Below are 60,948 nucleotides of genomic sequence, written 5' to 3'. Positions count from 1 at the left end.
ATTTTTTAAATTTCCTTTTCAGACTGTTCACTGTTAGTTTTGATTTACAGACAAGTGTTAAAGATGGTACAAAGAGCTCCCACATACCCCTGCTGCGGCTGGAATGTTTATACCCTCCTCAAATGTATATGTTGATATCCTAATGCTCAACGTTGATCGTGTGCAGAGGTGGGGCCTTTGGGAGGTGATTAGTGATGAGGATGGAGCGGTCATGAATGGGATTAGTGCTCTTACAAAAGAGACCCCACAGAACTCCCTAGCCCCTTCCACTATGTGAGAACACAGAGAAGAGGCACCATCTATGAACCCGGGAAGCTTTGTCTATTTGTAAACTCCATGAAGTCAAGGGCCACAACTACCTTAGATGTTCCCATAGCCCCAGAATTTAGAGATGGTGATGTCCTAGGCCAGGGGCCAGCAAACTACACACTACTATAAGAAATAGTAGGGTGCCTGGGTGGCTCAGTCGGTTAAACATCTGCCTTCAGCTCAGATCATGATCCCGGGGTCCTGGGATGGAGCCCCATATGGGGGGGGGGTGCCCGCTCAGTGGGGAACCTGCTTCTCCCTGTCCCTCTGCTGCTCCTCTTGCTTGTTCTTTCTCTTTCTCTGTCAAATAAATAAATAAAATCATTAAAAAATTAGTAAGTATTTTAGGCTGCAGGTGGAGAAGAAAATCAAAGACATGTTGTAGCTGCTTCCATGGTAAAGGAGAAAACTATTCCCACACATTTTTTTTTTAAGATTTTATTTATTTATTTGACAGAGAGAGATGACAAGCAGGCAGAGAGGCAGGCAGAGAGAGAGGAGGAAGCAGGCTCCCTGCTGAGCAGAGAGCCCGACCTGGGGCTCGATCCCAGGACCCTGGGATCATGACCTGAGCGGAAGACAGCGGCTTAACCCACTGAGCCACCCAGGCGTCCCATTCCCACACATTTGATTAACAAAATTAAAAATATTATATCAAGTTGAATTTTTCTGTCATACAAGTCTATTAATGAGAGGGATGGAATTCTTTGAAGGGGAGACAACACTTGGTTTTACTGAGGTTCAGAGTTAGTATTCTCTACTGTCAAAATCTGTTGCAAATATTTTATTATTATTTTTTAAAGTAGAATCTATACTCACTGGCTATTGAGGCAGCAGGTCAGATGGGGCTCACAGATGGTGGTCGTTTGCTGCCTCCTGTGCTAAGCCAACCATGCACTTTTGAAGGGGAAAATAGAAATCTGAAAGGGAGAAGAAAGGAAATGCCCCCGGTCTGGGTATCGTCTGTCGTGGGGACACCAGGTGCCTCAAGTGTTGCTGTGTCAGCAGTTTATAGCCAAGAGGCAGGGATATTGCCTCTGTGGCTTGGAAATACGAGACCGTGAAGCTCTGGAAGAGAAAAAATGCACCACACAGCCTTGTTTAGGAAGACTGGAGATGGTCCAGCTTTGGAACAGGGATCACTCTGTTACCCACCCCCGTGGCTGAGGGAGCCCCGAATGACAGCCTCAAACACAGGCCCTTGTTCCTGGCAGAAGCTCTGCTTCTTCCACATGGGGGCCTGGTGGAGTTCACTACTTCTCCTCTGGGAGCAGGTTCCTGGGTCTGGGGTTGGGGCTGCTCAGAGAGGTTTAGAAATGGTAAAGCCAACAGGTGGATGTCTGCCTGCTTGGCAGACAGGCCTATTCCCCCCACTTCTTTCCTTGGGTGAGAGGTTGTGGCTCCCAGGACAGAAATGCAGGTCGTGGAATGACATCCGTGGGGAGCCAAACTGCCCTTGAGCTTGTGCGTGCTCTCACGTGGCCTGCTTCCTGCTTCCTGCAGGGCCGCCTTCCACTCAGGTCTTCCTGCGGATCCCAGAGACGACGAATGCCCCCAAAGTTGAGTACTGAACTGCAGTTACCTTTGAACAAATAAGATTGGGCGGGGGTAGGGGAGGCACCTGGGTGGCTCAGGTGTCCATCTATCTGGCTGTTGATTTTGGCTGGGGTCATAAGATCAAGTTCGTCAGGCTCTCTGCTCAGCAGGGAGTCTGCCTAAGATTCTCTCTCCTTTTCCCCTCTGCCACTTCTCCCCTCTAAAATAAATAAATACATCTTTTTTTGTTTGTTTTAAGATTTTCTTTATTTACTTGAGAGAAAGAGTAAGAGAGAGCATGAGAGGGGAGAAGGTCAGAGGGAGAAGCAGACTCCCCATGGAGCTGGGAGCATGACGTGGGACCCAATCCCGGGGACTCTGGGACCATGACCTGAGCCAAAGGCAGTTGTTTAACCAACTGAGCCAGCCAGTCACCCTAAACAGATAAATCTACAAAAAAACACCAGATTGGTTTCTCTATGGCTCCAAGCCTTTTTCCTCGCTGCTCTCGGTCTCCTAAGACGAGGGAGGAAGACACCTGTCCTACTAGATGGGGTGAGGGGAAGCATCCCTAGTTCAGGAACGCCCCAGTTCCAATGCTCAGCTTTGAGGGATGAGCAGTTCTGAGCCCAACATGTTCCACTGTGCACAGTCCTCTGGGTCATGCCTCAAGTGCTCCCAAAGGACGCATCAGCTGCTCCCTCCAGGAAGTTCCTCAAAATGCAGTCAATTCCAGGAGCCGAGGCTGTGGCAGGCACGGAGGCGCTAACAGGGCGTTGCGCCACAGGCACAGAGTTGGAGTCTGCCCTGCACGAAGGGTGCAGAGCATCTCAGGTGCCCCTGCCCAGAGAGGCACCCCCATGGAGACAGAGTTCAGGTACAGAGCGCAAAGCTGGGGAGCCAGCAGCTGGGGGACATGGCCAGCCATGTGACTGTGCCCCAACCCCACCGAACTGTCCAGGGGCACCTGGCCTGGGCTCTGGGTTAGACACCTGGGCTCTGCCACTTGCTCCAAGTCCCAACTTTTAGTCCCTACCCTGAGATCACCAAGATCTGCGGAGAAGCCGTCTTTCTGGCCCGTGACCCCACCGGCGGGGAGCGTGCGGCACCCTCATTATCGCCGCCGTGGAGGAAGTCCGACAGAGCGCACATTTTAGTACAAGTGGTTTATTTCTCCCCAGGCGAGGGCACACATGTATCAAGCGGAGGCAAGCCCACCTGGTCCTTCAGGAACCACCCGAAGGAGTCTAGTTTAGTTTACATGCATTAAAAACAACTCTACGGTCGCCAGCAACAAAATGTTAAGAAGCAACGTCATGGCGTTGCGGGCTTCCTATCTGCATGCGATGGGGTCATACACAGACACATTTATGGTACATGGTACTTCTAAGTTAGTGCGGGTGAGGTAAGAGTCCGGGCGGTCCTGGGCCCTGTTGGGTCACAGAGGCTTGGCTGGGCGCTGAGAGCCACTGCTGTCAGCATTCTGATGGGAAAGGAGGTCTTCAAAAACGGAAGTAGAACCCTGGTCCCCAGCAGGGTCACCCCATGTCCCTGGCTCTGGGTGTGCAAGACCGTGGGGGCATCAGTGTTGTGCACTCTGAGTTGACAGGAGATGAGAAGCACCAGAGACCCTAACCCTGGACCCTCAGCAGGTAGGAGGGCGGGTCATTATTTCCTCCTGGCCAACAGACGCCTTCTCACGGAGCAGGTACAGCTTATGGGGGCCCGGGACAAAGGGCTGGCTACAGGGCTGGGGGAGGGGAAGAGGCCTGCCTCAGGTCAAGACACGATCATCCCACCTTGCTAAAACTTTTAAGACAGAACTGCTTGAAGACCAAAGGGAGGGGCAGTTCACCTGGGCAGTCCCCAGAACGGGGTGGGGGGGGGTGTGGGGGGGTCCCTCTTAGCTTCTTTTGTGTCTTAAAGGGCCTCCCTCCTTAAATGGGATGAACCCACCTCCCCATCAAGCAGCAGCTTGGGACAGCAGGTCTCCGGGATCAGTACTTGAACAATCCTCCCTTCCTCCAGACCCTCAAAGAACTGAGGCCAGCAGCACCTGCCAAAGAATGGTATTCAATCCAGGGGGAAGGAACGCGCCCCAGACCTCTTGTAAAAACTGGATGTGCTAGGAGTTTCAATTCTTTGGATAATCACAATATTTAAAACACTTGGGGTGGGGGGAAGAGTTAGTGTCGCTTTCAAAGTGTCTATTAATGCCTGAGACTGTCCCTATCCGTAGTGAACCAACTCACAGCATCTGGAATTCCATTCTGGAATGGAGGAGAGGCCGTGGAGGGTGGCAGAAGAGAGGGTGGGTGGGTTGTGGCAACTGTCACTCACCTTCCCAAGGGGTCTCCCTGCGGAAAGCCTGCCGGGGATGCGGCTGTGGCCACCCCCCAGCCCTGGGGCCACCCCCTGCATGGCTCTCCAATACCCTCGGCACAGCCGAGCACCCCGGGGGGCATTGCCTGCGTGGACAGGAGGGCAGAAGAGGAAGAGGCCGGCCCCGGGGTCACGGGTCTTCTGTCTGCCAGGGCTTTGGGTCAGGCATCTCAGCCGAGCTCGGGCGGATTCTCCCTGAATCGCTGACGCGCCGAGGCAGCCTGCCCATCCCGTGGTCCTGCCCCCGGCCTCCAGATGCCTTTGGTTTCTATTAAAGAAACGCAGCTTGTGCCAGGATTTGTTAAAAACCAAAACGGATCAAGGAGGCAGGAACCTCTGCAGAAAAGTGCGTTAGGCTGGAAAGTCATTGCCGTAGTGTCTCAGGTGCTCATCTGCCACGGACAGGTAGGTGGCCCTCATGCTGGGAGAATACTGTGGGAGAGAGGGGGAGGGGCACGGTCAGAACAGGGTCGCATTCGGTACAGTCAGAGCAGACACTGTGCTCGCAAAGGTGCGGGCACTTCTTGGGGAGCAGAAGAGGGAGCCAGTCTTTGTCATAGGCATTTTGGGGGGACACTAGAGTGGCTTGGGCAGGCTTCATTGTTGGTGATGCCTCCAGTCCTGGGATCACCAAGGACATGGGGCTCCCAGCCTTAAATGCAAGGCGCACACACAGGTCAGCCACCCTCCCCCTGCTGGGACAGCCACATCCACTTCAGGGCATGGGACAGTGTGAGGGTGCACCAGTGCACTGGGGAGCCCGCCTAGTGAACAGGCTGACGGGCACAGGTTCCTAGAATCAGAGACCCACGTTCAAATCTCAGTTATGCGGCTTATCCATCCTATGACCTTGGCTAAGGCTCTCCGACTGCTGTGAGCCTCAGTTTCCCCAGCCGGCAGAGGAACCAGAAAGCCCTCAGCAGTTCCCGTGGGAGGATGGATACCATCAGACCGGCGAGACCCCTCGCACGGCGGTGCCAGGGCCATACCCACCAGTAATTTTTTTTTTATTGATGTAAAACCCACATCACATAAAACTCAGCATTTCAAAGTGCCACCAGCACTTTTTTTTTTTTTTAAGCTCTCCCAAATGCAGCCAAGTTGGAGAATCAGTGACCTAATGGAAAGTTCTCAACAGATGTTAGCTAGCTGCTGCTCTGAAGCAGGGAGATAGGGCTCCCCACATTACCTCATCTCACATCCTAGACCCTGCTTCTGCATTTCTTTCTTTTTTTAAAGATTGTATTTATTTGATGGAGAGCGCAAGCAGGGGGAAACAGGCTCCCTGGAGCCTGGTGCGGGGCTCGATCCCGGCACCCTGGGATCATGACCTGAGCTGAAGGCAGACGCTTAACCCACTGAGCCACCCAGGCGTCCCTGCTTCTGCATTTCGAACGGGCTCCAGATGCTTTGGGTCTGCTGACTCGGAGTAGCAGGGTTAGTCCAGCAGGAAGGGCCCTGAGTATCTCCTGGCCCAGGGAAGTTTTGGGGGTTCAGGTCCAGACTGTTCATAGCAGAGAAGGGAGCACATGCTCCCAGCTGGCAGAAGTCCTTTAACCCAGCGGTTGGTAAGCAGGGGTGACATTTGGCAATGTCTGAAGGCATTTTTGTCTATTCCAACTGGGGAATAGGGAGACTTAACTGGTATCAAGAAGGTAGAGGCCAGGGATGCAGGTAAACATCCCACAGTGCCCAGGACAGTCCAGAAGGACCAAGCCCATCAATAGTGTGGAGGGAGAGGAAGCCTATGCCAGACCCAGACCCAGACCCGAGGTTCTCCACGGAGCTTCCCAGACCTGCAGCCTCAGCTTGACGGGGCCCCAGCCCATATTTCCCGAGTCAGAAGTGGGGGGCGTGTAGCAGGAGCCTGGGTTGCAACAAGGCCTCCGGGTGATTCTGGTGCACACCCAAGGGTGAGCATCTCCTTGAAGCACTATTGCCCAAACCTCCTTGAGGCTCCACTGGCTGCTTGATAACACTCAGAACTTTCCAGGCACCTTCCCGGGATTGTCTGCCCTAGTGAGCCTGGAGTGAAGTCCTAGCATTGGTATTTTAAACAGTTGCCTGGCTCATTCGTGTCCGTCAAGTCTAGGACACGGTGCCTGAGAGGACACGAGGCGTTCCTCAAAGGGAGAGCTGAGGGAAGGCATGTTTCCAGCCAGCGGAACGGGCCGTCCATTCTGACTGCCTGGCTTGCCACCATCCTCCAGAGCGAAAGCCCCATTGGTCCCCGAGATGGAGCTGGAAGAGGAAGGGACCCAACCAGACGTCACACTTGCCCAGTACAGAGCAGGTGCAGGGGGAGGGCAGGGGGCGGACGGCCATGCTGTCCACTGGGGTGGATGCCCACATTCTCATGCTGGGGGTTCCTTGGTCAGCAGCATCTGCTGATGCCTCTTCGAGCCCCTCGCATGGCAGGAGGTGGGGGAGGGGTCCGCCCTGGGGCCAGTAGGGCCGCCAATTCCCCGAAAGCAGTGAGAGTCCGCGGGCAGGTGACTCTAGGGAGAAAAGTGACCTCTGTCCTCCAGCCTCGAAAATAAGGCCAGTTCTTGTTGATCTCTAGGAACGGCAGGGAGAGTGGCCTGGATCTTTCAAAACAGAAGGTAATCCAAAAATCGTTTTTATTTGGCATCGCGGTGCACAGAGTCATTCATTACTCACAGCAGATCTCCCCCAGTGATGTTTTGCTCGGATGATTATTACAATCACTGTGCATTAATGGGTCTACAGCAGCTGTGGGGAGGAAAAGGAACCCAGGAGGCTTCCGGGTGGAGAAAGCCAGGCTGGGATTTAAGAGGTGCCTACTCGGAGCTGTGGGCTCCGACCGGCCCCCTCATCCCTTCCTGAGAACCTCAGCAAGCGAGGGCTATGCCTGGGTCTAGGGCTGTGCATAGAAAGACAGCATGTGGGGTGCCCTGGGCACAAAGAGCAAGATGGGGTCATGGTGGAAAAGATGGGGGACCGTCAGAGCAGGGTCTCTCAACCACGGTGCCGGGGACATTTGGGGCTGAGTCATTCTTTGTGCTATGGCTGTCCTGTGTGCCCTACGATGCTGAGCGGCGCCCCGGCCCTGGCCCACTACACGCCCGTACCACCTGCCCCTGGACTGTGACGACCAAAAATGCCCACAGACAGGCCAAGTGTCACCTGGGGGCAAAAGTGCCTTTGTGTGAGAATCCTCCTCAAAGGTGTGGCCGAAATGCTACCTGCAGCACAGGACCTCCTGCGACTGCACAGTGCAGCAGGGACACCTCCTCCCAAAAGCCCTGATTGCAGGAGCCGCTTTCCTGGGCCTCCCCCTCCCCCAGCGACAGGTTGCACACTTGCCACAGACGCTAGATGTCCTCCTCTTTCCCGCGAGCGCCGTGTTTGGGGCTGCTTCACCGCATGTGCCTGCCTGGTTCTCGGGATCCAGGCACGTGTCGGCAGCCCCGTGTCCCAGAGTCCAGTGCTTCTAGTTCGGCAGCAGGACGGCCCCTCCCAGACCCCCTGAATTCAAATGCCTTGTCCTTCCCTGATAGACACCTGGTTCCAGGACTCTGTTGCAGACTTCGACCTTGTTTTCCACTCCCGCTAACGCCCATTTCTTATAAATCCCACAGCTTGTGGGGAAGGTGGTGAAAGATACAGTAAGGAGCTCCTCTTGGAGCACCTGCGGGCCCTCCTCCCCCATTTATAGTGACCGGGATTCCAACGCTCACCATCACCCTGAGGTGTGCCCCGTTCCATCCCCACTCCACAGGCGGGAAAACTGAGGCACACAGAGAAGAAGTGCTTGTCCAAGGTCACAGAGGTCTTAAACCAAGATCTGGGTGTGAACCCAGGCATTTGGCACGGGAGTCTGAACCCCAAAGTCTACTGTCTCTACTGGTAGTCATGTCCTTTGGGAGAGGACAGAGCCTTTTCTCTTTAACGTGACCCCCTCACGTCACCGCACCGGCTCCTGCCCCAAGCAGGGACTCGGTTCCTTGGCTGGAGATGGGTGTGGGCATGGGTGTAGGGACGTCCCTACCAACAGCAGAGCTGAGGGGCTGGAGGAAGGCTGGTGTCCCAGCCACCATGCGGGCTCTGGCCGCAGCCCGGGGCAAAGACCCAACAATGTCCCCGGAGCAAAAAGGGGATGCTCTCTCTTCTTAGATTAGTTCTATCTCTTCTAGATTATTTTGTTTAGCAAACTTATCACTGTAAATGACTTCTTGGTTCCTCTGAGATGTATATAAACCTTTTCAAAGGCTAAATCTGGCTCTTGCCAGCTTTACAATCCAGGAATGTTTCCTTAGGGTCTGGGAGGCATCTCACTGGAAGGTAAGCATGGAGGAGGACCGTCCATCACTGTGGCAATTAGGGACACTGACGGCCACCCTAGTTAGCATGTACTTAGGATGGCCTGGTGGACAAAGGTGCTGTGGAGTCTTGCTTGGGGACAAGCGTGCCCTGGGGTGAGGCCATCTGGCCACATGGTGGGGAGCTTTCTCTCTCTGCAATGTCTTTAGTGGCCTGTCTGTGACCTGCGTGGCCATCTGGTCCAGGAACTAAATTCTTCCGTTTTTCCCCACCTCTGTGGGGGGGATTCCCTGGACTGGCAGAAGTCTAATCTTTACTCATTTCTCCTCAAGGGCCACAGCTGTGATTTTGCCCGGAGAGCCCAGGTTACCGTGGGAGGAGGGGAGCCTCTTCCGATGAGGGGCACGTTCTCGTAGCGTGGGTTCCCGCCGAAGAGCATGGCCTGGTTCCTGCAGGAGTGGAGGGGAGCGCTCAGCAGGGGAGGGCATGGGGATGGGGGCGGGGTGCTCACGTTTAGACAGGAAGGACCCGTGGGTGCGCACGTGCGAGGAGGGGGATGCCAACGGACCACGGAGGGTGCGTGGGCAGGAGAGCTCGGGGAGGCCCAGGGGAGAAGCAGCGGCCGGGGTGCCAGGGGCCAGCAGCAGCACGGCCTGGAGAGATGCAGCTCCTGGGCCCTGTGATCCGCCCTGAGGGTCTGCGGGGAAAGGCCTGGTATCTACTGAGGGCTATTCCTCAGGCAGAAGTGCTGGGGTGGGCCCTGGGGCAGCAGTGGGGGGCCGCTGCTGGCCTCTGATGCCTTCCTCCCCATATGGCTCTCTGAAACCCCACGTGCGGTCCTCGGATCTAACTCCCTGAGGGCGGGGCCCCAGCCGCGATGTGCGGGGGCAGGAAGGGGGTCCCGGGGAGCCCGTGACGTACATGTACTCTGAGACCGGGGCGTTGGAGATGGTCTGAGCCGGGGGCTGCAGGCTGGTCTGGCTGCCCAGGCCGCTGCTGTAGCTGCAAAAGCTGCGGAGCTGCCCCCGGGGCGGGTTGTGAGCTGCCATGCGTCGGGCCTGGGGGTTGAACGGGTCGTCACTGTCGATATCATCATAGTCTCTGTCCCTAGAACAACACACAGGACACAGCCGGCTGTGAGGGCGGAGGCTCAGAGGCAGTGGGATCCTGGCCGGCTTCCCAATCTCTGCTGCCAGAACTCTGTGGCTACATGTGTTTGCATCAGTTTCCTGTACAGAGATCACCAGTTCCCAGCTTCATGCCCACCTCCTCCAGGTAGCCCCCCGTGTTGACCCCGTCACACGACCTTCCCTTCTCTGCTTCCTTTTGTCCGATCTATCCACATGCACTGAAATACCATCTCATCTCTACCTCCTCAATGCGAACGAAGGTGCCCTGCTCACAGGGTTACAATCTATCCCTCTTGGTATTCTGGGGGCACCCAGAGCCCTCATCATCTCATACCACAATGTCCTGCAGAGGAAGACAGGACAAGCAAAGGATGCCAGGCTGTGGTATGACACTGTCACCATCCTCTGTCAGCGTCGCTCCTGCCCTGGCCCCTTGGAGCCTCCTTCTGGGAGTCTATCTGGACTCTCAGGGAAGCTTCTGCAGTGATCCAGCCAGCCTGCTGGGGCTGAATGCTAGGCCCCCTCCTGCCATCGTCCCAGATTCCCAGCTCCGGGCTCGGTCTCAGAGCAGATCTTCCTGCCTGTTCCCCCAGGAAGCCCCGGGCAGCCCACCTGGTGGTGAAGTGTTTCCAGGCCCTCGGTCCCGCACAGATCATGGTGGAGAAGGCCAGGGCAGCCAGGAGGGAGAACAGGGCCAGGTATAGCAAGCCTTCGATGCCATCGTAGCAGATGCCATTAAGGGCGTCCAGGTAGTCCTATAGGAGGAGGGAGAGGGACAGGTAGCCAGAAAGCAGGTCAGGCCACAGCCTGGGGTCTGAGCGGGTCTCTGAGAGCCCGTCTCCCCAAGCCTGTGCTTCAATTGTCTATCTTTCCCCCTCCTGAGCACTCTGTACAGCCCACGCAGGGCCCACATTCTGGGGCCCAAAGAAGGGACTTCTTGGGTTCACTCCATAAGCAGATGCTAACCATCTACTGTGTGCCAAGCATGCTAGAGTCAGCTCTGAGTGAGACAGACACAGCTGCGGGGCTGGGGAGCCAGGAGCCAGGGGACACTTAATCTCAGACCAGCATGGTGAGAAGGAAGGGCTTGTGCCTTAAGCACAAGAGGGGACAAGAGGGGCACATTCAGGAGAGAAGAAAGGCCAGCGGGAGACAGGGCAGAATGGGACCGGGTCACGCTAAGCCTTGCAGGCACGTGAGGACTTCGCATTTGATCAGAAGGTGATGGGGTGTGATGGAAGGGAGGTGACCCAACCGGCTTTTACAAACACCGCTGTGGTTGCTGTGAATGAAAGGTCATGGGAGGTTCAGGGGGCAAGAGAAGGGGGGGCAGCCAGGAGGCCACGGCTGTCACCCGGGGAAGCGGGGGTGGTCCTTGGATCATGGCGGAAGTGGGTTAGGGAGAGCAGGGTCAGATTCAGGATACGTCTGAGAGTCTGGATGCTACAACTTGCTAAGGGATCCGATGTGGGTGTCTGGGAGGGAGAGAGGGTACATGTTCTCGGCTCTAGTCAGGGTGCCAGGGTCCAACCCCAAGCCCTTGACTTGAGGGCTCTGGAACCTTCCCTGAGCTACTTTATAGATCTATGGATATCTACCTATCGATCCATGCATCCATCCATCCACCCCCACACAGTTTCCTGACCTATAAAACTGTCCATGAAATAACACGTGTTTTAGGACATTATCTGGGACAACTAATGATACGGTGGATACAACCGGCACAGAACAAGGGTGAGCACTTGTCCTCACACGGCAGCCAGGAGCATCCTATGAGCCTTCATGCTAAATCCATACGGGATGGGAGAAGTGTCCACACGCACTGGCTTACTGCCGAAGGGAGGAGGGGGACGCACATACGCCCAGAGCGTTCCTTGCATTCGAGGCTGTCTGGCATTCCAAGTTCTTGGAGAGGTGACCCCGGCAAGGAGAGGGCGGGGAGGGGATGTCCACTCTCAGCCAGGGAGATGGACGGGTTGACCAGGTGGCTGGGAGTCTGGAGCCTGGAGAAGGGCCTCCCTTATGTAGGTCAGGATCCCCCAACGTTCTAGAGTTAACCTGATCCAACCCTCCTAACCCATCCCTTGGTACCTTTCAAGGACTCTCCCTGTCTTGGCTACTTGGGAGAATCAAGAAGCCAGTCACCCCTCCTGCCTTCCTATTGTTCGGCTTCTGTGCCATGCAGGGGCCTGCGGGGAGCCCCGACAATCACTCCCCCGGCCCCTACTGGCTGGTCTCTGGGAACAGAACATGTGGCCTGCCGGGGTACCCTGTCCCACCTGCCACCCGGGTCCGCCCCCGCACCTTGTGCAGCCCTCGGCAGTCCAGCATGGCTGTCAGCTGGTGGAGGCCGGACTCGGAGGAGTTCAGCAGGAGCTGGATTCCCAGCAGGTCCTTCTGAAGCAGACAGACATGCAGAGAGGCAGACAATGAGCAGCAGGGGCGGGCTTGTGGCGAAAACCGCGGGCAGCCGGGTGGGCAAAGGGGCCAGGGAGGGGCCTCCTCAGCCCGGCTCCTGAGGACGGGGAGGTGCAGGCAGCGGGAGGGTTGTCGAGGTCCAGCGGGGGTGTCCCTGCTCCCAGCACAGACGCCGCGGGTGGCAGCCGCCTTACCTCGGCCGTGGGGAAGACAGGCACGGCGAACTGCAGCAGGCCGGCCACCTGGCTCTGCATGGTGGTGAGCGAGCGCTGGAAGACGGTCAGCGCCTGGCCAGGAGAGACCGAGAGATAGCAGCCCTGCCCTGAGGCTCCGCTTCCCTCCCGGGCAGCCCTGCTCCCGCTGCCTGCCCCATCCTGCACCCCTCGGGCTTCCTGCCACTCCCAGTGTGGTCCCTGGACCAGCAGCCCTGGCCTCACAAGGAAGGGAAAAGCCCCCAGCCATCTACAGGTGCTGGGCTTCGGGTCCAGAGGGGGCGGTGGGCAGAGTGGGATACCTGCTGGAAGGGGCTGCTTCCGCTCTGACTGCAGTAGAGGTAGTAACGGGTCACCTCTGCAAGGCGAAGACGGGGGATCAGGCGGGAGCTCACGAGGGACCAGGCCCTCACTCCCCTCAGTGGCCCAGCCAGGCCCCGAACGCCCCAAGGAGGGCCTTTCTAACAATCGCCCCAGAGGTCCAGCTGGAGCAAAAGTGTCGGGGGGCTGGGGGTGGGGAGGGGTTCGGGGACGACAGGGTGGAGAGGTCCGGCCGGCCGGGGGCCTGGTCTGAGTTTTCAGACCGGCTCAGATAGCAGAGGCCCCGAGGTTCGTTACCTGTGCGGACCTGGCCCTCCGTGATGTTCAGGAGGAAGGTGTCGGGATCAGAGCAGAAGTCACCGGTGCCCTGAGCCGGGGGAGACGGGGAAGGATGGAAGAAGGTTCTGACACCAGAGCCCTGCTGGAGCCGGTGCCCTCAGGCCCAGCTGCTCAGACCCCTCTGCTCCATCCTCCCTGGGCTCGAGTCCTGGTCCCTTCCTAGCTCTGTCAGTTTGGGAAAGTCACTTACTCTTCCTGGGTCCCAGCTGCCTGAACTCGGACAGAAAACACTACCCACCCCATAAATTCACTGATGTAAAAAACACGGAGGCCAGGTTCCCGGAAGCATTAGCTCGTACTCTATCTCTGAATGCTGCTTCTGGGACAGACCCCAGGGCCCTTGCACCTCCTCCAGGCGTGCGGGGGTGTGACTGCACCGTGGCCTTCGTTCATTTTGGTTTTATTTTTGGCTTTGCTGTTATCAAGCCTCACATGCTTTGGGGTGCCGATCTATGAAGCATCCCCGGGACTCTCTTCCTAAAGAATTATGTCAGGGATGCCTGGGTGGCTCCGTGGGTTAATAAGCATCTGCCTCTGGCTCAGATCATGATCTCAGGGTCCTGGGATCGAGCCCCGCATCGGGCTCTCTGCTCAGTGGGGAGCCTGCTTCTCCCTGTGCCTGCTGTTCCTCCTGCTGTGTTCTCTCTCCCTCTGTCTGACAAATAAATAAATAAAATCTTAAAAAAAAAAAAAAAACTCAACACCGAAAAACCAATAACAACAACATTGAAAGAATTACGTTGGCCCTGAATCCATCTCTGAGCTGTGGGTACGGGTCCTGCTCAGGATAAGATGGAGGACTGGGAGGAGTGGGGGGCTGGGAGTTAGGGGACACAGACTCCAGGCTCTCCCACCGGTGAGCTGGAAGGCTTAGACCCCATAGTGTGGCCTGGAGAAGTGACCGTTAAGGGGCTATGGGCTGTGTGGGAGCAGGAACCCTCCCCCCGGGATTGGTGGGAGCAAGGACCCATCCCCTGAGCCAGGCCCCTCTCAGGTCCAGCCTGGGGGTACAGTGGGGCCCCCGGGGAAAGGAGGGCTTCCATCTTTCCGAACAGCCAGGAGAAGCTCTGGCGCTCCAACCCGTTTCTAGGGGTTCCCTGAGTCGGGGACCCCTCCCCAGGGCCCTGCACTGCTGGAGCTCTGTCCTCCTTTGGGAGCAGTGACATCAGGCTCCACGCTGGAGCGTCACGCATTCATTCTGAGTCGGTCGGCATTTATTTAGCACCTACTGGATACCATGTGCCTTTCCAGGGATGAGATCCAGGGGCGAGCTGTATCGTGGTACTTATTATGGTCTAGAACATGTGTATGGGGGGCTGGAAATAAGATCCCCCTCCAGACTGAGAGCTCCCCAGAGTCACTTCTGTATACGCATGCACACACACACACACACACACACACACACGCACACACACGACCACATGCTCGGGACCCTGGGAGAATTGCTCTATATGCAAATCACGACCATACATCCATCAGACTGATTCATTACCATAAATCAGAGCCACAGGACCCGCAGGCCTACTCCTGTCACTGGAGGGGCGAAGAGGGAGGAGCCAGCCCTGAGCGGGGCTGATGGGAGGCCTTGGGGAATAATAAAGACGGAGGCCGCCATCTTGGCCTGGGTCCCAAAGTGTTTGGGATCTGTCTGAGAGGCTCCCCTGGGGACGTGACCTCCTACCCCCATCAGGCCAGGTCGGCCCTTCAGACCCTGCAGTGAGGACTCAACCTTTTCTCCCTGTCCACGTAGCCCAAGGCCCCTATGTGCCTGCCTTACTCACACAGCAGGGCTGGGGATGGGGGAAGGGGCAGGGGGCACGGAGCACAGGCAGAGATGCCCAGGATCCAACCCAGCGGAGGCAGCTCCGGAAAACAGGGGACGATCTGGAGGTGTCCCCCCGCGCCCCTCACGTAACAACATAGACGCGTGGCCAACAATGAGGTTACAGCTCACTGGCCATTTCCTGCATGCCTCCCGGGGGTTCACCGACCCACCCGACCCCTCTGGGGCGAGTGCTATGCTTCTCGCCATTTCACACTCGAGAAAACTGAGGTCTGGAGGGCTCCAGAACTTTCCTAGGACCCCCCCACTGGGAAGGGGCAAAGAGGGGAGACACAGACCAGGCAGGAGGTCCCAGAGGCCACCCTCCTACTCCCTCACCCTGACTCAGTCCGGTGGGCCCGGCCTCCCCCTTGGTGGCTGGCTTTGCAGGGAACTGCCTAGCTGTCCCAATGTGTCTGGATGGCCCCCTACCCCCATCCCCAGCCTCCACGGCCCCCTTCTTTCTTCTCTGGCGCTTTCTCTCCTCTCTGCCCTCAGCCCCTCACCCTCTCAGGGTGGGCGGGCGGGGAGGCGGCAGGCTAGGCTGGCCAAAGCCCAGAGCGCAGCTCCCCAGACTCCCACTGGGAGCTGATTCCCAGGGGTGGAGCGCCTTCCTCGAGGAGGTCCTCTTTCCGGGACTGGAAGGGATGGTTTGGGAGGGGCTCAGCGTCTGTCCTCAAAGGGGCCCCACAGCGCTCAAAGAGAGCAGGCCTCCCAGGGCAGGGACAGCAGGACCACACAAAAGCTTCCACAACAGCCTGACCCGGCCTGCCTCCCGCCTGCCTCCTGTCCTCACCCCACTTCCCATTAGAATGCAGCGCGGCCGGCAGCCCTCTCAAAGGCGCATTCAGCTCCCTCACAGCCCTCTCTCACACAGGCCTGACTCAACAATTAGGGATACGGAGCCTTCCTCGCCAGCGTACTGGCAGCCCAGGGCGCCCAGCTGGGAGATTCAATGGCCTCTGGTCCCCCTGAACACTGCAGCCAGGGGTGAGGGAGAAGCCCCCTCCGGGAGGAAGCTGGGTTCCCGAGGGCCGCTCAAGGCGGCAAGCTGGAGGCCTCCCCTGCTTCCAGAAGGCAGAGGCTGCGCGAGGGGCAGGAGAGCCCCCCCCCCGGAGAGCTGGCCTCGTGCAGGCTTCCCTGTGCGTCCCCAAAGGAGAGGCGGCCGGCCAGGCAGCTGAGCGTGTGGCTTGGACCAGCCGCCATTCCCTTGGACTGGGTACCCGCTCAGCTGCTGGTGACCCCAGGATCCTCTGCGGCACAACCTGGGCCCTCCTGTCCTGCCCTTCCCTGCATCTTGCGGGGGGGCCCCAGCCCTTGGGCTGTAGGCTCATGCCTGGCTAGTCCTCCCTTGCACCCAAAGCGGACACCACGCAGTGGGCAGAGGGAAGAAAAGAGGAGACCCCCAGCCTGTCTCCCTCCAGGACAAACTCTGCCCGAAGCTGCTGGGAGCCAGGCGGCACCAGGGTGGGCCCCGTGGAGGCAGACTGCCCCAGCCTAGAGTGACCGGCCAGCCCCAAGTCCCAGGGCAAGGTGTGACTTCAGGGAGAGGGCTTCAGGGAGCGTCCTCGTTCGTTCTTTTACGCCCAGGTAACTAAGGCGGCACAGATGCAGGCCATGGGCTGACTTTGTGGCCCCTGAATCAGGCAGGGGTTCCCCGAAATCCCCTGGTAAATCCTGCCTGCTCCCCCCGACTCACACACTCACACACATGCAGCTTGGGCCTCCCTGGTATCCATTCACACGCGAACATCGTGTCCTGGTGTCTGCGTCCTTGGACACCCAGCGCGGCCGAGAGCCACAGAGCCAGAGTCCGCTGAATCCAAGACCCGTGCGTGGCTCCACCTGAGCGCCAGGTCTCTCAGCGACCAAACATACCTACATAGGGAGCATCCCCCGCCCTGCGTGTGCGTGTTTTAAAAACATTCTGGGGTCTCACAGTCAGAAACATGAATACCATTGTGTTTCAGGCCGTGTGTGCGAGTCCGAGGCAAAGGGAAGGAAGACAAGCTAAACGTCACGTTCCACGTTCCCAGTGTCCGGGGAAGGCGGCCCAGGAGGGTGCTTCGGGAGCCCGAGGCTTCGCCAGCCTGGGGTTGAGACCCCGCCCGTCCCCATCAGACCGGGTGAGTTCTTCATGCGCACAGAGTCACCTGGTCATCCAAGCCTGGCGTCACAAGCCGGGGCTGAGAATGGGCCAATGGGGTGGGATCAGGAATCAGGCTTCTCATCTTGGCCTTGTCCCTAAATACCTCATGATCTTGGGTAAGCCTCTTCCTTTCTCTGGGCCTCTGTCCCCGTAGGAAGGGCAAGCGGACTGGTGAGGCTGATCCAAGCCCTCTCGGTTCTGAGAGTCTAGGTTAGGAACAGAGACCGGAAGCTGTCCCTGCCCTGGGGACTCTGGACAGGACACCTCAACATGCCTCCAGACAAACGGTCCTGGTCGGACCACCCCCTACCCCCACCCCCACCCTCGACTCACCACAGCGGCTGCGCTGTCGGCAGCGAGAGATGTCCAGCTGAGGAACAGGCCCAGCGCCGCACAGCACAGTGTCCTGGGAGAGAGGCACAGCCAGTGGGATCTAGGCGCAGGCTGGCAGGTGGAACCCCGTGAGGGCCGTCACCCCACCACCTTCTAGTGACCTTCCTCTGAGCCACCAGCCTGTCCCCCCACGGCCCCCGAGACTCTAGCGGTCCCTAATTATCTGCTGCTGACTGCGGGCTGAGAGGTACGGAGCCCAGTGCCTGGAGCATCGGTCCCTCGGCCGAAAAGCCACAGCTGTGAGAGCACAGGCTATGAGGAAGGCTTGATCAGAGACCCCGGAGGCTCTCACGCTTGGGTCCCATTCCTTCAGCGGCTCAGCAGCCAGGCCCAGCGACGTGTAGGACACATGGAGGCAAAGCCCGGTCCTTGCCAGGTGTCCAGATGCTGCATCAGCGGCTGCCGTCTCCCTCCGCTGCCGGCCGAGGAGGGCTCGGAGGGCGGCTTCCGGCCACAGCCCCCACCACACGCTCAGAGCTTGGCCAGGCCCCCAGCTCTCTCTCACGGTGACACTGTCACCCCCCGGCTGTCCGGCCCACATGCAGGGATACTCACGAGACCAGAAGACACCTGGAGCGCCTGGCCAGTCCCAGGCAGGCGACGAGGCAGATGACCAGGTCCAGGATGAAGAGCAGGAGGTAGGAAAGCCATCTGGGTGAATGGGGAGAGACGGTCAGGGGTGGGGGGTGCATCACCACACCAGTGCCCAGCAGTGCCCAGCGGGGGATGCCTGAACAGCAGGCCCCAGGCCAGCTTGGCCCTTCACTGTGATGTGCTGCCCCAAGCCAGCAACCGAGCAGGAGACGAGGCTGCACACCTTGCCCCAGACGGGAAGGACCAGTACACGTGGCAGACGGGTTCTTCGGGGACTCCCAGTGCTGCACCCCCAACTGTGCCTGAACGAAGGGGTCACGCTCCCCACCCAGGCCGAGCATCTAAACCAGCACTGCCGGCCAGAACTTCCTGCAGTGACGGGCACGTTCTGATCTCTGCGCTGCCCAGTGCACCTGGCCCTGCCCACGCATGGCTCGGGGGAATGGAGACGTGGCCCGGGCAACGGAAGAGACGTGTGTCTCGTCTGAGCTGCTTCTAATTCATTTACAAGCCAGTGCCACGTGTGCTAGTGGCCACACACTGGGCGGAATGGGCCTACGAGGTCTCTGCAGCCTCCCACGGGTACCGCTCCGGACCCTCCTGCTGCTTTCAGAACACTCACCGGCATCAGATCAGGCCTGACATTTATGTCCATGGATCTAAGAAAGCCCCAAAGATGTCCATGTCCATGGTGAAGGCTCAGCCTGGCCTCCCTCAGGCCTCCTGTCTCGCCCTCCCAGCTGCCTGGGACCCACTGCTTAGGACACACAGGCTCGTCTCAGCAACATCTGTGCCAGGTACGGGGTGCCCAGACGCGGGGTCGGGCTCATTCCCAGACCACCAGGGAGCTCAGGTAGGGCGAGGGAGCCCCAGGGAAATCCCTCACTCCTTGACTCCTTGGGCCTGACTGCCCCCCACCCCCCACCCCCAAGCTGCGCTGACGGGGAAAGGCCGTCACACACCAGTGAGCAGACCCTGACAAGCTGCCTCTCCCTCCCTTGGGCCTCAGTTTCCAAATCTTTACTGCTGGAGCCTTCTCAGGGCTGGGTGGAAAGCTGAATGTTCACTAAGTTCAAAGGTTAATAAGGCATGCCACCAGGGGATCTCAAAGTCCCCGCTTTCCTGCTTCTCCAAAGCACCGGCTGAGGAATCCACAGGGCTTAAAGTCCAAAGGCATTGATGTGGTCCCAAGCAAAGCCCCGAGAGTTCCTTTCTCTTCTACACGGGATCCCCAGAGAGGGCCTTACCAGTGAGCACCAGGCTCACCTAGCAGCCACCACCTAGAAGCCTGTGGTTGCACAGGAGGCAGCGGGGACAGACAGAAGGGACGGCTCCAAGCCCCTGGAGACGGAAGCCTTTGGATCATTATGATTTCTCTTAGTGCAAGAGCCAGTTAAATTCAGGGACCCCTCCTCTCCAGGAATGCTTCACTAACAGGATCAGGAGGGTGAGAAGGAGTTTGGGAGGGTGGGTGGGAACAGCGCCAGCTATACAAAAGGACGAGGGTCCCAGAGGGAGGGAGCACGCGGAGGCCCCCTGGCAGCCAAGCCAGGTTCTTCCCGTCTTTGTGAGTGGAAGCTGAGTGCCAAGAAAGGGCGCTAACCGAGACCCCCCTTCCACCAAGGAGCCAGTTTTCCTAGAATGGGAGTCAGGGCAGGAAGGGACCTCAGAAACTACGACCCCATTCCGCAGATTGGAAAACAGACAGAGGCCCGTGGGAGGAGAGCCCAGCCCAGGAATTCTGGACTTTCCCCCTCCTCTGTGAGTCTTCCTGCAGGAGACACGGCCAACCACTAGGGACCTCTCAAAATTCCGGTTTCATGTTTCAAACCTAAAGGTTTCTTCCTGCCTTTCTCCCTGCTGGGCACACCAGCAGGAAATCAGGTTAGGATCGCCTCTCACTCACTCTCCACGATCATGTTTCCGTGTTTTCTCCACATCCACACCCCGTGCTGTAAGGAGTTCCTGAAAACAGCTCTGCGAGGCGGATGTGTTTTCCCAGAGGAGCCCAGAGATGACCTGGGATGTGTTTCTAAGGAACAGGAGCTGCACGGGCCCTGATTCCCCCGGGCTCTCACGGATCCGGCCTCCGCAGGCGCCTTGGTCACACCCCTTTTGAGCCTCTCAGAGAGGCTTGGCTTTTTTGAGTGCCTCCAGTACTTAGCTGGGTCTTGTATAAAAGTGCCAAAAAAAAAAAAAAAATACGAGCTTAGCTGGATGGCTCTGCTCTAGAGTCATCTGGAAAGCAAAGATGGGGAGTCTGTTCGGACGAGCCCCTCAGGCTGGTGAGCTCGAGGAATGAGGCCCCTCTCTGTCCTGGGACAACAGGGGAGAGAAGGAGCCGGCCAACAGCGGAGGGAGGAAGGCACAGAACACCATTGGTTGTCAGGGGCCACTGGTGCTAATGTCCTCAGACTGGGCCTTTTCTGCCCCAGCCTGACCAAGGGAGCTGGGACGGGGGTCAGAGGGCACCCCTTGGTCACCCACACTGAAAACAGCTGATGCGCTCTGTCACCACCCTGCCACCCACTTTTAATGGAATCACCTTAAAAATAAGTCCCTTTTGATATGTAAACTGACTTATTCCAACTCTTACAGTGTCTCATGCCCATGGGGGGCCCTTAAGGATACACGGTCCCACTCCAGGGCCGCTCACGGAGAAAAGCAGGGCCAACGTGGGCACCCACTTTCCACCTGTCCCTGAGCCCCGAGACTAAGCTTTCACACGTTCAGAGGAAGAATGGCCCTCAGGTCACAGGACTCATCAGATGCCACTTTTTTAAGTCACGAGTCACAGTCCATCCTCGGAATCAGGAGTTTCTGTGGCTGGGGAGAAAGGCCATTTTGAACGTGAGCAAAAAAAAAAAGAAAAAAGGGAAAAAGTCTGGTGGGAAACCGGGTCCGTGATAGCTGAGGCGTGCAGGGGCTGGATGGGGTGTGGGACCGAGGAGTGGGGAGCGCCCGCCTGAGCTGGGGACTGACTTCACGTGCTTCCCTTGCCAAGGTCCGGCTTGATCCTACCCAGGGGGAAAGGGAGAGCGCTCTGGACAAGTTGGGGTCCCACTAGAAGCATTTCCTCTGTGTCCTTCTTAGTCAGCCCGGGGTGGGGTTTCCTCATAAAGGAGAAATGAATCCAGAAAACCAGAGTAAATTGTGCAACAGGGCGGGTGAAGGCTCTGACCTTTGCTAAATGGCCTGAAGGGGAACCAATGCATTTGGGGAAGGGGCAGGTCCGAAGAGCTGATACTTCAGGACTCCTCTACCCCTTCCTCGCCAGGGCCCCCCTCCCTCCGTGCAAGGCGTTGGGCCCTGGCGGCAGAGAGATGTGCACTTGGGGGGTATAAGTCTCCCTTTGGCCAGGAGTCCCCGAAAGCGCAGACGGCCGCCTCCTTCCTTGGCTCTCCCCAGAGCGACCTTCAGTAGATGTCACCCACAGAAGGAGGCAGCCGGTCGCTGGTCAGCGGGCCTGTGTCCAGCGCCCTCACCTGGGATGGGGTCTGGGGACTGGGAGGGCAGGAGAAACGTACACGGACTCCCAAAGCTTACGGACGTATGAGTTTGTACTTCTGAGTACGGTGAAGGTGGCGCGGTGCCCCTCTGCCTCCCACCCCTCGGGCTTCTCTGTGTACAAGAAGCTGGGTTTGCTAAGAAGTCGCCATCAAGGGAGGCTCCGTGCAGACCCCCTGCACCCGTGGCCGAGCCTGCAGATGTAGGGAAGCCTGCCCCACAAACCCCGTAAACCACTGGCATCTTACCCGGTACGAGCCACGAAGGATGCTGCTTCCAGGGGTCCCTGGAGGCCATCTTCAGCCTCTCACATGGGATCTTGGCACACCGCCCCCCGTCTGCCCCTTTCTGGGTCTCTGGGACCGGCCTGCCCAAGGAGGCGGTTCTGGACGCCCACCGCTCAGCACACACACTCCTCTGGTCCCAGGATTGGCTCACTAAGGCCCTGCCTGGGGCCCCAAGACTCAGGCTGGGACGAAGGAAGCCGCCCTTGGGCTCTCACCTGTAGTACTCCACGTAGCCAGTCTGGTCGGCCAGCTCAGTCAGCTCTGTGGTGACCTCCCTCCACACGGGCAGCCCCGAGAGCTGGACCAGGATGTTGGCCGCCATCTGCTGCACAAACTTCAGCGTCTGGATATAATCGCCCCGGGCGGCAAAGATCTCACTAAGCCGGGCCAGGTGCTGCTCGAGGTCCACCTTCATCTTCTGGGTGGTTCCGGACACCTGCGGAGGGGCCAGGGTTGTGAATCTGGCCTCCAGGGGGAGGAGGCGTGCAAGCCACAGGAGGACAGAGAGGCCCTCCCGTACCCCAGCCCTCACATGCCTGCACCAGGGTTGGGGGGCAGGCCTGATCCGGTCTAAACCAGGACCGGGGCTCCCAGATGGGGAAACAGACAGGAGAATCTGTTTTACTTCCTTGAAGAGGATTCCCTTAAAACTCGAAACACCTTGGGTTGGAAATTCTTTTTCAGACCAAGGGATAGAACGCTGAATGGAAAAGTTCCTCTGTTGCTACCTGACCTTCTGTTTCCTCAGTGGGATTTCTAAACACCTCCCAAGAGAAAAGCTCTGTTGTGGGCCCAGCAACAGCTCCCGGCCTCCGGAGCCTGCGTGAAGCCAGAACAATGACACTTTGAAATGACGCAGACGGACGGATCCTGCCTTGGAAGAGCCTGGACATGTGGCAGGAGGAGGTCAGCCCCTGCTCTGGGGACTCGGACCCCGCCTCCGCCCCCACCCCACCCTGTCCTGCCAGGGGGATGGGCAGGCTCCCTCCTTTGGCTGGGCTGCAAGGGCCGGGAGCTGGGAGCTCTAGAAGGAAGGAAGCGACTTTCTTTCCAAAGGTACAAAGGGAAGGACAAAGGTGGTGACTGGCTTTGGCTTTCCAACCAGGAGCCCAAGGACAGCCTGGTCCTGGAGAGGTGCTTCCAAACAATCCAGATGCAGGGTCCCTGCCGGACCCAGGGACACAGCCTGGGAACCCCCAGCTCGCCCTTCCAATCCAAGCCTGCTCTGAGCCTCTGTGTCGGCCGCAAGCAGAAGAAAGGCTCTGTTGCCGAAACTGTCACACTGAACCAACAGGTACCACCGGCTGGAACGCTACGTGTGCACTAATCCTCCCCTGGGGCTGGAAGGAAGGTAAAATGTCACCGAGGGGTGTCATCCCACAGGCAGCCCTGAGAGGCCTCGGGAGATGACACTCCTGGTGACCAACTCCGCGGCTGGTGCGTTAGGGAGACTCGAGGCAACTCTGTGGCCTTTCACATCTGTGCTCCTCTGCGGGTGCCCGGTTCCAGACAAGAGAATGGCCCTCTTTGTTCCGTTTGGCTTTGTTTTTTCAATGTCAGCAGCCTGTTCCATTTCCAGGCTTGCTCTTCGTTCTTACACGCTGGGTAAGGCCTAAGAGATACTCCGGGTTGGGCTGTTTCTAGCTTCATGCGGAAGAAAAAAGTCCTAACAACAATCACCCCAATCAACCCTCCTTTCCGTTCAATGAGATCAACATACAAGTGCTTTAGAACCATTGATCCGAAAGGCACCGTCACTAAGTGCTGAGATCGGGGTCTTTTTATGTTCCTGTATTATATATGAGGAACTTTGGAGCAAAGGGCTGCTAACGATGTTTTTCTGCAAGACGACTTCTCCTTCCCTAGCTCATGATTTTAACTTCTTCATTTCTTCAATCTCTCCTTGAAAAAAACCAAAGCCAGTAACCATCTGCCTGGCCCTCTTTTTCGCTCCTGATGTCCTCTCAAAGGAAACAAAGGAACAAACAAACAAAAATTAAAACCACAACGCCGACCTATGGATGGCCCCCTGTTCCCCACTCCACCGCTGGTCCTCAGAGGGTTCGCCGGAGCCCCCAAGAGACAGGGTGGCCCCAGAGATGCGGCAGAGACTCCCCCGGGGAAGAGCTCTGTGAGCAAGAGGGACAGCTCAGCGACTCAGGCTAGTGGGGGAGTGGGGCAAGCAAGCAGGTGCGGGAGCCCTCGTCCCCCCAGGATGGAGGAGTCGTCCTCCAGGTGCGGTCCCTGGACCGGCAGGAGGGTGACCAGGAGCAAATTCCCAGCCCTGTCCCAGACTTCCAGAACCAGAAACTTCGGGGAGGGCCCAGCGACCTGTGTTAATCAAGCATTCCGGGGAATTGGGATACATGCTCAAGTCTGAAAACCTCCAGGTGGGGAGGAAGCTTCTCTATTTTCTGAGGTTTTCTAGAAGGGCAGCCATACTAGGGGACAGAGGCGTGGATCCTCTGCCAGTGTGGGGAGGGACCCCATCTCAGATCCTGAAGGGAACGGTGAAGACCAGAACAGCCGGGTTCAGGTTCTTGGTCCAGAACACACTAGCTTCCAGTCCTGCAACATGAATGCTACCTCACCATGCCCTATTCCTCACCCAAGCCTGCCCTCAGGCTTGCTGCTGGCTCTCCTGTGAGAGCCCAGAGGAGCCACACTGGCCACTGGAACGTGTGGCTCAGAGCTGAGTCAGCCAAGCTCCTGGGGGCCTTTAAGGTAAGACCCTGAGCAGTAAGAGGTATGCCTGGTCCCCTGTGTGAGTCACTCGCCAGAGCTCAGGCCCCGCCCACTGAAGGAGGGGAAGTGGATGGAGGTCACTGGGCCAGAGAAAGGACCCACCTGGCACTCCCCAGTGACCCTTTCTGACCGCCCCAAATCAAAGCATGCAGCTGATGCAGAAGCCTGCCAGGCATCCCCGAGCCTTGAACAGCGGCAGGGCCCTCAGGGTGCAAGGGTGCAGGTGTGGGGCTTCTGGTCCAGGAGGTGGAGCTCTGAAGGGTCCCCCTCACTCTGACCTGTCCTTCCAGTCCTGCCCTCCCCCTGCCCGACTAACCCAAACCTCCTGTCTTCTTCAGGGTGATTAGAGGAACACACAATGACAGTCATTATAATAAGGACACGCACTGTCATAGTGACCCCCACTTGGGGGGACTTTGTAGATTACCAGGCACTCTCACTCACATTATCTCCTCGAACACCATTTCTCTGGTGTTTGGCCTTCACCCCTCAGATCTGGGGAGCCCTCCAAAGGCTGCTGCCTCCCTTGCAGCCCTCGGGACCCAGAGTGTCAGGTGCCCTCCCTGAGGCCCAAACCAACTTCACAGGTCCCACCCAGCAGGGGCCCAGAGCTCCATCTCTCCACTGGGAGAAAATACCTCGCTCACCCAGGGGAGGCAGGCCATGGCCCTCACCGGGATGGAGGCAGCTCCCAGCTGGCTCGACCGTCACAAAACCCTGGGGATCCTGCGACTTTCAGACATGGTGCAGAGACCATGAAGGGCTTGATAGCCAGGGACACACAGACCTCTTCCCTTTGGTAACATGGAGTTTGGAGACGTGGGTCTTGCCTTAGAATGTCCAGACCTGGCCCGGAGCCCTCAATCAGCCCTCGGGGTGGACAGGCCATCCTGGGGATTCATTCTAGCTATTTCCCTGTCCATTCTCATCTCACAGGATAGGACACAAACAACTCAAACTTTCCCGTGAGGATGGCTCTGGGGTTCTCTCTCCTTAGTCCTTAGGAGAGACAAGGGCCGTTCCTTACAGTGGGCATGAGTCAAGCAATGCAGGTCATGGCTCTGGGGCCTCCCCAGGCAGGGGACTCCCCTTTCAGGGCAGGGTTTCTCCTCTTAGTGGGTCTGGTGCTGGTGGGTGGAGGGAGAGCAGGAGGTAGAGCCCAGAGGCCAGAGCCCCTTCCCTTTCAGGGCAGAGGTAGGGCAGAGGGGACCCTGAAGGTGAGGTCCCCCCATGCCTCCAGGGCTGGTCGGGCCATACTCAGCCTCGAGGCTGCCCTCAGCTCCCTATCCCAGCTGTCCCTGCCTTGCCCCACAGAGCTGCCTCCGCCCAGTGTCTGGACGACTCAGTCTCCCAGCAATGGGTACCAGCAGGCACGTGCTGCAGGACAGGAGGGCCCCGGTCTGGCCTGTGACCGATCGCTCCCCAGGAGGGCTCTCCCTGAGGCCAGAGCCCCATCGGCAGCCTTCCTGGGTCCGGAGGAGCAGCTGGACTGTCTCTTTAAGGTGTGCCCCCCACCCCCACTCCAGGGCTGCTGATGGATTAAGGCCTTAGAAGAGCTTAGGGAGAAGGAGGGGGCAATAGGGGGAATCCTCTTCCAGAATCCTCTTCTAGCAAGTACCAGGGCAATGTCCAAATGCTCTGGCTGGGGCTGGATTTTGTGCTTGCGGCTGCCCGATGACATAAACTGGCCATGTGCTGAGGTCACTGCCCCCTCCCGGCTGCGGCAGGGGACCTGGTCCAGAGGGGATGGAGAACAGAGTGGATGTCCAAGGACCGGCTTCCCTGAAAACCACCTTTTGTCTTTTCCTCTGGAGCCCAGCTCCTGCGGGCATGGGGTCTACCTGGAAACCAGCCCAAAACGCCTGCCCCTTATGATGAAGGGGACAAGCACCTGGGGTCTAAGAGGCCAAGGTCGGTGTTTGAGAAAACCCCAACCCCCACCTTGGTCTCTCACTCAGGCCAGTTGCCCAGCAGAGTGGCTCCTGCCCTAAAAGGTCAACACCCCCTCTCGCCAGCCGGCACAGTCCTCCACCCTGAGCCCCCAGCCGGAAGCCAGAGCCCCCACGACACCTTGATGCACCACCCCTTGGGCTGTTTCCCTTGGATTTGAAAAGACTCACACCTTGACCTTGTCTGGACCTCATGATACTCCACATGTAGCAGCTGAAGCAAACAGAGCACAGCGTGAGGGTGATTTCCCACATTTGGTCTGCCCTTGGACAAATGGGGGAAGGCTCGGCCTTCCCGAAGTCCACAGGGCTGGATTCCTTGGCTGCCTCCGGGACCCCCCAGGACCCAGTTGGCCTTTCTCCTTTGGTCCTCACCCCTGTCCTCACCACCCCTCCCTGCCTGAAGAGCAGAAATCGCCTGTTTACTCCCAGCAGGACCAATGGTAGCCCCAAGGGGAGTCCCACCCCCCACACCCCACCCCCGGGGGGCCAAGCTGGCTGGGATGTGACTGGGGCCCTTGTTCTGAGCACACTGACCTCACGGGCTGCACCCGGCCCGGCCCGGCGCCGCCCGTGCGCCTTACCAGTTCATCTATCCCGGAGAAGGTGTGGTTCGCGTTGTCCAAGGAGTAGATCAGCTGGTACACCCCGTCATTGGTCTCGCTGTTTCCATAGAAACCAACGCCCACCGCGGCACTACAGGCAAGACCCCAAGGTTAGAAGTGACAGCAGAAGAGAAAGTTGTTGTTTTTTAAATACGTATTTTTTAGAGCAGATGTTATTTCATCCTATTATTTTGTTTTATTTTAATTTCAGTAGGCTCCATGCCCAGTGTGGAGCCCCAGGCAGGCCTTGAACTTACAGCCCCGAGATCAAGACCTGAGCTGAGATGAAGAATTGGATGCTTAACTCGCAGAGAGACCCAGGGGCCCCTAGAGCAGTCTCAGATTCACAGCACAGCTGAGTAGGGGTCTAGGGATCTCCCACACAGCCCCTGCCGCCCTAAGAGCCACCTCCGTTCCCACCACTCCTCACCACCTTTGTACATGCATACGCCGACACCGACATGTCACTATCCCCCCGAGTCCATGGTTCCCACTAAGGACCACCCTTGCTCTGGTTCGTTCCGTGGGTCTGGGCCAGTGTATGGCACCCATTAACCATTCAAGTATCCTACAGAGTAGCTTCCCTGCCCTAAAAACCCGTGCTCCACCTACCCACCCCTCCCTCCCCGCAACCCCCGATCCTTCTACAGTTTCCATAGTTCTGCCTTTTCTAGAATGTCCTATGGCTGCAGTCCTAGCATGGAGCCTCTTCAGACTGGCGTCTTCCATTGAATGATACGCATTCAAGGTCCCTCCATGTCTTTCCATGACTAAGGAGCTCCTTTCTCTTCAGCGCTGAAAGTTACTGCGCTCTGTGGATGGACCACAGTGTATGTACCCATTTGTCTGTTGAGGGCATCTTGGTTGCTTCCAAGTTTCGGTGATTATGGATAAAGCTGCTATAAACATCCATGGAAAGTGGGGTTTTGCCTAAGGAGCTCTTTCCTAGGGGTGTGGGAGGTGACCCAGGGGGAGGGGTGAAGGTTCACGGCCATCTTGTCCCTGGCCTGGCTGACTACCTCTATGGCACATTTCCTGTGGGCCGGGAATACTACTACTGTCTTTAAACCCAGCAGCTCCAAAGGTGGCAAAGATCGCTGGTCAGGCCTTTGGGATTCTGTTGCGGTAGGCCTGGGACGTGCACCTTCAACAGCTCCCCTGGGGACTGTCATGGGGGAGGCTCAGGGACCACCGAGGTCTCTCCTAAAACCTCCAGAAGCTGGGGGCCTCCCCTATTCTCTACCCTTCCCCTCTGCTTCCTCACAGCACCCACAAGATGGCTGGCCAGCTGATAGAAAGTTCCTTCCTCCATGGAGCTGAAGCCCATCTCCTGTCTCTTGACTGTCCTTGGGAGCAGCCCGAAATAAGGCTCCAATTCTGTAGGATGCCCCTTAGACATCAGAATGTGGCTCCCCATTCCCCTTCCCTCCCGCTCTCCAAGTGAGATGCGTGTCCTCCATCCAGACCCCGGTCTCCGTCATCACGGTCCACCAGGTTCAAACGCTCCTCCAACTGGTCACTGTCACTCCGGGCGAGGCCTCCACGGCCAGGTGTCTATCCAGCTCGGAGGACTGGGAGGCTAAGCCCCAGCACACCCCTCTGCCCCGCTGACCCCGTGGTCTACAACACCCCTGGGTTTCCTCGCCGGGACTGCCGCCAAGCCTAGCCTCTCCTCCTTCCTGTAGCACGGCACTAATTTTTGTTTTAAGCAAAAGCAGAACTTTTAAAATCTATCCCTGTGAAACTGCATCGAGTTGGTATCCGTCCAACATTCCAGCCTGGACAAATCATCTCGAATCTCGCCTACATCATCCGCTGTATTTCATCCGACGTGCGCCACCGGGGACGGGGGAGGGGGTGGGGGGGCGCACATCTGGAGGTTCACTAAGCCGCCTGCTGACTCTTCATCCAGAACACTAACTTCGGGGACGGGGGGTGGGGAGACGAATGCACACGTGCACACACTTACACGTCTTCTTTTTCTGTTCACGAGGAGGAGTCTAGGATGCAACCTAGAGATTTTAGAGAAATCTCCTCCCAGGATGGGCTCGGCCCCAAGCACAGCATTTCTCAGGAAGGGCTCCATGGACCACGGGACAGAGTCACCCCAAGTGCCTGTTGTCAAGTGTAGATAAGGGGCACTGCCCCCCGCGCCCATGGCAGCCGTGTGCTCCGAGCCTGTGCACAGAGGCTCTTCTGTTGTGTGTAACGCAGACGTGTGCACATGCGCTGGCAACAGTCTGGTGTCCTGCAAGTCTTCTGTGCATTCAACCAGAACGCAAGTGCAACTCGTTCTGACTCCACTGAACCGCACCCGTGTCCGGTCAGTGTCTCTCCCCAGCACCCACCGGACCACACATCCAGCCGAGATGCTCGAACGTGAGATGCGCTGGAGTTCTAGGAGCTTCTAGTTGGTGACTTTATTATTTTGAAAAAAATTTTATTATGCTTGAAAAATGCCTCTTGTTGACTCCTTGTGTTTATAACTATCTCTATAACCTCCTCTAGTTCTGTGTCCTGATCTAGTGTTTTCTGAGGATTCAGCGTCAACACAAAGCCTTTCCATCCCTTGCCCTGTTTTTGAGCCTGGAGGTAGTCTCATTTTCTACCTTCCCCTAGTCTGGGTTTATTGGAGCTGGCCCAGGAGGGCACCTGGTCTTTCGAGACCGGAAGTCGCCCTGGCTGTTTAATGAGGACCTCGCAGCTCCCTCTGGGCGTCATCGGTCCTGCCTGGGCCACACAGACCATTCTGTTTGCGGGAAAAGACAGAATACCTTTCCCAGGGATAAAATTCTGTCTCCCCCACAGAGGGGCACGAGGAGCTCTCCTCCGATACCATTGACTGTCTGGGAACCTGCTCTTGGGACTTTCTTCTATGGAATGAACCTCCCCTCTTCTCCAGGATCCTGACTGTCAGGGCCCAACAAGTCCTCCCGATCCCCACGCCCCCCCAATCTCCCCTGGTCTCCCTCTACTTCCGCCTTTTCTACTCCCTTTCCCTGACTCGCCCCCCAGCTCATTCTGAACTGAGCACAACTCCAGCGAAGATGACTGGTGACTACTCCACTTACGGCTGATCCCCAAGACCCCGCGTAGTAGCCCCACCCCAGCCCCCTCCCCTGCTCTCTCTGCTCTAGCCACACTAGCTTCTTTCAGTTCCTTAAAACGTCCTCTGCTCCCTCCTGCCACAGGGCCTTTGCACACACTCCTCTTTCTTCTGCCTGAAGTATCTCCTCCTACCCTGCCCCCACCTTTGCCTGATCATCCTATGGATCTTGGAGCCTGTGACCCAGGAATGCCCGACTCAAGTACACCATTGCCTTTATGCTGGTTCTTTTCCTCCAAACGTACTCCTTAGTTTGAAATTACTCAAATCAAATGTGTGATTCTCCGCCTCTCCCAATACACCACGAACCACAGAAGGCAGAATTAGTGCCTGGGCTTCCCGCGGACTCGCGCTTGCCTGGTGCAAACAGCCTGCAGAATTTTGGAGAATGAATCATGCCACATGTGTTCCTTCTGTTCTGAGTTTTCCTCAAATGGCCGGTAATTATTACTTACTGGAACTGGCCCTCCAAAGTCATTCTTACTGTTCCAAAGTATTCTTCTGTCATTTGCAGTGTTTTTGAAAAAAAAAATCTGAGTTCACACGGAGAGGGCTCGCCGTGTCGAAGGCACTCCTGGCTGCTTCGCTGTCTCCCGTCTCTCCCTGCCCACCCCCCGCGGGAGGCTTTTATTCCATTTACTTCTGGAAGCTCCTCTCTGCTGGAGTCAGACTTGTCTTTGAACTCCTGACTAGAACTCCTTCCTTTCTGTTTATGATTTAGGACCCGGCGGCCTGTCCACCCCCCGCCCTCCAGCCAGCCCTAGCGCTCAGCGCTTTGGCACAACCACGATGCTGCTTCCGGCTCCTTCCTATCTTGGCTTAGGTGACCCTTATGCAGCAGGCAGGACCAGGACGGGAGCACGCGCTAATGGAGAAGAAACCACAGGAGCAAAGTGAGGCTAACAGCCCAGGCGTCTTCACTCCCAGCACCGCTGCGCCCCGCCTGCCCCCCCACCCCCACCGTCCTGCTGCCCAGACAGAGGGCCAAGTCCCGCTGTGGGATTTTGGATGCAACGGACACTTAGCAAGGAGGTCTCTACCCCTCGAGAGGGACCACCCCCAGGAGCATCTCACGGCAGGACCTGAGGCTTTTGGAAAAACCTCTGTGGACAGGAGAACAAGAACAACACAACTTCCTGAAATCAGAGCCAGCAAGCGTGCGGATCCTGTCTGGGCAACATGGGCTCTCACGTGGGGTTCGGAACCCTCATTCGCTGTCCAGAGCAAAGAAGGCCCACAGGATGGCACTAAGAACTACTGATCTCTTGAGACGAATGGACTTGATGGAGACTGTAGTCGAATTTTCTCTGGCCTCACAGAGCAGCCGGGAAGGCCCCAGGAAGCAAACGGCCGACATCCCCCTCTGTCCAGGAAGGCTGTCCTGGTCTCCGAGGCTTGCCCCCCGCCAGGCTGACCAGCAGTGCACCAGGGCAGAGGCACACTGGGAGACCCCTGTCACCACCCCACCCACCTGACTCCTGCTACTGTTCCTTAAAACGTCCTCTGCTCCCTCCTGCCACAGGGCCTTTGCACACACTCCTCTTTCTTCTGCCTGATGTATCTCCTCCTACCCTGCCCCCACCTTTGCCTGATCTCCGAGGGGAAAGGGACAGCTTTCACCCTGGGAAAGCCTCTGCCATCACAGTACCCAGTGCTTGGGCAGGAGAATGTGGCCAGACAGCAGAGGAGCCCCTATGGTTGGAGGCTGGAGGGCTGGAGGCAGAGAGGAAGGGGTGTCAAAGACCAGGCTGACCACCAGGAAGATCCTGGCAGTCAGGCCCATTGTATTCCTGATTTCCCCCAATTGTGGGCACCAGAGAACCCCCCCACCACAAGTCACACACCAAGCCCAGTGTATAGGGACACTCACCAGCAGATGAGCCCGGCCACCACTGCCGTCCAGGTGACACAGCAGGAGTCCCGCCGCTTGGTCTGCACGGCCTCGTCCTGCCTGCAGCAGCACACGCAGACCACGTAAGTCGCGAGGATGATGAGGTTGAGGCCCAGGCAGATGGCGGCCACCAGCCCCAGGAACAGCAGTGACTGAAGAGGAGAGGCCCGGGGTCAGAATTCGGTCCCACGGTGGGGTTCGAGAAGCACCCTGTGCTGGGGCCCCGAGCTCCCCCTGGGGCTGTGGGGGGTAGCCTCCATCCCCTCCTCTGCCCTTCCTGCCTCCTCCACCTCTCGAACACACCATGCCTGGCGCTCAGGCTGGGCAGGGGCGCCGGGGCCGAAGGCGCCTCCATGCGGACAGGGTGGGCGGGCAGAGGCCAGGAGAAGAGTGGATGCGGTCTGGGCTGCTGAGGCAGAGGTGAGGGAGAAGGAGCAGCTCGAGGCTGGGCCCCGGCTGGTGGTTTAGGATCCGGACCAGGCCCTGCCTGATGAGTTCCTCTGAGCCGTTCAAGAGACCGGGCAGGAACCGCCAGCCGGCAGCTGTGGGGGGTGAGCCGCGTGGCTGCGGGACAGACAAGGGGAGGGACGTCTATGAGGGTCTTGGGGCCGCGGCCTCTTGGAGGACACCGGGTCTGGGCAGGATGTTTTGGAAGCTGAGAGGAACCTGAGACAGGGCCAGGAAGGGAAGCCTGGCGCACCCGCTTCCTCCGAGCCTTGTTCTAGATGCTGGGGTCCCTCCAGAGCAACAAGAAGGCAGCTCTGGGCTGGAAGGCTGGGTGGGGGGTGGGGCAGAGTCAGAACATGTACCATGGGGTCCCTTTCACTGAAGCCGGAGAGGGAGCGCTGTCCCCCACAGGCCAGGGGAAGCAGCCAAGCCCCCGATTCTGGAGAGGGCAAGAGGGGCTGCCTCAGGCCAACAGAGCACCTCGGGGCCCTGCGAGGCGAGCTGCTGTCTGTCAGGAGGCCCGGAGGCAGCCCCTTCCTTGCCCTCTAGTCTCCCGATGCAGCCAGATGGACACCAGATGGCACCAGGGTTGGTGGCCGCCAGCCAGGGCTGGACCTGGCCGTCAGTCAGCCTCACCCTGCTCCCCACGTGCCCGCCTGTGATTCCAGCTCCACAGCCCCTGGTACTCTAGTCTGGGCTTCTGGGGTGGGAGCCTGTTTTGGGGAACCCGGTGCTGGTGGTAGTGAGGCAGAGTTGTCAGAGGCTAGGACTTCCTGTGCCAGACCACGCACGCACAGAGGAGACAGTGATGAAAAGAGAGGCTGGGGTCTGCAGTCCTCAGGCCAGGGTCATTTTCAGGGGGTGGGGGGGTGCGGGGCGGAGCCTCACCGGGGTGAGGCACCTGCTGGGTCCCCCCTGTCCTGTCCCAGGTCTGTGAGGGCTCGGGTTGGTTTTCGGAGCCCTGATTCAACCTACTCCTCCTGTCGCCCGAACCTGTAGGCTTCTGAGCCTCACCCACAAATGGCCCAAGTGGCAGGGACAGCCCGGAAGAAGGCAGGAGAGGTGGCTCATTTGGGAGCCAGGATGGTGGAGGTGTGTGGCGTGGCTTCGCCTTCCTCCATCAGCAGCGTGGCCGCCCCCAGTGGACCTGAACACATGAGCCCAGCGGAAGTGTCCCTGATGTCCTCACGGCGTGGCGGGGCCGGGGTTCTCGGCCTGGAGCACTGGGCTTGTCCCGTGACCGGGGCAGGAGGCCGCCCACCCTGTTGAGAAGGTGGAAAGGAGTCGCCACCTTCCTGCCCCCACGCCCCCTCACCGGAGTGCCCTGGAGCCCCAGACCAAGGTGAAGACCAAGGAGGACAAAGAGACGGGTGACAGGCGCTCGCTACGCAAAGTGAAGTTCACCGACCCGGCATGGTGCGCCATCTCTCAGAATGCAGAACCTTTAGAAATGCAGGGTCTCGAGCCTTGTTCCGGGCCCAGAAGGATGTCTAGAGGTGACCCCAGGAGGTCGGTGTCCCGCAAGTCTGGGGGGCGCTGAGGAGCGTCCACATTCTTTCTCAAACCTTTTCTATAAGCTTAAGCTTTTCTCCAAAGACTCGCTTAGCAGAGCCCCACTCTCCAGGGCCTCCTCTGGCTGAGGAGGAGATAGACATGCCAGACTGTGTCCTGGCCACCCTTGTGCAGGCCCCCGAGACCCCTCTGCTAAAACCCAGAGTCCCCCTAACTAATAGGCCAATCACTACGCAATGCCCCTACCCCACAAGCCAGCAAGGCCACGCCTGGTCTTTTACTTTACAGAAAAGAGGCCGGTGTCCCCGCCCAGGTTATGCCCCTGAATGTCCCCAGCAGCTCAATACCCTGGTAACAGCCCCAGAGCAGAGAGGACACAAGTGTCCACTGACAAGAGAACAGACACATACAATGCACTGTCGTCAGAAGCAGGAATACCAGGCAGCCACGGGAAGAAAGCCACGGCCACAGACGGCGGCGCGGGTGATCTCACAGACGGGAGGGTGAGGGAGACAAGCCAAACGGCAGTCAGAGGAGCCCACCTACGGTGAGTGACAGGTGCGCACAGGAAACACCTCTGCCAAGGGACAGACCGTGAGGGGCGCCTGGGGGGTCGGGAATACTCCGTCAGGATGGTTTCTTATGCACGTACTCAGGCAGACACTTAAAACTGCACTTTCTGGGGTGCCTGGGTAGCTCCGTCGGTTAAGCGTCTGCCTTCGGCTCAGGTCATGATCTTGGAGTCTTGGGATCAAGTCCCACGTCATGCTCCCTGCTCAGTGAGGAGTCTGCTTCTCCCTCTCCCTCTGCCTGTCCCCTGTGCTCTCTCTGTCTCAAATAAATAAAATCTTTTTTAAAAAATTTAAAAATAAAAAAATAAAAGAGCGTGCACTTTTCTACAAGTTGCTCCTAATGAAAAAAAAAAAAAAAAAAAAGGCAACAAAACCCCAGACGGACCTTTTGTATACGCTGGAGAGTGGTTTGTGTCCAGAACTGCTCCCAGCTACCCTGGACGTCCCGCTGGTCTGGACAGTCCAGTCTTTCCCCAAACAGGAAAATCTAGGACTATGCCATGTGTCCACACCCGGCGAGGAAGCACCGCCAAGAAGGCTGGTGCTGTCAGTCCCCCCAGAGCTCGGCCAGCTGCCCCCCTCCGTCTGTGTGGCGGCTCCCCTACTTTGTGCTCTCAGAGACCCCTCGGCCCCCTGCCAGCCCAGCCCCGAGGGCGCAGCCTCCCCACCTGCGCAGTGGGCCTCAAGCAGGTGCAAGTCCCGCCCGGGAGAGGCCGGGCCTGGGAAGCCCAACAGGGGTTTTTGGTTAGCAGTTCACCTCTGGATCTCTCTCCAGCACCGGTGCTGGGTGACAAGGGGAGCAGGTTTGGGGGGCAGGGAAGGAAAGGAGGAAGTTGGGGAGCGGAGAGTAGGAGGAAGGAGTTAGGAGGGCGGAGGGAACAGTAGCCCAAATAGCAGAACCTCCCCAACCCCCTTCCACCACCGTGGTGGCACCTGCCAACCTCTAATAGGCAATTATTTTCCTGCCCCTAATTAACACTGCAGGTCCCCATGTGCATGGCTGGTGGGGGTGGGGGAGAGCAAACCTCTCTTCCCAAGGGAGCTGGGAGCTCTGTTCACAGGTCCCCTGCTCTGACAGAGCCGAGAAAGCAGCTGACCACCTCAGGGCCCAGCAGCCACCCCTCCCCGCCCTGCCCGACACCGAGCCACCACCGTGCCCACAGCCCACAACAAGGCCTGGGCTCCAGCCTCCGTCCTCAGCCAAGTGACTTCAATTAGTTCTGGTTTTCCACTTTGTAATGGGAAACCCAGAGCAAGAAACCAGGACCCAGGCTGGGATGGGTATATGCACGCTGGGAACGCTGACCAGGACCCAGGCTGGGACGGATATGCACGCTGGGAACGCTCACCACGAGGGGGTTCTGCACTAGGCGCGGGAGGGGGTCTGCAGTGGGAGACCCCACCCCCACCCAAGGGGTCAGGAGACAGCTAGAGAGTGGGCTGGCCTGGGGCGAGAGCCCAGGGAGGGGAGCTGGAAGCACTTGGGAGGAAAGGGTTAAGCCCCCCCAGTGACCCCCCAGCAGGGGAGGGGGGCCCAGCGTGATTGTCCGATGACCATGACTCAGTGTGGAGGCTAGATGAATGAGGCTTCCTCATCCAACTTGGGCTCCTCGGCTGGGCTCCCAGCCTGGCCTTTCCTCCTGAGACCTGCCCCCAAGGAAGGGGGGTGGGGGGGAGCCCCATGGTTCTGGGGCTAGCCCCATCCTGTCCCCTCCCCTGGCCTGAAGACACACTCGGGACTCTGGGGAGCCTAGGAGCTGAGCCACCCAGTTACCACATGGAAATACACGTCTAAATGTAACAAGTTAAAAATGTCTTCTCTATCTCGCCACGCGTGTCCCCAAAGAATGGCTGGTCTACAGAAGCCGGAAAGGAGCTGGGGAACAGGAAACCCTGTGTGGCTCCGGCACTTCGGCAGAGGCAGCTGCTAACATCTGCATGGCGTTTTGGAGTTCATGTACATTCGTTCCTCAGCGCCTCGTCTTTCCGCCGTGGCGGGGAGCAGGGTGGTGCGGGCAGCTGGAGGTGGGAACTCCAGTGGCTTGTTCGGGGAGAGGCATGGCTGGGTGCAGGGCCAGAGGTCCTCGCTGTGGACACCTGACCAGCCTGGGGCCAGTCACAAGCGTTAGACCCCCTAACTTACTGGGTCCTTTCCTACTCTCCTTGATGGGGGTGGTTCTCTCCATTTCTGTGCCTCCCCCATCCAAGGAGAGAGACTCACACTGGGTGGTCCGGGCTGCTTCCCCTCTGTACACGCAAGCTAGAGCTGGGGGTATAGGGTCAAGTCCACTGGTCGGGGTGGGGGTGGGTGGGTGGTGAAAGGATCAAACATTGGCGGGCTTCCACTGCTCCCCAAGAGTGAAGACAGTGAGTGGGAACCCCTGCTTCTGCAGGAACTTTCTGGGAGCTGAATTCGCTCAGGATATTCTGGGTCACCAGGCAAGCTACTCGTCTGTCATATCCACTCTTGTAGGACCCCCTTTTTCTTCCAGATCCCTGCACAGCTGGTCCCTCCTGAGTTTTCCTCAGGGACTGCACCTGCCCCTTTCCATTCCCACTGAGTCTTTGGTGAGCGCGCACACACACATCCCCACAAGCCGGTGTCGTTCATTTGGACACTTGGGGCATGGGTTAGTTCTTCTCTGATCAGTGTCTGTAGAAGGAAATCTCTTCCCTCTGTATCGCCTGATACAAAGTACTGTTGCTGGACACATTACTGAACCCCAAGGGCAGCCCGTTTAATGGTTTGTATCACAGGTCCTACCACGAGCTCTGGGACCCTCTAGGTACTAAGCCCTAGTACTTGCAGATGAGGGAAGTGGGACTCAGAGAAGTATGGACACGTGCCATGACACACAGTAAGTGATAAAACGGGGATTCCAACCCAAGACAGCTCGAGAGCAGAGCCCCAGCCCCACCTACTCAGCTGCCAGAGCCTTGGGCAGCCTTGGTTATCACGTGACCCCCACGTCTGGCACAACATTTGGCCTCCATCATGTTTGCTAAGTACTCAGATGCCTGACAGCAGAAGGTGCCCCATCCACGATGTTAACTGGCCTGCCAACTGGGAGGAAGGGAGCTTCCAAAAGGGACCCATGGTCAGACAACAGGAGGACTTAACCAAGCAGGAGCCCCCTTAACTAACACCCAGAGCCATGGTCCGGCTGCCCAGGAACATGGACCCAAAGGAAGGGCATGCCTTCTGGAGTCATCTGGTGCCCAGCACAGTGAGCCAGAGGCTACCCCCTGAGAGGAGAGAGGCAGGGACTGTGAGCAGGGGCCCCTCTGGCTCAGCTGCCACCTCTCCAGGGCACTGAGTGCGTGGGGGAGGTGCAGTTCCCCCCACTCCCGCTCCACCACAGCTGCTGGCGGGACAGGTGCTGTCTCTGGGGCCACCGGGGTCGGGGAGTGCCCTACCACCACCCCTCGGGCATCTGGAGGTTTTCTTGACCCAGCCAGTTTAGATTTCCTCCCGCGGAGAAAAGAAAATTATGGTTGGAGACCTTCCCTGCCCCCCAGTACAGGATCTGGGGGCAGGGTTGGGGACACATCAACAGACAGGGGCACGCACACACATGCGTGTGCACACACACACACCAACAACACAGCTGTCTCAGAAATCATATCCGCCTCTTTTCATGCATTCATTGGGAGAGGAAGATTCCCTGGAGCTATCCCCAGGCGGCCGCATTCTCAGGGAACGCTGACTTCCAGGGGCAGAGCGCTGGGAGCGGGAGGGACAGACCCAGAGGAGGAGAGAGCCAGGCTAACCCACCCCACTGCCTCTCAGACTGCAGGAAGGGGTCCCCGATTCTCTCCTCTTTCCGGAAGGGCAGGCACCTAGTGCCTGGGGCCTGAGGTTGACAGGGACACTAGGGGCTATTATTAGACTCCCCAGCCCAGTGCACTGCATGCCCTGCCCAGTCAGGATCCCGGGCCCTGCAGAAGGGCTGGTCGGGGAAGGCTAACAGCTGACTCCCGGCTCAGCCTCCCCCTCAGCCTCCCGGGACTCAGCAGAGGCCCGGCTCTGCCCCAACCTGCCCCACACGGGCAGATCATGTCCGAGAACCTGACACTCTGCAGGCAGAGGCCACCAGGGGTCAAAGTCCCAACATGGACGGGTAGCTCTCAACAAACAGGTCCGGTTCTGGGCTTTTCAGCCTGAATCTTTGACCCAACGGTGGACTGACTCAGGGGCTGGAGCAGGCTTGGCTAGACCTCAGAAGGCTGGGAGAATCTTAAGCTCCGCAGGGCTGGGAGGTCGGGGGAGCCCCTCCCCAGTGGGAGTAGAGACACAGCGGAGGGAAGGGGCAGAGGGAAGGGCCCAAGGAGCAAGGAAAGGGCCAGGGCCGAAGTGCAAGGATGAGGGGAGTGGCCGGCCAAGAAGCCAAGACCCCAGCAATCCAGGGCCTTGTTCTGTGTTGTACGTACTGAGCAGGAGGGTGAAGCTGGGGTAGGATCGCGCTGACCGGGGACACGTCCCTTCCCCCAGATCTCCACATGTGGCTGCGGGCTCTGGGCGCACCAGAGGTTGGTCACCCCCGCCCCCCACGCAGCCGCCTCCCCCAGCCCTGCAGCCGTTCAGGAGAGGCCCAGGCAAAGGGGCTGCCAGCGGCTCCCACCCTGCGGGCAGGGGCTGGGGAGGAGGGGGGCTGCACAGTCGAACTCAGGAGAGACCAGTCAGTTTCTGCTCAAACTTCTCCCAGGCCGCAGGCACCCGGAAAGAGAGTGCCCGTCCTGGAACCGCAGACGGAAGAAAAGCCCGAGGCACCTCGAAGGAGTTACGCGGGTACCCGCACAAAAGCCCCCCTCCCCCGGCGCTCGGCCCCCACGCCCCGCACGCAGCCCCCGCGCCCTTCCTCCTCCCCATTCCCCGATCGCTGGCAGAACTCCCATCTCTGCAGCTTTCCCGGCCCACGAGGTTCCCAGACGGGAGCGCCATGGCCAAGAGCCCCGGAGGAGAAAGGGAGAGGGGTGACGAGACTACGGGGCAGGGTGGGAGGCGGGCCGGGAGGGGGTGGGGACGGGGTGGTGCGGGAACTTGGGGCGCCGGCCGTGGCCCGGGTCTAGCGGCGCGCACTCACCTCCCGGTAACTCTCATCGCGGGGGTTGAAGGTGTTGTCCACCGGCTGCAGGCGCAGGCCCAGGTGCGGGACGCTGTGCAGCCACGCAACCCACCAGGGCGCGACGTACTCCACGCGCGCAGCCGGCATGGCTCGGCCCGAGTGCTCCCGCCTGCTGCTGCCGCCGCCGCCACTCGGCCCGGGACGCGCGCCCCGCCCATCCCCGCCCCGCCCCGCCCCGGCTCAGGCCCCGCCCCCCCCCGGGCCAGACCCCAGTCCTGGGCACGCCCTCGGGCTGCTGCGGCTGGTGCTCGGGAACCAGCAGGCTTTTCCTGCTCGGCATTCTGTCTTGGCCCCGCGGGCGAAAGAGATGCAAGAAGTGAAAACTTCCCCCAACGCCCCTGTTTCTTCATAGCGGTCTCTAAGTCCCCGGGCTTCTCGTGACTAATTATCAAATCAGGATATAGATTGTCAATGCGTGCTGCGAGCAGGGCAGTCCTGGCGAGGCGAGGTGGTCCTTCCTAGAGCTTCCAGGGCGGGTAGTGAGTTCACAGTTTGGGGGCGGCAGGGAGCGACAGTCTGCCCCTGGGTCACTAGTTCTAAATTCACTCTCGTTTATCGAGCATCCGACTGTGTAAACCACGTGTACTCAGAGCAGTGAGTGGTTCTGTCCTGTGAGCGCCCAGCCTATCTGCCCAAACAACTAACAGATGCGGCTTTGGAAGCCCTGGGGACTGAGAAAAGTAGCTTGATTGTGCCTGGTAGGCGGCACCGGGCAGGCCTCCCGGAGGGACCGTGGAGCTGACCAGAGGGGAGGGGAGGAGAGCCCTGGGAGCGCCCGGAAAGGCTGGAACATCTCGGGGAGACACAGGACTGTCCACAGCACACGTTCACCAGGCACCTATGTGCCAGGCACGGAACAGAGCAGAGGTGTGGCGCCTCAGCGGGCGGCTGGTAATAGCACACACAGAAAGAGGCAAACTGCTGTCTTCGAGGGGCGTAGGAGAAAAACATGAGCAGAGCGGGGTCTGTGGATCAGGATGCGCTCAGGTTGATCTGGTCAAGCCTTGTGAACACCTGGCTGGGGTACGCTGAGCGCTCACAGAGGCCCCAGGCGTGCAAAGGCTGGGTTGGGGAACTGCAGACTGCACCGTGGGATGGGAGGGCAGGGCGGGGCTGGCAGGTGGAGGTGGTGCTTGAGGCAAGGACAAGGTCAAGGTGAAGGGCCACCTGACGTTTAGGTGGGAGTGGAGGAGTTAGGGGTCCTGCTGGATCAGGCTGGAGTTGGACACAATCTGGGGGTGGTCACAAGAGGGGGCAGAGACATGGGGGAGAAAGGGGACTCCAGAGGAACCCCTGAGTTTCCAGCTTGGGGATCTGGGCAAGGTGCCCTGAAAATGTGGTTGTTGGAGGGGAGCAGACCACAGACGTCCCTACCATGACCGCTGTCAGAGGTCCCTGGGGCCAGGAGAGGGAGTCCGGTCCTGCGGTCGGGATCCCCGGGTCTGACTGCGGCCATCTCATCTGTGCATGCCCAAAGCTCAGGCGCCCAGTGGGGCGCTGAAGGCCGGAGACACCTCCTTTTCTCCTACGGGTTTTCATTAATTCAACTATCTTTGGCTGAGCATCTTCTCCGTTCTAGGGAAAATGGGACCAGTAAAACCCCCACGTTCCTGTCTGCATGGGGTCTAGAGTTTATTAGGGGAGGAGAGGCAGCTTTTACCCGCCCCAGTGATGAGCCGCAAACCCGGCTGGGTGCTTTCACGAGTTTCCTGGTGGTAGAGGGTGAGGGCGAGCTTCTCCGGGCGTCCTGGGTGGGGGTTCTGAGCAGAGAGACAGTACATTATGAGCTCGGACCGCAATCCGGCTGGGGTTGTAGGGTGTAAAAGGAGAATCAAGGAAGTACAGTACCATGGCTGGGGAGCAAACTGCAGGCCGGGAAAGCAGAGCAGAGGCTGACTGGTCCCGGGTCTGGGGCGGTGTAAGAGGGAAATTTCTGGGAGAGGAAACATTAACTGCAGTGGTATTTATACAACTGTAAATGTTTGTCAAAATTCACAGAACTGGACACCAAGGAGGGTGAATTTCACTCTAAGTTTTACCAATAAGCCTTGCTTTATTTTTTTTTTTTAAGATTTTATTTATTTTAGAAAGAGAGAGAAAGCTGGGAGGGGCAGAGGGAGAGAGAGAGAAGCTCAAGCAGACACTGTGCTGACAACGGACCTTGATGTGGGGCTCGATCTCACGACCCTGAGATCATGACCTGAGCCGAAACCAAGAGTCAGATGCTTAACTGACTGAGCTACCCATGTGCCCCTCAATCAGTCTTACTTTCAAATAAATACCTTTATTTAAAAAAAAAAAAAAAAAAAAAAAAGGAGGAGGGGCGCCTGGGTGGCTCAGTGGGTTAAAGCCTCTGCCTTCGACTTGGGTCATGATCCCAGAGTCCTGGGATCGAGCCTCAGCCCCACATCGGGCTCCCCTCAGCAGGGAGCCTGCTTCCCACCTCTCTCTCTGTCTGCCTCTCTGCCTACTTGTGATCCCTGTCTGTCAAATAAATAAATAAAATCTTAAAAAAAAAGTAAAAAATTAAAAATAAAAAAGGAGTGGGGGTGGGGGGTGGTACGCAAGGGCCATTTTGCCCAAGGCCTGTTAAGGATTGTGGTGTTTGAGGCGAGCCTGCTGCCTGCCCAGGAAAATGTACCTGAATGTCCTGGGGCCCTCGGCAGGTGGGCTCTGACAACTGACGTGAGGACACAGCCCGGCTTGCTGTGATGGGCCCTGCTTGGTGCCACATGCACAGTTCCCCCTCCTGGTCCCTCTACAGCGACAGCACAGGAGGCTCCGGCTGCTGATCCCGCCTCCTGAACACCGGAAGTCTGGGGATTTGGCATTCCTCTAGAAGATTAGAGTCTGGACAGTGATTCTGAGTGCTCCGGGGAGAAGGGAGGGGAAGATACCAGAGATCCCAAGTGGGAGGGCCTGCCTCCGGGAGCGTCCTGTCACGCTGGGGATGGACCTGGTGGTTGGGGGGCCAGGGTTCAGCCCCAGAAGGAGGGGGTGAGGCAGGGGCAGGCCTGCTGACAGGCTTGAAGACAAACCAGGGAGGCGCCCTCAGGGCCGGCGCAGCAGCCATCTGGGGGCAGCAGTGAACAGCAGAACCTGCCTGCCAGTCTGCACCCAGTTAGACAGTGACCCTTCTAGCTTCTTCCTCAGAGGCCTGCTCAGGGGACTCCAGAGTTTCCAGCTTGGGGATCTGGGTGAGGTGCCCCCAAAATGTGGTTGTCGGAGGGGAGCAGGCGAGCAAAGCAGCAGAACAGGAACAGGAGACCAGCGCCCAGGGACTCTTACGGGAGTTGAAGAGAGAAGAGCCCTCCAGCCCATTCCAAACCAGCAACTGCGGCCCCCGCCTCGCCACTCAGCCAGTGATCGGTTTTATTACAAACCGGTAAGTGGACATCAGCAACCCAAAGCAGTGGTTGACCCAGGCCACCCGAGGGCTCAACATGTACCTAGGACTCCTACCAACTTAATCACTCTCTGCCATCAGCCTAGGCCACCAGGGCCGGGGTTGAGAACCGTGGCCTGAAAGGGTATCTTCTCCAGGCACGGAAGCCAAATGTCCACAGGGTTTGTCTCCTAGGAGCAGGGGCCTGCCTCTGCACAAGATGCCGGGGCCAAGGGGGTCCAGTGACAAGCCCTCCCTCTTCCTGGGAAACCTGTGAAGTCCTGGGCTGGTCACCGAGCGCCTGAGGACCCCTTCTGGAGGAAACCCATGCCTCTCACGACTGGATTCAAACTCCCTTACAATTTCTATAGGAAAAAACTCAACTAAATGAATTCAGGCACTAGGCTTCTGGGCATTTTATCAAGTGAACCATTTCTAGACCCGCACTGGAGACTGCTCACTTGTAGGATGTCGCCACCTTGCGGTCTGTCCTGATATGATCCCATGCAGCTCAAAATTGCCCAGTGCCGGAAACGCCACTGCCACTGAACTTTCTCTTCGTGTATTCACCGTTCGGCTAGACTGCTGCAGCATCAGTGTGATTATGGGTTATGTGCCGTGACTGTGCGGCAACTCACGCCATGTGGGGAAAGCAATCTGGCCGACCCCGCTCAGCCTCCTAAGAACTGGCCCTGCACATACGAGCCCAACACAAGTTGTACCGGCCACGCTGTATAGAGGCAGCTTTCTCTGCTTAAACCATGTGCATCACAGGACACTTGTCCAACCCCTTTAGCTGTCCTCGGAGGGGAGAAGAGGATCCTAGGAGGCTGAATGCCCAGCCGCCACATAGGACACCTGCTGGCCATGGGGCACCAATGCCCACCATGAGAGCTGACCTTGTGGTCTCTTTGTTCAGCACTGTCCCATCCCTGCCTAATTTTCCCATGGTGACTCTTCAGGCAGAGGCATGCAGTTCTTCCCAGGGGCTGGGACCTGTGCATGGTGCTCAACAGTGAGGTAATTTCTCAAGATCATGTTGGCTGACAAGTAGTAGAAGCCGGATCCGCAAGGAGTCAGGGCTGGCTGGGACCTGAGCCCTCACAGGCCTGTTGGAGCAGTGGGCTGCACTCACACCCCTGCCTACCCCTGTGAACTCAACATCCACCCCACTGTCTTGAGGTCTAGGGTAAGCTCTCTGCAAGAACCCTGGCTTCTCCCCCTAACCTTCAGCTGCATTTACTGGGTCTCTCAGTCCCAAGATCCTGTTTCCCGCTCCCTCTCCCCCTGGAGAGCGTGGCCCATTTTGCTAGACCGACACTCATCTGCTCTTAGCAGTAATCTTCTCACACCCTACAGGTTCTGAAGCTCCACTTTACCTCAAGCAGCACTTAGGAAATAAAGTGTCTTAGTCTGCTACTCCTGCATCCAGGAATCCTTCCCCCTGGTGGATCTGAAAGCAGTGTTTGGAGGACCGGATGGCTCAGCCTGTTGCAATTTCCAAGAAGCTAATCAACTCCACCCCGTAACTACCATTTTCATTATTAGGAAGTTCACTTTACCTAAATTACTTTTAAATCCCATGAGGGCATACTGGCTTCCTTCCACAAATATCTGCCTCTTCTGTGTGTTTCCATCTATTTATTTTCAAACTTAAGCTAAAAAAGGATGGTTTTATTTGTCCACTGAGATCACAGCCAAAGATCAGGGATGAAAGTAGCAACCGGGATTCCCATCGTGATCCCACCGGAAGTGCCGACCACGTGGCACTTCCCTTCCTGCCCTTAAAGACAAAGGACATTTTAAGAATTTTTAAAACTTTAATACAGTTCAAATCAGTGGATCAGGTTCACTTCAGCTCCTTCACCGCCAAACCTAGAGGAGAAGAGATATAAAATTGAGTCACCCAGGACATACATTTACTCGTGTTTGTCTGGACTTTGTACTTACACTAAAGAGAGTTAACAAACCCAGAAATTAAGCATACCATGGCAGTTTTGCTTAAAATATTAAGTTAATCGGGGGTGTGAGATCAAGTGGAACCTGCTTAAGATTCTCTCTCTCTGCACCTCTCGCAAGCCCTCTCTCTAAATCTAAAGAAATAAAAATAAGAAAATACTAAGTCAGTGTTGGGGGCGCCTGGGTGGCGCAGTCAGTTAGGCATCCAACTCTTGGGTTTCAGCTCAAGTTGTGATCTCAGGATCGTGAGCCTGAGCCCCACATGTGGCAACAAGCTCAGGAGTCTGCTCAGGACTCGCTCTCCCTCTGCCCCCCCAAGCCCCCGCATGCTCTCTCTTAAAATAAATAAATCTTAAAAAAAATAAAAACAAACAAAAACTTTAAAAATTAAGTTAGTGTTTGATAATTAAAAACAAAAACACTGTCAGAAAGCAGTCCATGTCTCAGCCTTCACGGAGAGATCTCGGAAGTCCCTACGATGTCAAGCCGCACTGGCCAGCTGTCCAGTGTGAAGGGGCGGCCTGAGCCCGCTCTGCTCTCTGGGCCATCTCTCCCCTCCCCCCAGGATGGGCCTCAGTCTCACCTAGGCTCACAGCCTATTTAGTTTTTCAACCTGCAAAACTGGGGATCGGTTGACAGCACCCACCTCGTAGGATTGTCGGGAGAAGGAAGAGTTACCCAGAGTTAAGTGTTCGCTGTTACTATTCCGTGTTAGAAAAGCACAGACGGGAGTGAAACAAACTGTTCTCGGGCCAGGGAAACTACTTCTGGAACGGGATGAACTCAGAGAATCACACCAATAACTCCTTCCACCACCAACAGCAAGAACAGATACTTTGACAAGCCACAAGATGCACTTTCCTAAGTCTGGGGACAACGCCAAGAAACGAAGACAGCGACACAGGAGCCCTCCACATTTCGGGTCGGCCCCTCGGGAGCCCAGGCTCGCTCACCTGGAGGCAGGGACTGCTTCAGTTTCTCTGCCTTCTCCTTGTCCGTGATGACCAGCGTGTAAAGGTATCTGCTGCACCGAACTTTGAACTTCACATTGTCCTTATTTTTCTTGATCTTGACGGCTACCAAAGAGACCGGAATCAAGAATTAAATGGTACCACAGAAGAGACATCACACAGTTCACCTGCTGTTTATGCAGCGAAGTGGCACTTTTGGCAACCACGCTCAGGGCTCTGCTCCCCTCCCTGGACCATTCCCTCTGCAGAAACAGAAAGCCAGAGGCCCTCTAGGACTTCAATATTTAAAGCAGCATCAGAAACCTACACTTCCCTTTTATCAGTATGTCAGAGCCTTGGGCTTAATTTTACCTGCTGTATCTGACACATGGAACGCATGTGAGAACATTCTGTAACCACCTCCCCTCTCCTGGGAATCAGTTCTGGGGCCCCGGGGCCATGGTAACTACTTCCTTCAGGATCCTCCATCTAGCCCCAGGGTTATGTGCTAAAGCTTTTCCTGAAGTTTACGAACCCCATTTTCCAGGTTCTTTCCTACTTCCAAAGCCCGTCTCAGGACCACAGCTCAGACAACAGAGCCCCAGATGTTAACTCGAGCTCAGTGGTGCGAGGTCTGAGGTTTTGCTGTCGGCAGACACGTGTTAGTGCGTTTCCATGGAGGACATTTCATGTATCCATCAAAACTCTACATTCTAAGTTTAAAACCAGCTCAGACACTCTCGAGAGCTCCTTATCATGAGCGCACTTTAGTGCCCATCCCGACCCAGTGGCCGGGGGCCACACACAGGTTTGCACATGGTCAGCCCGCGCATCTGACCAGACAGCTGGGCACACAGGCCCTCAGCCCCACAGAAGCAGCACGGGATTCACTTGGACTTACAACCCACGACTCCATCCATCTCTGCCAGTCCGGTAGGTGCTGAAGAAATGAGGCGTATCACGAGAAGCGGCACCTGAGCCTGCCCAGGGCAATGGCTGCCTTAGCCTATGTTTTAGGAGATTTGGCAAACTAGGTCTTCATTCAAACAACCTACTTTGCTATCTTAATATTCCTCTTAAAATCTAAGTAGGCTGCATCGTCCCTAGCAGCTGCCCTGTGCCTCTGACAATCTCAAGACAAGATGCGAGGAGCTCTTTAAGAAAAAACGTTTATTCAACGCTGTCCTACTGTGCGGTCCCTCCATGTAAGGGCACCCAGCCCCAAGAACCGGAAGTAGCGAGAGGGTCCGTACACCACTGCTCGGGGCAAGGGGATCTGAAACAGCCAAAGGGGAGAAAGCCCCTAAGTGACCACTGCCGGACGCACAGATCAACTGCGGCAGCCCCCATGGAGGGTCCCTGAGCCTCAGAAAGGAAATCCTGACCGACGCTACTGAATGTCACCGCACGGATGACGCCCGGAGATACTGTCTAAACCAAGCCAGCCAGGCCACAGGGACAGATGCTGCTGCTGCTGTCACCCACAGGTTTCTAGAGCAGTCACATCAGTAAAGCAACAGAACGGTGGAAGCCAGGGATGGGAGGGAGAATGGTGTGTTGTGTTTCTTGGGTGTAGTTTCGGTTTTGCAAGATCACAAGATCAAAAAAAGCCCAGTTAACGTCTCCAGTGCCAGCAAACTGTACACTTAAAAATAGTAAGGTTTTGCTACACATATTTATAATTAAAAATATTTTTTTAAAGTTTACCCAGTAAGTCCTAAACACACTGTGTCCAGGGGACCACACTGTAAAACCAGGCTCCCGCATTCCCAAGTAAACTGATCTGAGGGGACTGGGTACCATTTTTTCATGATACTAAGGATTCCAAAGGATCCTCTGATGTGACCCTTGCACCAATCCCGTGGGACAGATGCTATTACCCCCCCCTCCCGGCCCCACCTTCAAGAGAGAAAAGACAGTGTTGTGTTTAATCTGTTGAGGCTGGCCACCCGCTGTAAGGGCTAGGATTTGAACCAGGCTGTAACCTCACATTCCCTGGCCTGAATTATGATGGTCACTATCACATCTCTTTACAGCATGACAGTACGCCAACAGTGCCACCAGCGGTCCCCAGAACGCCAGAAAGGGTAGACCTTCCTCCTTGTTCCCACAGGTGGCCACCACTTCCAACAGTCCCAGAGGATCAAAGGGGACAGCGACACGCACAGGACCCACTAGAACGCTCTCCCCAAGCTCCCACCATCTTTTCATTCTTCCACTGACGGAGTGTGAGAGTCGGGGCCACCTCAGTCCGTCAGCAGACACGGCTCTGCTTTCACGAATGATCGGATACTCTCCTGAGGACACATCTCTGAGTGGAAATGGGAGCTTTAAGGAGTATTTGATGAGGCAGAAAAATGAGGACCCTGGGCTACCCCGCACAGTACGGACTCAAGATCTACCCTGTAGGAAGCACGAGCCCCCACACCTCCCTCAACCGTAGTAACACGGTGCCAGCAGGACTCCCTCCCCCATGGGGCACACCAGCAAGAACTCTCGGGGACCAGGGGCCGGTACTTCACCCAGTGAAAGCTTTGCTGTTGGAGGCTTCCGGCACATCGTTCCCTTCTTGTTTACAGACCCAGGAAACTAACTCCTTCCTACACGTGAGAGGCAGACCGCTTCCTACAGCTAACCGTGCGGGGCCGGGACTGAGGCAGCAGTGGGCCCAGAACCCGACACGGGGCACCAAGGTCAGGGTTCCGAGACCCACACTTCCAGACTTCCACCTGGTAAGGACTCTGCTCAGACACATACTCTCCTGAACTAAGGATGGTTTTCAAAATGCTCACAGCCAGCCCAAGGGAACACACTGCCCTAAAGTCTTATCTTTGGGTAAATGGGATAAAGTCCCTGCTCCCAGGCAGCCAGGATTGGCTGACATCAGCCCCGGGACCAACGCTCCAGGTCTTGGTGAGATCAGGGGAGGGACCAGGGGAAGATCTAGAGAAGGACCAGGGGAGGGACCTGGGAAAGGTCTAGAGAAGGACCAGGGGAAGGTCTAGAGAAGGATCAGGGGAGGAACCAGGAGAAGGTCTAGAGAAGGACCAGGGGAAGGACCTGGGGAAGGTCTAGAGAAGGATCAGGGGAAGGACCTGGGGAAGGTCTAGAGAAGGATCAGGGGAAGGACCTGGGGAAGGTCTAGAGAAGGATCAGGGGAGGAACCAGGAGAAGGTCTAGAGAAGGATCAGGGAAGGGACCTGGGGAAGGTCTAGAGAAGGATCAGGGGAGGGACCAGGAGAAGGTCTAGAGAAGGATCAGGGAAGGGACCTGGGGAAGGTCTAGAGAAGGATCAGGGGAGGGACCTGGGGAAGGTCTAGAGAAGGATCAGGGGAAGGACCTGGGGAAGGTCTAGAGAAGGATCAGGGGAGGAACCAGGAGAAGGTCTAGAGAAGGATCAGGGAAGGGACCTGGGGAAGGTCTAGAGAAGGATCAGGGGAGGGACCAGGAGAAGGTCTAGAGAAGGATCAGGGGAGGGACCTGGGGAAGGTCTAGAGAAGGACCTGGGGAAGGTCTAGAGAAGGATCAGGGGAGGGACCTGGGGAAGGCCTAGAGAAGGACCAGGCGAAGATTCAGAGAAGGCTCAGGGAGGGACCGCTCCAGGGGCACGCAACCGTCGTCACCGACCCTTGCAGTCCAGGTCCCCCACTTACACTTGGCGTCCTTTCGCCGGGCCGTGAGCAGGAAGTCCTTGATCTCCTCGATTTTGCGAGGCTGCAACGCAATGAACAGGCCCGTGAGCTGCGCTGACACGCTCTTTACGGTCGTGACTTGACCCCCGCCACCAGCGCCTCACGCCCAGGAAACCGGGACACCCGCCCCCGCTGCCCTCCCCCGAGAAAGCCCCAGCAGGGGTCATACTCACCATGGCTACGGAGGGAGCAGGGGAGCGCGCGGCCGGCACCTGCGGAGAAGACCGATGTTAGCGTCAGCGGGGCGCGGGCAGTGGCGACGACCCCCGCTTCTCCTCCCCACCCTCCCCCCGAAATGCCCACTCCTTCGCACTCCATCCTCCCCTCCCGCACCCTCGGTCCACACCCAAGGTCCCCAGATCTCACCCAACCGTGGATTACCCCGGATTACCACTCAGTGCCCCATTCACCGCGCGAAACACTCACAGCAAGCGTAAGGAGGAGGCCGGAAAAGAGCGGGACTTCCGTTTCCGCTCAGTTAAACCCTCCCCAGAAGGAAGCTGGGTACGGTGTCTGCAAAGGGTCAAGAATTACATAAGCGTTCGTCCTTCCCATTGCAGCCCTCTGCCCCCTCCTGGCCGAGATTAATAGTACGGATCAGGAATAAAACGGGCCGCCCTCCTCCTCCGTCCGCTTTCTTTTCCTTTCCCACGCCCAACCCCCACCTCGGCTTTGCTGAGCTTCATCTCCGATCCAGTTTAAAGACCGAACACTTATTACCTACCGTTTTCTTTAGATGTGTGCATTGAGTATCTGCGCAGAGATACTCCTCCTATGCACATGTTAGAACCTCTTTGTGGGGGTTTCTCACTCGTCCTTCTGGTCCCCTTTTCCGCGGACATCTAATCTGGCATGAGTAAGGCCCTCGTTTCCAGTTACTGGGGCTTTTCCACTTGCCTCTTCCAATTCCTTTAAAAACCGGTGCACATAAGGGTAAATTAATACTTCCAGCAACTGACATTTAAGGAGCACTTATATGGGGCATCTCCTGTGCTAAGCATTTTACCCCTGGGACCTCGGATCTTTAGGCGCACTTGGGAGAGATCGATCTGGTGGGTACCCGTTTTAATCGGAGCCAGGGGGAGGGGAGCTGAGAATGAAGACTGTGCTTGCAGGGAGAGCGGAAATCGGGATTTGAACCCAGCGGGCGCGGCAGGTGGCCCCTGTTTTCCGAGGAGGCCCGCGAAGGCCCGATTCCTTGGTCCCTGTGGTTCCTCCCAGCTCCACCCTGTGCCTGACATTGCTTACTCTCGGCAGACTCCAGGACACCTGAGGTTATCGATTTTATTTTTATCGTCCACTTTTATTCTATTTTCAACCTCTCTACAAATGTCTACATTTTATTATATTTCTTCCCCCCAAATTTAATAACTGCACAACAGAAAGTAGTTGCCATGTGTTTATTATCACAGAACAGCCTACCTGAAGAGACAGAGTGCAGCGCCATGAACTTCACTGTGAACTCACTCCCTCCATCCTTCCTTCCCTTCGAGGAGCCCAGCTTCCTAGGAGTACTGGGGATTGAGGGAGGGATGATCTGGCAGTCCTTGCCCCTGGGAGATCCCACGGTGCTCCAACTGTGCAGGGAGCCTTTTAAAAGAAGCCAAACCGCATGTGCTAACTACAGATGGATCTGGGTATTAACAGAAGGAAATGTTAATTGGTAGGAGCCTGAAGGTCGGGGTCCCATCTGGGAATCATGGGAGCCTTAGCTCTGACCTGAGAAAAACATCCCGAAGTTCCTCAGTCTGACTTTGTCAGTCCTCCATCCCAGGCTGATGACTCTCTGGTCTTTGGTCCACCACTGCTCAGCCACAAGCAGCCACCCTTTCAGCCCAACCCACTGACACTTCTTGGCTGCATGTCCTTCCTTGCCTGCACTGTCCCCCTCCACTACTAAGTCCCGCCCAGTTTCCACCTCCCCCTGGGGCAGGACCCTTCACCTCTGACTCCTGTCACTGGTCACTTGTGCAGCCCTTACGTGTACAGACCTCCCGATAAACTGTGTGACAGTGTGAAACTTTTGAGACATTTGTGCCAACTTTTCTTTGAAGACAAGAATGGGGCTCAGCATTCTTTGGATAACTCTAGAAATTCAATATTTCTATCTAGCTGTCACAGGTACTCCCTGCTGACATTATAGGGTTCTCAAACTGGACGCACCATCTGAGATCACTCACTAAATGAAGGGTGGATGGACCAAGGGCTGGAGAGGGGGGAGGGGGGATGAATTAATTAGCACAAAGCACATAATAGGTCCACCAAAGAGTGGTTAAATGAATGCTTGGTGCTTCTTCCCTCTATAGGACCTACAAGACAGGGAGGGACAAGGGATGGGGGAGGGACTACAACTTCCTTTTGGCAGCAATCCCAGAGAGACAGCTGTTCACCCTCTTGAGTTGTATAATAAGAGAACACAGACATGTACTAACAAAACACAAAGGCAAATTTGCTCAAGTACTAAAAATTCTCTCCAACTCCCCAAGAGGCACAAATAGTAAAATAAACCGCAGCCTCTGAAAGGTGAAGCAAGGAACCTAGAGGGACATCTGCCATGCTTCATGGACAGGTGAGCCCCAGATACCGTGGTGTGGCCAAAGCCTGCATCTCTGAGGGGGAGCCCGGGGCTGCACTAGACAGAGCCTTCCCCGATGGTGCTGATACACACACTACACAGGAAGCCCTCCCTGTAGGAGATGAAGGCCCCCAGACTTGAAAGCCAGGCTCCCATGGTCCAGCCATAGCACTGCTTCTGGAAATAGACCGTTGTGGCAGGTAGGGTCTGGGGGTGGGGGTGGGGAGAAGAGGTCGGAGGGGGCATGGAACAAGGAAGGTTAGTTAAGCTCTCTGGTGGTCTCGTCCCAGTCTTACCTGTATCCTTGGGGACCCAGACATTCTCCCATTCCAGATGCACACCTTGGGCTCGGGGGCCTTTCAGACCTGCGGGAAGTCAGTAAGCTGGACCCACTTGGAGCGGAAGTCAGCGTGTCGGCCGTGAAAGGCTGGTGGGTTTGGGCGTTGCATCCAACACACATCCGGAGAACCCAGGGTGGTAGTAAGAGGTAAGATGGTGAGCAAGGTCCTCGGGGGCCCTCGTGGGGCTTCGGTGGGGGAGCTCGTGGTCTGCATGAGAATGGGGGGTAGAGGAGCGGCTCCCCAAGCTGCTCTGTGCGCCTGCCGGGCACCCTGGACTTGCTCACTGTAGGCATCAGGGCACAATGGCCCGTGGCCGGTTCCAGTCTTGCCTCCTTCACTTACTTGCTTCTAATGCGATGCGTGTGGGGTTATGCTACCTCTCTGCTTCCTCACGGGGCTGCTGGGAAGCCTCCAAGGGATAAGGGAAGAAGCTAACTGCCCCGTGTTCCTGACTTGCCCCAGGAGGTCTGGAAACAGCCCCCTGCCCTGGGTGTAGTGCCCAACAGTGGACAGAAGGGGGCGCCAAGGCCCCGACTGGAAAGCAAAGGTGCAGCCCCTTGCTTGCCGCCTTCTGAAATCCCAGGCTGCCGGGACCTATATAAATGACAAGTAATATTTGTATGGTATTTAATACCTGATGGGGTGCTTTCATATCAACTATCTCATTTAATAATCTCCAAGCGGCCCCCAGGAGGCCCGTGCTTTTGGTTGCCGGCCGGACTGGCCTTCAAGCCACCTTGGGTGGGGGGTTGTATTAAACCCTGCCGGTTTTCAGCGGGGATCAGTCTTCAGTCCCTCTGGCTGAACACGGTTACCTGGAAAAAGGATGCGGAGGGATGGAAGGAGCCTGGGGTGGGCATTGGGACTGGTGGTTTTGGGGGGACCCAAGATGGTGAGACTAAAGGAATGTGGGTATCTCCCCTCCTCCAGCTACTCCCTCACAGTCGGAGAGAACCTCAGGGCCTGGGCTAAAAGCCACAAAGCACGACTGGTCAAATTGGAACAGGGTTTCTCAAACTGGGTGCTACTGACCTTTGGGGCTGGGCGGAGGGCTGCTCTGTATGCTGTAGGATGGTTACAGTCCCTGACCACCCCCCGCCCCAGCGGCCAGACCTCCACGATCCTGACAAACAAGCACATCTCCAGATATCACCAAATGTCCCCTCACTTCTTGTTGAGGACCGCTGGCCGAGAATGACAAGACTAGCAGAATATTCTTTACTATAATGGGCGTCTGGTCCGTCTGGGCCTGTGGCCAGGTCACTTCTGGGCACAGGCCACTGTCTTTGCACCCCACAGTCATTTCTCATTTTGGAGGCTAGCCCTCTGTCTGGGTTGCTCCAAGGACTGGTCCCTCCTCCCTCTGCTGCTTCTGCTCCCGGCTCTGGTCTGCAGCGGGTGAGGTGTGGGCAGGTGGTCACACTCAGAAGCTAAGGACCAGGATTCTCCTCCTCGGTGGGCTGGAGGCCTGGTGTAGGGGGTGGGTGAGGTGGGAGAAAAGGCTCCACCCCCTACCTCCCCACCACCTTAAGAGGCAAACAGCCCCCTGCCCTGAGAGCTCAGTGATGACATGGAGTCCAGCCATCTTCAGCGAGCCGGCTGTCAGCCAGGCACCGTGCTGGGCGCTATCCTGTCAGCACCACCTTGTGGCGCTCCAGCTTTGTGCCAGGCCCTGCACACATGTGACGACACAGAAACCAGATCCTGTCTGTCTCTGTCCCCATCTCAAGCAACTCCCAGACTGGTAGGGGAGGCAGTGGCGAGTCACAGCTGTGTCTGCAGTAAGTGGGACCAGGTGGGGGCCGTGAGGGCCTGATCCAGGCTGGGGATGGGGCAGGCCTGGGGAAGCCCTCCAAGAGGAAGTACCACGATGCTGATTCCCAAAGGAGGAACCCCACGCTGCACCCTCGGAGCAGCCTGCCAGAATGTGCAAACAAAGGCAGATGTGTTCCGGAGTGGCTGGAAGGAAGAAGCAAACAGACTTGGGGGGCATCAATCCAGGAGGTCTTCTTGGAGGAAGCCTTGTGATATAGCATGGGAAGAAAATTGTTTCAGGGCACCTGTGTGGCTCAGTCAGTTAAGCGTCCAACTCTTGATATCAGTTCAGGTTTTGATCTCGGGGTAGTTCTCTGTTCAGGAGGGGTTTTATTCGCTCCTTCCAAGTTCTGGGCCTTCTGCCCATTGTGCATAGCCTGTGCAACCATCGGTGGCTGCCCTGCTTTGGAGAAACCAGAAGACACGAGGAACAGAACGTGCTTAGCCCGGCAGCTGGCTCTGGAACTGGTCATTGAATGTGAGTCCCAGGCAGGAGTGGCCGGCGTGTTTGCAGAGCCACAGCCTGGGGGAGAGGGGCAGACATCCTTCCTCCCCAGAGCTGGGCAAGGCGGGCTAAGGAAGAGCATCCCACCTGGGCTTCTCCAGCAGGGGGAGGGGGGAACGACTGATGACACCTCATCACCTCCCCTGCTCCCTTCCACTGGCCCCTCTCGGTCCACGAGCTGCTTGACGGTGTCCCCTCTGCTACCGTAAAAAGGATAGATTAGACACCGTGCTCTGGTGAGGAAGACAATCTCGGGCGGGGGGAATCCACCTCGAGCATAGAGGATGAGCTCCTCTCCTATCTGTCAGTGTGTGCCAGGGTGAGGGGACGTTAGAGGAAGAAAGAGGAAGGGCACGGTCCCTTCAAAGTAAGGGACAGGGGCCAACCTATCGGCTTGTATATATCTCGCATTATGCAGCGGGAGAGGAAAGATCAATAGAGCTGTCAGCGGTTCAGTGCATTCCCACGGCAGATGTCCCCATCTCGGGATGCTCCAGACGGATGCTCCAAATTAAAAACCCGGGGAGGGGGGCGAGGGGCTGAAGGGGTGGGAGATAAACACCCTGACAGACCAGAGGGAAGGAAGGGACGCCACGGAGGACCTGGGGAAATTAAAGTCCATAAATCCTGAGGCCCAGGGAGCATCCCGGGTGTGAGTGACAGGAGACCCTTATCTCCTGGAGCCCTGGGTCTAGGGCCCCTTCTGCCAGGTGGGGGTCCTGGGGGGGCAGGCGTTTCGTATTAGCGGCATTAATGGAGCCCGGGGTGGGGGAGAGGGAGGGGGAAGCCGAGTGATTCTGTTGATACCCCCATATCCTGGGGTGGGGCGGTGCAGGGGTCCTTTGGGTCGGGGACAGGCCTGTGGATTGCCAGAACTGCACACGGGCAGGGGCGGCGCTTTGCTCCCTAACTGCTCCCTCCCGTGAAGCTCTGGCTTCCCCCGCAGCATCACCTCCCCTCTCTGTCCCTGTCTGTCTGCCTGCTCATCTCTCTCTTTCTCTGGCTCTTGCCGTCTGCGAGTCTGTGCTCTGCCTGCTGGGTGCCCGCTCTCCCCTCAGCCCCAGAGACGGTTGCCCTGTGCCCTCCCCTCCTCCGTGGCCTGGGGGCTGCTTCAGCCCCTCCTTCCAGCCCTCGGTTGGCAAGCTTGTGGGGGAGCCTGAGGATGTCCGCACGTCCTTCCCAGAGCTGGCCAGCTGCTCTGGGGACTTCTGGAAGAACAGGAGCTAGTGGGCGAGGTGCCTGCACCCCTGCCTGTCCCCACCCACACTTGCTCCCCCGCCACCCCTCCCCCCCACCAAGACTCACCTGCCCAGGGAGGGCTGACAGAAAAGAAAAACCCAGAGTCAGGCCCACATGGGGTGTGGGGTGTGGGAAGCAGACCGGTGCTGGCTCGGGGAGAGGGCCGCTTCCCACGCCGGCCTCCTCCCCCCACACCTTTGCATCCTTCTAGGTCCTGACAGGAAACAGGTGCAGCATGACTGGTGATTGGAGGATAATTTTAATAGAGGAACTGGTTTGGAAAGTGTGGGCAGGTGCATGAAACCAGGAGGGAGACGGGCGGGAGGGGGTGTCACCTTACTAGAGATGGGGCTGTGTGGAGGGAGGGGCTGTGTGACCGACAGGCTCAGACCTTCAGCCAAGCTTGGCCCAAGAAAGAGCTCAACCTGCAGCAACCCCTCGGACAGAGCTGGAGAATGAGTCTCTCGATCTCCCTCTCCGTCCTCCCCTTGGTCCTCCCTCTTCCCTCCCTCTTTCCAGTCTCCTGCCAGGCCACCCTTTTGGCTGAACCCCGCAAGGTCATGGTGGTCCTCCTTGGGGCACAGAGCAGGGTGGAGGTAAGGACTTAGAGACAGTGCAAGATACCCTGTCCACTACTCCTCCCCAGAGATCAACCTGCACCCCGGGGTGGCCATATGACCTAACGTGGCCTTGTCACCATCTGTCATTTTCATGGTCCCAAGGCAGACCCAGCCCCTGGGGCTCTCTCTCCTATCCTGTCACCAAAACAGCCCCCACATTCCCTGATCTCCCAAACCCAGGCCAGGTCTCCAGGTTAATGTGCCTGTCAGCAGGCACGGACCTGCAGTGACTGCCGTCCAGCCGGCGCACAGGTGAGCCTGCCCACGTGCCTCCCGCGCACAGGTGCACCTGCGAGCATGCCCAGCCACACTTGCGAGCGTGCACAGCCACTCAGCCAGCCGCCTGCGCTTCCAGAGAAACAGGCCCGAAGCTTCCCAGCGTTACATCACCCGGGACAAGTTCTACCAATTAAACTGGTGACCGCGTTTCCAGAAGCAATTACCGGGGCGCCGCAATGCCTCCCAAGGTGAGGAGATTGCAGACAGCGCTCAAGGCCACCGCGCGGCGGGAAGTGGGGGCTCTGGGTCTGTGGGCTGCCTGTGTCTGAGGCACCACGTGTGTGTGCGCATGGCACCTGTCTTGGAGCACGTGAGCTCTAAGTGAGGGCGAGAGTCCCCCAGAGGAAGCCAGAGTCGGGGGTGGGGGAAGGGGAGACACCAGGATTTCAGCCATGGAGGCCAGCAGCCCCACAGGCAGGGTGGGAAGTGGGTCACTATCCCATGTCCTCCCTGGGTCCCTCTCTGGGGTGTGTGAGCAGGAAAAACAGTCTGTACAAAGCCAGACTTGATCTCAGGGGCTGGAGGAAGTGGCCTGTCCTCGTGAGCAAGGAGGAGACAACAGGCAGGGGTCCCGTGATGAGAAAGCTTTGCTACGATCTTCTCCCCAGAGGCTCCTGGCAACCACACACTCCCTGTCACTGGGATCCCAGCATCTTTGGAGAAGGAAAGATAGAAGCAGAAAAGGTCTTGACCGACCTCCTTCCTGGCTGAGTCTCTGGGAAGAGGTTTCTGCCCACATCCTGTGGCGACTCTGCTTCCTCTCTCCTCCCCAACCCCACAGCTCTCTGAGCACCCGGGGAAGGGACACGTTGTTCCTTCACTCTGTCATTCCTTCCCTTAGATGTAGCCCATAGCCTCTGGAAAGAGGTAGCTTCAGGGGCTGAGGGACAGAAGGCAATAGAAGGTGGGGTGGAGTGGAGGTGGAGGGGGGTTGGAGGCTGGCTGGTCATGTTCCAGCTCCTGTACACTCTTTCCCATCTTCCCATTCAGAACTTCCCTCTGGGCCCTTGCCCGACAGGCTGATCTATTAATGGAGCAAGACAGGTGCAGTTGGCTTGTTAATTACAGCGGCTGACATCTTCAGCCCGGACCTCCCAGGAGAGGGTCAGGGTGGCCGCAGTCCATGGTCATCATGGTCCAACCCTTGGATTTAGCCTTCTAAGAGCAGGGTTCTGGGTGGGATTGGAAGAGCCTGGCTGTGTGTGGGTTACTAGAAAGGAACCTTCATTGTGGCTTCAGGTAGACCAGGCAGCAAAAGCTACCACAGTGTGGACTACCTACTGTGTGCCAGGAGCCATACCAGCTGGTCCAGGAAGATCAACTCCTATCTTCCTTGCAACAACCCTCCATGCAGCAAAATTCCAATCCCCATTTTACTGATGGAGCCTCTGAAGCGCAGAGAGGTTCAGCTACTCGCCCAAGGTCATACAGCTAGTAATGAGAGGACCAAAGAATGTCTCATTGCTTGGGCTTGGGGGGGTCCCTTGTGGAAAGCCTTTTTGCCTCTCTCTCCAGGGACCATGTGGGTCACAGATTATTGAAGAAGGGCCAAAACTGAGACAATTCATTTATTCTGCAAATATTTATCGAGCATCTCATTGGCCCTGGAACTGGTGTTCTAGAGAGGCACAAACACGTTTTTTGCCCTCCAGCCTGGGAGATGGCCTTGCTGCCCTTTCTCCTTCTCAGAGCCAGCCCCGAGGCTCCTGCTGAGGAGGTGTGGGTAGCTGTGCTCTGCTCCCCATGACTACGGGACTGTACCCTGTGGCTTCAGACAATTGGACTACCTGGGGACCATCCTGGGGTTGGAAACAAAATCTAGACACTTTAGTCTATGGTGGATTGGTCTGGGATTTTGTGCAAATGAGCAGGCAAATGGCTCTTTGGGGGGAAGACTTTCTTCCCCTGGTACTGTGAGGTCCCCTCCACATGATTTTACCTTTTCCTGAAACTGCTTTGAATTGGTTCCCACTTTTAGAAACTGAATGGTCCTTAAGATAGAAGTCCTGGTTAGGACCTGTGATCCCTGTACTGCTGGGTCACAGAACACTAGGGCTGGGATCCTGCCGGGGGGACCTCAGCAGGTGACCAGGATCTCAGCAGGCAGAGAAGAGAGGCAGGAGGCTAGGGAGTGGAAGGAGAATCCAGCAGAGGGACGGACATACAAGGATGGGGAGAGACTAAAGACATGCCCAGGGACCTTCTGACAGGTAGGCTGGCAGGTGTTTAAAAATCTGGCTTACTGACCAAAAAAAAAAAAAAAAAATTCTTAATCCGTAGAACTTGCCAATTCCTATGGTGTAAATACTCCCACCATGACTGATTTCAAGCTGTCTGTGTGATGTGGAATTTTGACTGTGTGGCAGCAGCTTTCATGAGCTGGGGCAGGCCAGTTCCAGCAGGACACACATGAGGTCATGGGCCATTGCCCAAGTTGGGGGCACCTGTGGGTGGGTGGGAGGAGAGGATGGAGGGGAGGACTGAGACATGATTGGGAAGGATTTGGAATGTCTCATTCGGGAGTCTGAGCTTCTATATGAAGTGCAGAAGCCCAGGTTCTCATGACTGTGGTCGTGACTGTGACTGTGACTGTGGGTGACTGTGGGTGACTGTGGGTATGTGGGAATCAGCAGCTGGACGCTGTTCATTGTCCTCTGACCTGACCTTTCTTTAAAATGGTCCCCTGAGCAGCCCCTAGGGAGTCTGAGCCTGGTATTAGGCCTGGAGAGGGGACGCAGAATGTGAGGTGTATTATTTTCTGGTAAACAAAGAGAAGAGGAGCTCTAACTATCCCCTAGCCAGCCGCAGCTTGGGGCCATCCCTCATCTTAATGAGCCTATCCAAATCTGGTTCACTAATGAGAGATTTAATGGTCACAGACTGACAGGCGAGACAGAGAGGGGAGACGGGAAGGTCGTTCTGAAAATGAGTGTGTAGCTAAGTGCCACCCCTCTGCCTTCCCACCTGCCCACCCACAGTGTCAACTCAGGGTCCGGGAAAGCTGGGAAGCAGGGACTGGTTTGACCTCACCTAGAAACAGGGCTCCTGGCTGGGCCGGTGGGTCAGCACCTTGGACAGGGGACAGCTTTGTTCTAGGCTACCATCGGGAATGTCCTTCATGCTCCTTCTGCTCCCCATTTTTCCAAGACTCAGGTGACCGGTCATCTCTCTTTGGACACCTTGTATGCTGTCCCACATGGGTTAGGGTTAGGGCCCAGAGTGTCTGGATGGCAAACTTTGCACATTCTCCTAGCACCGCCAGCAAGATGCTAAAGTGCTACATTTCCTTGGCTGTTTTCCCTTCCGGTTTGTAAGCAACTTGAGTGCAGGGTATGTATTATCCTCTCCATCTCCTGAATACTGACCACATGCCCAGCACTGTAAGCTGTGAGAGAGTTTCTTGAGAAATATATGAATGGATGGACCGGTGAATAAATGAATAAATAGAAGAAGAGAAAGGGGAAAAAATGCATGAATAAAGTGTTTGGAAAATCAATCAATGGTTCTAGAATCATGACCAGGCTATTGAAGGGGTGTGTAAGGATTTGGATGCAAAAGAAATATCCTGTCCCCTAGGTTGCCTACACAAGACAGGGAAATTAGAATGGAGATTTCCAGAAATCCCCATATCCACTTCCCCTTTCTTCCATCATATAGGGCTATCCAGAATAAAAACTACACATTCCAGCATTCTTTGCAATTAGCTGCAGTGTGACTACATTGTAGCCAATGTGACTACATTGTAGCCAATGCAGTGTAAGAACAACTGGCGTAAAGGCTGAGAGCATGCCTTTCTCCTGCTCTTTTCCTTCGGTTCCTCCTTCCTGTTGGTTGAATTATGGGGGTGATGGCTGGAGCTGGAGCAACCTTCTTGGACTTGAAAGCCAGCCAGCTTGGAACAACATATCAGAAGAAGGCTAAGTCTTTTGAGGACTGTGCAGAAGAGGCCTTC

At 57.1% G+C, this 60,948-nt stretch overlaps 2 protein-coding genes across 5 annotated transcripts; both read right to left on the bottom strand.

The window, feature by feature from the left end:
- Positions 1-2,996: 2,996 nt before the first annotated feature.
- On the bottom strand, positions 2,997-39,793 carry TTYH2 (tweety family member 2). Its single transcript, XM_082705044.1, has 14 exons — positions 39,595-39,793; positions 31,959-32,131; positions 26,962-27,073; positions 21,899-22,119; positions 17,851-17,946; positions 17,236-17,308; positions 12,890-12,959; positions 12,574-12,629; positions 12,254-12,346; positions 11,946-12,038; positions 10,254-10,396; positions 9,433-9,618; positions 8,882-8,960; positions 2,997-4,659 (listed from the first exon to the last, which is right to left on the bottom strand). Exons 1-14 carry the CDS (start codon positions 39,721-39,723, stop codon positions 4,579-4,581), a joined length of 1,605 nt encoding a protein of 534 aa, XP_082561170.1. The 5' UTR covers positions 39,724-39,793; the 3' UTR covers positions 2,997-4,578.
- A 5,028-nt stretch (positions 39,794-44,821) lies between these two features.
- On the bottom strand, positions 44,822-50,130 carry RPL38 (ribosomal protein L38). 4 transcript variants are annotated; one of them, XM_082705088.1, is made up of 5 exons: positions 50,049-50,130; positions 49,796-49,834; positions 49,584-49,644; positions 45,934-46,056; positions 44,822-44,896 (listed from the first exon to the last, which is right to left on the bottom strand). In XM_082705088.1, the coding sequence occupies exons 2-5, from the start codon at positions 49,796-49,798 to the stop codon at positions 44,871-44,873; spliced, it is 213 nt and encodes a 70-aa protein (XP_082561214.1). In that variant the 5' UTR covers positions 49,799-49,834; positions 50,049-50,130; the 3' UTR covers positions 44,822-44,870. The 4 variants fall into 4 exon arrangements, with proteins under 4 accessions (XP_082561214.1, XP_082561217.1, XP_082561215.1 ...); XM_082705091.1 differs by having other exon boundaries at positions 50,004-50,109; XM_082705089.1 differs by having other exon boundaries at positions 50,014-50,089.
- Between the last annotated feature and the right edge of the window lie 10,818 nt (positions 50,131-60,948).

The sequence above is a fragment of the Mustela nivalis genome (genome assembly GCF_964662115.1).
Source record: "Mustela nivalis genome assembly, chromosome: 17".
Taxonomy (NCBI): Eukaryota; Metazoa; Chordata; class Mammalia; order Carnivora; family Mustelidae; genus Mustela; species Mustela nivalis.
Note: the sequence above shows the minus strand (reverse complement) of the source record. Positions and strands in the feature narration are given on the sequence as shown.

Excerpts from the sequence above, each read along its gene's own strand:
- RPL38 (XM_082705088.1), bottom strand. Across the intron at positions 46,057-49,583 it reads CCGGCGAAAGGACGCCAAGT|CCGTCAAGATCAAGAAAAAT; the intron begins GTAAGTGGGGGA and ends TCTCTTTGGTAG. Across the intron at positions 44,897-45,933 it reads GAAGCAGTCCCTGCCTCCAG|GTTTGGCGGTGAAGGAGCTG; the intron begins GTGAGCGAGCCT and ends CTTCTCCTCTAG.
- TTYH2 (XM_082705044.1), bottom strand. The coding sequence starts at position 39,723 with ATGCCGGCTGCGCGCGTGGAGTACGTCGCGCCCTGGTGGGTTGCGTGG. Across the intron at positions 32,132-39,594 it reads GCGATGAGAGTTACCGGGAG|TCACTGCTGTTCCTGGGGCT; the intron begins GTGAGTGCGCGC and ends TCTCCTCTTCAG. Across the intron at positions 4,660-8,881 it reads GAGGCTCCCCTCCTCCCACG|TATTCTCCCAGCATGAGGGC; the intron begins GTAACCTGGGCT and ends TCTCTCCCACAG.